General features: G+C 43.0%; 1 protein-coding gene and 3 pseudogenes across 1 annotated transcript; 3 read left to right on the forward strand and 1 right to left on the reverse strand.

The window, feature by feature from the left end:
- Nucleotides 1-23,231: 23,231 nt before the first annotated feature.
- LOC139003799 (ribonuclease 4-like) lies at nucleotides 23,232-36,743 on the forward strand. The gene is made up of 2 exons (XM_070406091.1): nucleotides 23,232-23,291; nucleotides 35,258-36,743. The coding sequence occupies exon 2, from the start codon at nucleotides 35,275-35,277 to the stop codon at nucleotides 35,713-35,715; it is 441 nt and encodes a 146-aa protein (XP_070262192.1). The 5' UTR covers nucleotides 23,232-23,291; nucleotides 35,258-35,274; the 3' UTR covers nucleotides 35,716-36,743.
- On the forward strand, nucleotides 27,340-27,756 carry LOC139003794 (angiogenin-like; annotated as a pseudogene).
- A 7,425-nt stretch (nucleotides 36,744-44,168) lies between the features above and the next one.
- LOC139003804 (sal-like protein 4 pseudogene) lies at nucleotides 44,169-47,298 on the forward strand (annotated as a pseudogene).
- Nucleotides 47,299-70,945: 23,647 nt separating this feature from the next.
- On the reverse strand, nucleotides 70,946-71,984 carry LOC139006675 (UV excision repair protein RAD23 homolog B pseudogene; annotated as a pseudogene).
- Nucleotides 71,985-72,089: the final 105 nt, after the last annotated feature.

Below are 72,089 nucleotides of genomic sequence, written 5' to 3' on the forward strand. Positions count from 1 at the left end.
ATGGCACAGAAAAGAAAACTCTAAGCCCAAATAGAAGTACCTTCAATACCAAGCAAAAGACTCCAATATGTAAAAGACTTCAAATATATAAAACAATAGACAGTTACTTTGAACTCAAGGGATGGAAGGACACAAGTGATGGAAGGGAACTTCCATCATTTTCCCATTATATATTTCCCAAAGAGACTGAAGGTCACAGCAGTCCCAAGGTCAGACAGCACCTTGGCAGCAGAAACAGAAACCAGCCTCAGGTCCCCAACTTCCAGGGCAGTGTCCTCACTACACTGTGCTGCCTGGTGTGCCCTGGGTGGGAAACATGCCCCCAGGAAGTGCATCCAAAAAACTGCAATATCTCGTGAAGTTGATCTCTTCTACTTCTGATTTACCCCAGAGTTCTCCCACTGCCCTTCTTGCTGTGAAGTGTGGTGGGTGAAGGCAGGATAGCTTTGCTGCTGCCCCCATCTGTGGAGTTCCGGAGGTTGGAGACTCATACTGAGGTACCATCAGGTGTAGTTCAACTGCAGCAGCTGGGGTGAGGGATGTGGAGGCAGGGAGGGAATGAGTGGCTCGGGGCTCCCACCTCCAGACTCTAGGGTGCATTGGTTAATTCTACTAGAGATGCTGGAGGAAGGGGAGCAGCTTAGGAGGAAGAGGTTCCCAGGAGAATATCTACTCCAAGCAGCATCTCTCTTTATCTCTCTCTTTAAGAAGCCTCACATGTTGGCTCCATCAAGGAAGCAAAGTCTTGAGAACACTTGAAAGGGCGAGGACTATGCCCTCTATCTTGCCCCAGGGTAAGGGCTATGCCCTCCATCTTGCCCCAGGGTAAGGGCTACGCCCTCCATCTTACCTTGGCCATGTGCTGGGCAAAGCTTCTTCCTGGAAGCCCAAGCCTCTGCTAGCCACACCCAGGACTTCTTTAAACTAACCAATGACAATCAAGGGAAGTCGCCATAGATATGACCACATCCTGTGTAACAAGACACTGACTTGCGCCTGGCCAATCGGCAGGGACCACAGTCCTTTCTCCTCCTTTTACTCCAACCGCCCTCTAAAACCTCTCTCCACACAGAGTTCTCTCTCTCTGCTTCCTGCCCCTGCGTCAGCGAGGTGAGGGAGCCGAGCTAGCTGGAATAAAGACTCTTATGCTTTTGCATCGGACCTGGCTGGCTCCCTGGTGTGGTTTCTTGGGGATCCTGAAATCTTGTCATAACACACTCATTTGGTTAGAACTTTTTGGGGTCTCACATCTTCCATCTCCTGTTTTCCTTCTTGAGTTAATCATCAGGACTGGTGCAATGAGCACAATAGTGCTTCTTTTCCCAAAGCTGGGACATATTGTCAAGAACAAACCATGTGGATGAGGAATTCCATGCAGGCATATCTAGTGAAGAGAATTCAGCTTTCACCAGTTCAGGGGACAAGTCTCACATCTAATTAAGTGGAGCCTTTTATTGACTCATTAATTCCAACCTTCTGACCTACTGGCTGACCTGCTTTAAGCTGTGTATTAAACAGTCCTGATGTCATCTTTCATTGGAAAGTGATCTGGCAGGAATTTCCTCTTTCTAAATATGAGTCTCAATTCTCCAGAAAAGCTAACACTTAAACCCTTTCTGTTATTCTGTACTGCCCCAAACTGAACACTACCTTTCCCCCCTTTTTGCCAGTTTACCTGTCACAGAGGATCTAGAAAAGCAGACCTCAGCAGAGCTATGGTTGTTTTATATGATGAGCAGGAGAGAGTATCCCTCTGTCAGCAAGCACGTGTGTGAGCATAAGTGTTGGTGCAAGACACCCAGCCCCCTCCACCAGCTGGGACACAAGGCCTCTGTCAGCAGGTCATGCAGTGACTGTGTCCAAACCATATGACTTCTCTGAGCCTTGGAATTGTTTTCTGAGAAATGAAAGTGTGAAGAAAGATGATTTCTAAGATTGCACTCAGTTCAAACAATTTTTCAGTGTTTTCTGTTTCTAAAGATCTTCTCAATACTTCCAAGTAAGAAAAATTGGATCTCAATATAAGATCTATTCCCATAAGACCTTTATGTTTTTCAAAGAGCCAAAGTTGCTTTTGTGGCAGTATTCACCAATTAATGTCCTTCAGTTTAAATAAAAAACAAATTCATTCACACAGAAATGCAGAAAGGGAGAGAAAAATTCTTATTTACCCCCACTCCCACCCTCCTGTATTCCTGTCAAAATACCAGGAAATAATGAATTTTTACTCCAATATAGATTTTGTATATTTTCATACTTTAAAAAATGCAAAAACTTTTACCTTTTAATTTGAAAAACATAATGTCTTCAAAATGGAAGTTTTAAGCTTTAATTGTATAGTTGAGTTGCACAAAAAATAAGTATTGCAATTTAATACACTAATTTATTATATGTTGATTTCTATAGTAGGAAAAAAACAATGTCAGCTTATCTGTGGTTCCATCTTCAATCCAATGGGAAAATGAAAATTTCAGGAACATAGTCTTATCAGACACCCAGAAATTAGAGATAAATCTAGGAATAGAGTTCAGAACTAGAGGCTCTCATTATGGAGGGTTCTCTCTTTTCCGCGTCCAGCGCAGCTAGAGTGTGGTCTGGTTCTTTGAATAGGGGCTGCTGGGGATTGAGAAAATGAAAGAGACAGACACAGAGATGGAAGGAAAAGCTGGGGCCTGGTGGAACCATTGTCCTCTTCTGATGGATAGACAGAGACCCAGCACCAATACAGTGTGTTTATTTTATACCCAAATACCAGGAAGTTTCACCAAATGTCAAGACAAAGGAGATTATGTTCATTCTTGTAATGTCAGTTTTGGGTGGGCCCCAGTCATATTTATTCCTGGTGCTTGGCTGGATTTAAATAATAAAACCCACTCCCCAGCACCTGGGCAGAAATGAAGGTCAAGCTGAGAACACTTCTGCCTTTTTGGCAAGATGTGTTTCCAGGACTTGGCTCTGCCTACTGCCCTCGATTCAGCTGACAATTTATTAAAGAAATGCCCATGTGCCTTCCCAGGCGCTCTCTACATCTCATTAATTAATTTTGGGAACAATTCAATAGAAAGTAATTATTCAATTAGAAAGTTCCAGTATATATTTCTTTAAGTTATCAAGTGGGTGGTAAATATTGAGAAAGACACAAAATAATACAATTCCTTATAAATAAATAAAAATATGTTACTTATATTTTCATTAGTTATAAAAACATTGATGTTTTAGTGCATAATTTATCACATTTTTGTCTACACAATGTACATGTTTTTATAACATACTAGGGCCCAGTGCACGAATGTGTGCACCTTGAAAGGAATTGTGGGCCACGAGGCTGTGATGGTCACAGGGGTGCGTCTTGGCCCATCCTCAGAGCCTCTGCTTGGCCCCTTCTGCCACAGCTCTTGGTCCCCTGTCTGCCGGCAGCCCCACTCCCTCCACTGCTGCTCCTCCATGCTGATGGCACTGGCCCCACTCCCACCTGCTGACAGTGTGGAGCAAGTGGGGCCAACACCAGCAGTGGGTGCCAGCAGGGGGAGGTGGAGAATCCCAGCAGGCTCACACCTGCTGACAGTACCGAGCAATTGGGAACGGTGTTGGGCACCAACAGCAGGTGCAAACGGTGGCTCCAGTGCTGGCTGCGGGTGCGAGCGGGGCCAGTGCCAGCAGTGGGTGCGAGTGGAGGCTGTTGGCCCTGATTGCCCCTCAGGAGCAGGGGGAGGTGGAGATTCCCTGAAGGGCGATCAGGGCTAGCAGATGCCACCCGCACCTGCTGACGGCACTGAGAAATTAGGGCTGGCGTCCAGCACTGGTTGCAAGTGAAAGAAGCAGCTTCAGCGCCTGCAGAAGGTGAGAGTGGGGCTGGTGCCAACAGCAGGTGGGAGCATCTGGCAGAACTGTGGCATGTGGGAGCAAAGAATTTTCAGTAACCACCAGAGGCTCGCTCCTATGATAGCGACAGGCACCCTGCCTTTGTCTGGGGCCACTGCTCACCTGCTCCACCATCCCACCTCCACCAACGCCCACCATGTTCCATGCTATGAAGCCTGCTGCTAACCCCTGCCATTTTCCACATGCTCTCCCTGGTGGTTAATACACATCATAGCAACTGGTTGTTCAGTTGTTCGACCATTCTGTCTATTTGCATATTAGGATTTAAAATATAGAGACTAGAGGATAGGTGCACTATATACATGCACAGGGTTGTGGGGGGGGGGGGGGGGGCGGGGCGCCTAAACTGGCAGTTGGACATCCCTCTCTCAATCCGGGATCACTGGCTCCTAACCACCCGCTTGCCTGCCAGCCTGACTGCCCCTAACTGCCCCCCTCCCTGTGGGCCTAATTGCTCCTAACCACTCCCCTGCTGGCCTGATCGCCCCCTAATTGCTCTCCCCTGCTGGCCTGATGATGCCTCACTGTTCTGCCTGGCCAGCCTAATCGCTCCCTAACTGCTTTCCACTGCTGGCCCAATGGCCCCTAACCACTTCTGCCTCATCCCCTGCCACCATGGCTTTGTACGAAGGATGTTCAGAAAACATCTGGTCTAAGTAGCATATTACCCTTTTATTAGTATTGATGGGATATTGTGTACTATGTATATACTGCTTCAGATTCTGCTTTTTCTCTTAAAATGAACCTCGGCTCCTGTTAATATTCAGTTTCTTAACCTAGATAGTAGTGAGTTCACTTTGGATTAACTTATTGAGTTTTATACTTAAAATTGGTTCATTTTTCTGCATACATGTTATATTACATATAACAATAACAAAAAAGCTTATCCAAAAATATGCATCATAAACATTTATTCCAAGTCAACAAATATCTATATTATTCTGGAGGCTCTGTAGTATTTCATGTTAGGGATGTAGCATGATCCATCACACAAATTCTCTATTGTTGGGCTTCCATAACATTTACAACTTTTTACATGTATGCATCTATATAGTAAAAGCCTAAGTGACCATTACAGTAAAACGACTGGAACAATGGGTCTCCATGATGCACACTGATCACCAGAGGGCAGATGCTTAATGCAGGAGCTGTCCCCTGGTGGTCAGTATGCTCTTTGAACTCAAGAGGTCCTGGTTTGATTCATTCAGGGCACAGGCCTGGGTTGCAGGCTAGATACCCAATGGAGGGCATGTAGGAGGCAGCAAATCGATGTTTCTATCTGTCCCTTTCCCTTCTGTGCTCTCTAAAATCAATAAAAACATATTGAAAAAACAAACAAACAAAAAACCCATCTAGTCCTGACTGGATAGCTGTTGGTTGGAGCATCTTCGCATACACCAAAAAGTCATGAGTTCAATTCCCAGTCAGGGCACACACCTAGGTTGAGGGTTCTACTCCTCAGGCAGGACAGGTATAGGAGTCAGCCAATGAATGTTTCTCTCACACATCGATGTTTCTCTCTCTCTCTCCCACTCTCTCTCTCTTATACACACACTATCTCTCCCCCTTTCTCTCTCTAAAAATCAATAAAACCTATCCTCATGTGAGAAAACAATAAAATATCACATGTGCATTTGTATTTTTGTGTCATAAGTCAGGTTCCCTGGCGAAGAGTCACTCAGATAAAGATTTGCATTCAGGAAGTCTACTGGGAAGTGGGCTTGGGATCAAAACCTATAGAGGGGTCCAGGGATCATAAGTGCTCATCTGGGCTCCTTGAGCTCAGGGTATGATTCTTGCTTTGGATGCGAGGAGTCCCAGGCTCAAATCCCAGCCCAGCCCAAGCTTTTGGGGGCTACTGCAAAAAGTTGTGTTCCAGACCTGTTCCAAACTGTTAGCAAACAAGAGGTGCACTGAACTAACAGGAAGCCAATGACCTGTATTGGAGATGAAATTGCCTGGCTTCCTGGGCTCTAGGGGCCCCATTGCTCCTGGGAGCAGCAGCCAGTATCCCTTCTGGCTTCTGCAGGCAGGGCTGGTGTCCCACCTCCTGCTGTCCTGAGTCCTGCCGTCAGATCCCGCAGCATCTTTGCTGAACTTGTGTCTCCAAAGCAGATCTCCAGGGTCACTGGAGGACTGGGCAAGGACTCTCCCACTGAGCCTGGGGCGGGGGTTGCTGTGGTGCCAGCTCCGAAGGCGGGACCCGGACTCTTGGGGTCTCCTCTGAGAAACTGGACATAGTACCAACCACCCAGAGGCTCTCCCACTGAGTCCTCCAAGCTGCACGCCAATCCCGTTAGTGTACACACACACACTCACGCGGACCCCACGCAGATCCAAAGCAGGAATCAGAACATACTCGCGTTTTCTACCAGCTCCCCCTTTTCTTACAAAGGAGGAAGAAGTGGGTGAGAAACAAAAACTTCTCTTTCTAAGCTCTGCCTTTTCTGCAATTTGTGCCCAGGCCAAGATGGGTTCACATTTCCGTTCCTCCTCCTGCTTCGTGTCCTAACTTTACCAGGGGCACTTTGGCTGGGGTAGACCCTTCTTAGCTGAGGTAATTCTGGAGGAGTCTGTGGGACCAGACTGGGAGCTGAGGAATGGGAAAGAGGCAAAAGTGTGGTTTTGTCAAGTTAGCGGTGCTGCATTCCCACCCCATGTTTACTTTCCGCAGCTGGACAGAGATGGCAGCGCAAATGCCTATTGCCTAGAACAGGGGTGGGCAACCTTTTTGTGAGTGTGTGCCAAAACCAGCAAAATCTCTGACTCAAAATTCTTCTGCGTGCCCACCCTAATTTTTTGAGAACATGTTACGCCAACTTGATACCTCTTAAGGTGTACTTATGTGAAGAACCTTGAAGAAATAATAAAATTCATTCAAGCTACAAAAACACAATATTATGATGAAAAATACATTTATTTTTAATATATACATGTACACTGATAGTCCGACAGAAAACTTTATGACTCCGTTTGATATTATCAGTGGGACTTTTGCTGCTACATCACTGATGACAGAGATTTTACATCAGGTTTATATTTTGTGACCTTCAGAGATATGCATGAGCTACTACTTTCATCAGTCAGGTTACTCCCATTATGAGACCTAACAAAATTCATCACTGAGAACAAAGATTCACAATTGTAAATGGAAGATTATAAGAAAGGGCTTCGCATGCCAGCAAAAGTTACTGGCATGCCATGTTTGGCACGCGTGCCAGGGGTTGCCCACCCCTGGCCTAGAAGGTAGAATCCCAAGGAACCACCACCTGGGCAGTTCAGGGAGGCCCCCGCTTGCTCAAACCAAGGATTCTCTGCTTGCTACTATGTTGATTGCCAGACTTATGAAGCAGAAATCGTTCAGTTCTTGCAAGTGGAAAGGACATTTGATGCTCTCATTTTGTTTGCTCTCTTATGTCTCCTCACCCTTAACCCAACCACAGCCAGTGCCTGAAATTCTTGGAGACACTGCCAACAGCCACCTCTTTAAGCTTTCTTACTGGAACATTGGGATCCTCAGCCTTTTTACTCGGAGACAGCACAACCAAAGACAGCACATGGGCATAACATGACATCTTTGTTTCTAAAGGACGGTAAAAATAGTATCAGCACCATTGTGGGGACTATAGAAATCTTCAATTAGCCAAGACCTCCCTTTGTGTCATTAAGAACCTCATAATCAAGTCATAAATGTAATCACTAGAAACCCAAATGATATAATAATCTGAACAGCAGATAGCCAACTTCCCAGAAGCAGCATCAGGTATTCATAGAGCTACTTAAACTGCACAGCTACTAACTAGTTAGTGCAGAATGATAATTGTGTTACAATTCATTTCAAGCAATTTTTTAAAATAAAGTAAAATATTTTTTGAATTCAGGGAAATACTCAAAGTAGGTATCCTTTAAGCAGCAACTTTCACAGGCACATTTAAAATTAGCTTGGATTTTCTATAAATTACTAGTAGAACCTGATAGCTGTGTAGTGCATTGGGAAGCTTCTACTCTAGAAACCCTTGATGTTCCTTGTACCATACATGTTCTATTTCTCTGTCCCTCAGTTTCCTCATCTGTAAAATGAGGATTTAACACAATGGTCTCTGAGGTCCCTCTCTCTCTTATTCTATGACTGCACAGAGTGGCCAGGTATTGTAACAAGACTCATAGAAAAAGAAGGTACTGCTATAATGAGGAGAAAAACTATCATTTGGCAAAGAGGATAGAAAAGGCATTCCAGGAAGAGAGGAAGGGCTCTGGCTTTTGTCAAAAGTGCAGATGTCAGGTTATAAGCAGGCAAAGGTAAGAGGCTGGTCAAGTTATTGTTGGGAGCATTTACCAGTGTGATTCACAAATGAAAGTAGATGGCTGTGAAAGTGGACCAAAGCAGGCTGGCTAAACCCCTCTTTAGGTGTTTCCATTATTCTGTATTTGAGCAAAAAAGCAAACTCTGTAAATAGTTATTCTCAGAAGAACAGCTTGAAATGCCGGAAGCTGGTCCATCCTTGCTGCTTGACACAGTCGCTGCAGGGAAGAAACATCCGCACAGCATGTCCCTGGAGTTAGGGATTAACAGGACTAAGGAAGAGAATAAATCAGTAAAACCCCTTAACTAAGTGCCAGGTGGGTAGTTAATCACTTTAACTATGAAAAATCATGCTTAAGCTACATAATCTTTACTTAGGATAATCTCCTTCAAGAGATTCAAGATGGCAGCAGTATAGGCAGACGTGTCCCAGGTCTTGTCCTGGAGCAAATGGAGTAAGCAGCTGAAACTAATAACACCCATCTCGAATTGACAAAATTACTCAGCTCGTGAGACAGTTCACAGCCGGGAAGGGCAGATCTCCCCTGGAAAGGTAAAAAACCAGGGATTAGGGCAGGAAAGTTTGCCAGACCTCTGAGCCCAGAGGGGCAGAGGGAGACCATGTGCCAGACAGCCGCGTCTCTTGGGACAGGCACAGCCCCTGACTGGTGAAAGGAGATCCGAGGGACTGTTGGCACTGGGGGATTTGAGATCTGGGTTCTATAATTACGGAGGACTGAGCCTAAAAGGGGCAGTCTGAAGAGCTGACCAGACCATGCAGTGCCGGTAAGAGAGGAGCTCACAGAGACTCAGCCTTTCCCGTTTCTGCGGCCGGCATTTGTTTGTTTGTTTTCACTGAACTCTGTTCATAGGACATTTCGGGTACAGACACTCGCCTGTGCTGAAGAGAGGGAGAAGATGCGGACGAGTGGAATCTGGGGAGAGGTTGAGGAGAGAAGGGGGCCAGGAGAGGTGGCAGCAAATTGAGTGCTGAGTCACCTCTGAGCCCAGGACTAGGGCAGCCATTCTCTCCGGAGGTTAGGATTCCTCCCACCAGCCCCCAGGCAAGGAGCACAGCCACACCTAGATTCCGCCCTAAATGAGATGAAGGATTAAAATAATCTGATTAGTCCCTGGGAGTTAACAGGGTATGGCCTATAGAGGGACTTTCAGTCCCAGCAACAACACAGAGCAGGGTAACGATTAAAGAACCAGCTCTGGGCAGTGGACTTCCCCAAACCAGTTTTAAGTACAATAGAGAAAATAAACCCAAGCTACAGGATAGAGAGGACGTATAGCCTTGGAGGCCAATCCAGAAACACTGCCACGCAGAGGCTGAGCCACAAACTGACTCTTAGGTAAATACAAATTAAGGCAGTCTGGGACACAAATACGGCCTGCTTTAAAATCACGACTGTGGTTTACAACACAGAGGAACAGTGTATCGCAGGGAAATTCAACATTCTCCTGAATACCTGGCAGGACTAAGGCGAGCCAGACTGACAAGTAGAAGAACCGAAGGACCTTCACTACTGCAAATTTTATTTATTCTTTTTTCACCTTTTAACTAAGAAACCATTTTTTTATTTCTTTTTCCATCACCTGATTTTACCCTTTTAATTACTACATTTTTATTTTTTACCAGTATTATTACTGCTCCATTTTACCATTTTTTAAAGTGTCATTTTATTTTCTCTTTATTTTATTTTGGGATTAGTGTTCTACATTCTATTTTCAATGTTCCTTTAGCATCACTTTTATTTACCTCAATTTTACCTCTATGCTAAAACCCTCTTCCCTACTTTTCCCCTTTTGTTGTCCTGTTTCTCTTACCCTATTCCTGCTTTAGATTTTCCCTATTCCTTCTTTTTACCCCCTGTCAAAATTACACCCTACTTATATATCCTATTTCCAATCCCCTGCTCTAAATCCTTATACACCTCTCCCTTATCTTTCTTCACTATCCAAATTTTTTCTTCTTTTATCTTTCTATTGTTTTGTTGCTGTTTGCTTGATTGTTGAGTATACTGGTTTTTTCTTTAGGATTGGTTGTGAGGTTGTTTTGCTTTTTCTTTTTATTTATCTGCTGGTTCCCCCCCCCCCCCCGCCCCCCCCCGCCCCTCCCCCCCCCCCCCCCCCCCCCCGCGGTTATTCTTGTGCTTCTGTTTTCCCTTGACTCACTTGATATTATTGGTTGTTTGTAGTTTGCATTCATCTCCAGGGATCTGTTGCTGGAATTTGTTGGGATTAGTGGTGGTTCTATTGGAGTTTTCTCCTCATATAAATAGTCTCTTCCCCTCTTCTACTTCATTCTCTCTTTTTGCTCTTTTTTTCCCCTCCTTTTTCCCAATTTCATTTTTTCACTCTTTTTTCTCTTTTTTTCTTTTCTTTTTTCTCTTTTATCTTTTTCTCTTCTTTCTTCCTTATCCCCTAATTCTCTGAACTCAGGTTGTCACTTTTATTTGGGGTTATTAATATCGTGAATACATTTGTGTTCAGTGCCTGGTGCATTATGCCTTGTTGTGTTGTATTTTGTGCCTTTAAATCAATGCAGCAGATCCAAGCAACAGCAGCCTCCTGATCACCACACCCTCTGTCTGAGGAACAGAAGCTGTACGTGAAGCCTCCCCCCACCAGCCAGAAGAGCCAACACAGCTGTGAACAGCACCCACCAGAGGAGCTGCTACCAACTGAGGAGCAGCTGCTATCACAACCGCCCAAGGAGCAACCACAGCCTGAGGAGCCACTGCCACCCAGGGAGCAGCCACTGAACGACTCAACATCTAGATATATCAGTGAGGATAATCTCCTTCAGTTAATTCCTTGTAGCTTAACAGAACAATAGAGTACTGATCTTGGAATGGACATAACAAATGCCCTAACCTTTGGAATAGAATGGATAGGATTAAAATCAACTGGTATAAATACAGATGTAACAGGAGAATAAAGACAGAACCTGGCTGGAGAACCTGGCTGGAGAACCTGGCTATGCTGATCATCTGAATGCTGCCCGTGTCATTCATTCTTTGCCGACTCTGTCCACACCTTTGGGGGCCCCTGAACCTGCTGGGGTTGGACCCCAACATCTGGTGCCCAAACAGCGTTCCCCTAGGTAAGCCCCCCCACACTCAGGATGGATAGGACTGCACCATAGGGTGCTGCAGACCCCCCTATAGAGGATAAGTAGGGTAAGAGGTTGGATAATACAGAACTTAGATTGGGAAGATGGGTCATACTGAGTCTAAAGAAAAAAGACTCTGTATTGATCTTTTAACACATATGCTTGCTAGCAGAGGAGTTAAGGTTACTCCCAGTCAGACAGAACATTTTATACAAGAAGTATGTCCATGGCTTCCTGAAGGAGGAACTGTTAATTTAGAAACTTTGACTAAAGTAAGAGAGCAATTAAAGACTTATTACAGGTACCATGGATCTGAGAAGGTCCTGGCAGATACCCTTTCCCTCTGGAATTCAATTCGTGACACCTTGGCACCAGAGGCAGAAATGGTTGAACTTTCTCAAACTTTAAATAATCCCTCAGCTCCACCTAGAGAGGACACATCATTATCATCTCCAGCTCAATATAAGAGCAATTTAGCTATGCCTACTGATCAGAAGGAGAATAAATGTCATAAACATGACCCTTGGTCCTTTCCAGTCAGTAGAGAGGAGAAAAGCCCTCCCATTCAAAGCAGGCTCCCTAAGTTAGAAAGGAAGTCTAAATCAGGTCCTCCAGCTCCTATGAGCTCCACGTCTAAATTTCAAAGGGTGATAAGAGAAGCTGAAGCTAGTGGAGATCTTGAATTCTCACTCTGCTTCCCAGTCATGTATGAGAGTGAGGGGGATGAAAACCCCACCTGGGAGTTTATACCTTACAAAATACTTAAAGAATTAAAATTGGCCTGCTCTGAATATGGACCTCTAGCTCCTTACACACAAACCTTGGTGGAAGCCCTAGCCAGTAAATGGATGACTCCTTATGATTGGTCACAGGTTTGTAAAGCCTGTCTCTCAGGAGGCGATTACTTATTATGGAAAACTGAATATGATGATCTTGCTAAGAGACCTGTAGCCACTAGCAAATATTCCAGAGGAGGAATAACCCTAGACATGATATTAGGAGGAGGTGATTTTATCACTGCTCAGGAGCAAATGTATATGCCCAAAGAGGCACTTACTAAAGTAACCAGTTGTGCAGTAAATGCCTGGAAATCCCTACCTTGTACAGCAGGAAAAACAACTACCCTTACAGAGGTTAAACAGAAGGTCAAGTAACCGTATCAGGATTTTCTTTCTCTCCTATTACAGCAGTCAAACGAGTAATCGGTAATGAAGAGGCAGCCTATATCCTAATCAAACAACTGGCTTTTGAAAATGCTAACAACACCTGTCAGGTTTGTTAAGGCTGATTCCCAGAACGGGAACTGTAAATGATTTTATAAAACAGTGTGCTGATGTAAGTCCAGCATTTATACAGGGTGTAGCTATAGCTGCAGCCCTCAAGGGGGAGACATACCCTCAATATGTACAGGGCATAGGACAAGCCAGCAATAATACAGGTAATAAAAGAAATATGAACTGCTACTCTTGTGGCCAATCTGGGCACTTTAGCAGAGAATGCCCAACTAAAAATAATAATACTCAGGCCAGATGGCAAGCTCTTCAACAGCCTGGAAATACATCAGGGAATAATATTAATCCTCCAAAAACTGTTTGTCCCTGAAGTTAGAAAGGATTCCATTGGGCAAAGGAATGTAGATCGAAATACCATAAAAATGGTGGGCCTTTAAATTCTACAAACCTCTCCCAAGGAGGTTCTATCCCATCACCTCAGTTGGTAAACTTGAGAGGGGGCCAGCCCCAGGCCCCTGCAATAATAGGGGCATCGACCCTCAACCCCTCTACAAATTTCAATCAGTCAGTGACCTCTTCAGGGCAACCCCTGGCAGTGCAGGATTGCACCTCCATTCAACCACCCATGCAATACTAACCCCAGACTCACCAGTAGCAGCCATTCCTACAGGTGTGTCCAGGCCACTGCCTGAGGGAACTGTAGGTTTAATATTAGATTTTACTTTCCCCACCCACCACAACTGTACAGATTCAGCCCAACCAGAGAATTTCCCAATTACTCCTGTTACCAATACATAAGATAGGGACAGCTATTACCCAGGAAGCCAGAGGGGCCGGAGGCTTTGTATCTAGTGATGCAGCATTTTGGATACAAGAAATCGATGCTGTTAGACCTACAAAAATTTTACAAATTCAGGGAAAACCAATTGAAGGTCTATTGGATACAGGAGCAGATGTTTCCTGCATAGCAGGGAAGGATTGGCCCTCTTTGTAGCCTAGGCACACCACCTCCACTTCCCTAGTAGGACTAGGCAAGGCATCTAATGTAAAAAAGAGTTCTCAGATTTTACTTGGGCTGATGAAGATCAACATTCAGGAACATTCTGTCCCTATATAATTACATTATAATTACATTATCTCTTCCCCTTTACATTATGGGGAAGAGATATCTTGTCTCAAATAGGAGTTCTATTATATAGCCCAGGTGGTGTTTGATTTATTCCTGTTACAAAAAAATTACAAGAAAATGAGTTTAAATATTCCTCTCCTCATCATTTTCTACAACATACTCTATTTGTAATTAATATATTAAATGTAGATTCTGAGGGAAATTCCCTGATGTACAGACATTGGAACCCTGATCTAACTAAACCTAAAGCCCTCATCAAATGGAGAGCCTTACTTACAGGAGCCTGGAAGGGACCTGATGTACGTTTAACCTGGGGGAGAGGATATGCTAGTATATTTCCACAGGACACAGACTCACCTGTGCAGATTCCAGACCGTCTAGTCCGATCTTATGTCACACCACCGTCTGTCTCTGCCTCATCCTCCTCCTCCCCGGTATCATCCATATAAGCCGACCGAGAGGGCACAGCTGACTCCTCCCTGGACACTGACACCACCATCAAGCATGGCCCTGATAGACCCATGATCTAGCCCTTCAATGCGCTGACACTTCGGGAAGCCCTTCGCCAATGATGCCACCCACTGGCCAGATCAACAAGGACAACTAAACCACCGACTTGAGGATAGCTGAAACCCCTTGACTGAAGAGGCCAGCAACCTTCTATAGGAACAAGGCTCTGTGTGCACTCCATCCGCTATGTTTATAGCTATGCTCACTATCATTGCTTCTCGGTCTTCTTCCGAGTCTTAAACAAACTAATCCGAGAGGAGGCCGCTGATTTACACGTGCTATCATTTAAAAAACAAAAAAGGGGGAATTTGCCAGAAGCCGGTCCATCCTTGCTGGTTGACATAGTCGCTGCAGGGAAGAAACATCTGCACAGCATATGTTTCAAGGGACCTGGTGTATATGGCATACTGTTCTTAATATGTTTGCTCCCCTTCTTAGCACTATGTGTTTTAACCAAGGTCACCTCTCTGAGAAAGGTTGTTTCCTCAGGTGGGGCTTTTTCCCTCGACAGGGATTAACTGGACTAAGGAAGGGAATAAATCAGTAAAACCCCTTAACTAAGTGCCAGGCAGGTAGTTAATCACTTTACCTATCAACAATCACGCTTAAGATACATAATCTTTACTTAGGATAATCTCCTTCAGTTACTTCCTTGTAGCTTAACAGAACAAGAGAGTAGTGATCTTGGAATGGAGATAACAAATGCCCTAACCTTTGGAATAGAATGGATAGGATTAAAATCAACTGGTATAAATACAGATGTAACAGGACAATAAAGACAGAACCTTGCTGGAGAACCTGGCTAGAGAACCTGGCTATGCTGATCATCTGAACACTGCCTCCATGTTATTCATTCTTCGCCGACTCTGTCCACACCTTTGGGAACCCCTGGACCAGCTGGGGCTGGACCCCAATATTGAAATCTTTGGGAAGGAGAGAATGAGCATAAAGCCCAGAGTTTGCTGAAAAGTGAGTGATTACTGATTGTCTGTTTGGAAATAGAACCATGTCAGCAGGTCTGTGCAGCATTCTCCCTCTATCAGACCTGTCTCCCCTTCCTGGAAGTGGAGGCATGATCCTTCTTTTCACATGAGCTTCATCTGCTTTTAACCATTACTTTTCTTCTTAAGTAAGTTTCATGCCTATAGACCAAAACTATGTAAGAGTTATAAAGAAATGTGGAGATTAACCTCTTCCCTCCATCACACAATTTTACTATTAGTCTTAACGATAGAATTAAACATATGTATTCTGTATAAAGGGTGAAAATACACCAGCGCTAGAGTCCTTAGAATGAGAACCCAAACTTACTCTATTTTGCAGGGAAATTATTATCTTGAAGAAGAGACATAGAAAAACATTTTAGTAAAAGAATAATTTTCAAGTTCAAGCTGTCAGAACATTTTTTTAAATATATGAATATATTTTTCAATTGGCAATTGTTTCACATCTGTTGCAATCACTGGCAAAGATATTGTGCTTGAGGAGAACCAAGATGGCAGCATAAGTAAATACTTGTACTTGCTACTGCTCATAGCTACATTAAAATTACAACCAAAAGACAGAAAAGCTTTCATCCAGAACCATGGGAAAGCTGGCTGAGTGGAAGTTCTACAACTAGAAGTAAAGAAGAAAGCACATTGAGGTTGGTAGGAGGTGCGGAGGCACCCGCAGAACTGGGTGACAACCAGGTGTGCTGCTTTTTTTAATAGGGAGGGAGACACAAGCTCCTGATTACTCTAAACTCCAGTTCCGGGCGAGACTCTGGGGACCCAGACTCATACGGGGAGAATCTGGACTGTCTGGCATCAGGCCAGACCGTGAGGGCGGCTTTCGTTCAGATGGAGGTGCTGGCAGCAGTCATTGTTCCTGCACCAGGGCCTCTCCAGTGCAGGACTGACTGGCAGCCATTGCTCTGCCTTGGTGATTCCCTGAGATTCTACCCCACCCAATTTACAACCCTACCCAAGCTGTGCTCAGCAGCTTTTGCATATAAATGGCCTATCCTTTCTTACCAGCAGCTGTGTCTGAGAGCCCCAAAGCTACCCAAGGAAGGCCCAAGGCTCAGCAGCAGCAGCCTTCCTTGCCTCACAGCTAGGCCTCATCTGAGCACTTCCAAACCCTATACAAAGAGGAGGAATATGCATATCGCCCTGTAGCTCCTGCTAGGTTGGCCCAGGCAGTGGCTGACTTTGCACCTCCTTGGAGATCTAAGAGCCAGTGTACCCAGTGGTCAGTGTGAGACCATACCAGATTACAACTCTTCACATCCATAAACGACACTCTCAAGGGGAAGACTCAGTGAGTACCAAAGCCCCACTGAAGTGAGTCCTGCCCCAGAAGGGTGTCTCTTGGACAGCAGCTCTTTCATTGTAGACACAGCTGGTCCTCACATCCAATTGGCCTATAGGTCAATTCCTTCCAGTGATACCAAGAGCAATCAAGCCTTAACTACAACAAGACTGTGTACAGAGCCCACAAAGGGGTGCACCAAGAGTGTCCACCACAGGTTATTGGGGAGGCTGAGCCACTGGGTCCTCTAGGACACATACCACACAAGCCACACAAGGCCACTCTATCAATACAGGGAAGCAGCCAAAATGAGGAGACAAAGAAACATGTCACAAATGAAAGAAATGGAAGAGAGCAAAATACTGGACATAGAGTTCAAAACCACAGTTATAAGGTTACTCAAGAATATTCTAGAAACCTCTGAGGAGTTTAGTGAGACCTTCAAGGATCTTAGTGAGAATGACAAAAAAATGGAAAAGGCATAGTCAGAAATTAAGCATACACTGACTTAAATAAAGAATAATATACAGAGAAGCTAGAGAGAGAACCTACACACAGAACCTAGAGACAGAACCTAGTGAGAGAACATAGCAAAAGATCCTGGACAGAACCTAGCTACAGAACTTCGCTGGAGAACCTAGACAGAACATGGCAGGAGAACCTGGAGAACCTGGCTACAGAACCTGGATAGAACCTAGCGACAGAACCTGACTGGAGATCCAGGCTAGAACCTGGCTGGAGAACCTGGAGAACTTGGCTGGAGATCCTGGCTAGAGAACCTGGCTAGGTTGCTGATCAACTGAATGCTGCCTCCGTGTCATTCCTTCTTCGCCGACTCCGTCCACACCTTTGGGGACCCCTGGACTTGCTGGGGCTGAACCCCAACATGGCTGAATGGAAGTTCTACAACTAGGAGGAACCGAGAATCAGAGGAGGCACAGTGCTGAAGTAAAATACTAAGGTGCGGAGTGCGCGTGGTGCGGGTTGGTGGCTGAGGGTGCGGTTGACTGTTTCAATCCGGAGGGAGCCTCAGACTCTGAGCTCCAGATCCAGGTGAGTCTCTAGGGACCCAGACTCAAACGGGAGAAGCAGGACTGTCTGGCTACAGTCCATCCGAGGTTTGCAGCTGTTGCTGGGACAGAGAGGCAGAGCCCCTGGGGACAGACTGAGAGCAGCCATAACTGCTCCCTCCTCCGCCCTGTTGATCCCGTGGGACCCGCCCCACCCAAGCCCTGCACAGAGGCATTTGCCGGATAGCCTCAGGCAAAGGCTAGATTAGCACCTCCCTAGAGGACAGAAGTTCTTCCACTACAGACACAGCTGATTATCACAGCCAGTCGGCCTGGAGGTCAAATCCCTCTAATATTAACTACAACAATCAAGGCTTAACTACAACAAGACTGGGCCCAAAGACCACTAGGGGGTGTACCAAGAAAGCGTAAAAAATGCGGAGACAAAGAAACAGGACAAAACTATCAAGGGTGGATATTGAGTTCAGAACCACACTTTTGAGGTCTCTCAAGAGGCTTCTAGAGTCTGTCGATAAACTTGATGAGATGTACAGGAAATCTAATGAGACCCTCGATGGTGTGATAAAGGACCATCTAGAAAGTAAGCATACACTGACTGAAATAAAGAATATTATACAGACTCCCAACAGCAGACCAGAGGAGTGAAAGAATCAAGTCAAAGATTTGAAATGCAAAGAAGAGAGAAACACCCAACCGGAAAAGCAAAATGAAAAAAGAACCCAAAAATACGAAGATAGTGTAAGGAGCCTCTGGGACAGCTTCAAGCGTACCAACATCAGAATTATAGGGGTGCCAGAAGATGAGAGAGAGCAAGATATTGAAAACCTATTTGAAGAAATAATGACAGAAAACTTCCCCCACCTGGTGAAAGAAATAGACTTCCAGGTCCAGGAAGCGCAGAGAACCCCAAACAGAAGGAATCCAAAGAGGACCACACCAAGACACATCATCATTAAAATGCCAAGAGCAAAAGACAAAGAGAGAATCTTAAAAGCAGCAAGAGAAAGAAACTCAGTTACCTACAAGGGAATACCCATACGACTGTCAGCTGATTTCTCAACAGAAGGGAGTGGCAAGAAATATTCAAAGTGATGAATACCAAGAACCTACAACCAAGAGTACTTTTTCCAGCAAAGCTATCATTCAGAATTGAAGGTCAGATAAAGAGCTTCACAGATAAGGAAAAGCTAAAGGAGTTCATCACCACCAAACCAGTATTATATGAAATGCTGAAAGGTATCCTTTAAGCAGAGGAAGAAGAAGAAAAAGGTAAAGATACAAATTATGAACAACAAATATGCATCTATCAACAAGTGAATCTAAGAATCAAGTGAATAAATAACCTGATGTACAGAATGAACTGGTGATTATAATAGAATCAGGGACATAGAAAGGGAATGGACTGACTATTCTTGGGGGGAAAAGGGGTGTGGGAGATTCAGGAAGAGACTGGACAAAAATCGTGCACCTATGGATGAGGACAGTGGGTGAGGGTGGAGGGTGGGGTGGGAGCTGGAAGGAGGGGAGTTATGGGGGGTGGGGGGGAGAGGAACAAATGTAATAATCTGAACAATAAAGATTTAATAATAATAAAAAAAAAGAATAATATACAGAGATTCAGCAGTAGACTAGCACATCCCAAGGATGAAGTCAAAGATTTGAAATAAGAGAAAACAAAAAACACCCAACTGGAAGAGCAAAAAAAAAAGAATCCAAAAAATTAAGATAGTGTAAGGAGCCTCTGGGACAATTTCAACCATACCAACATCCGAATTATGGGGGTGCCAGAAGAAGAGAGAGAGAGAGAGAGCAAGATATTAAAAACTTATTTGAAGAAATAATGGCAGAAAACTTCCCCTACCTGATGAAAGAAATAGACTTACAAGTCCAGGAAGAGCAGAGAACTCCAAACAAGAAGAATCCAAAGAGGACCACACCAAGACACAACATAATTAAAATGCCAAGGGCAAAAGACAAAGAGAGAATTTTAAAAGCAATAACAGAAAAACAGTTATCTACCTACAAGAGAATACCCATACGACTGTCAGGTAAATTCTCAACAGAAACTATGCAAGCCTGAAGGGAATGGCAAGAAATATTCAAAGTGATGAATAGCAAGAACCTACAACTAAGATTATTCTACCCAGAAAAGCTATCATTCAGAATTAAAGGTCAGATAAAGAGCTTCAGAGATAAGAAAAAGCTAAAGGAGTTCATCACCACCAAACCAGTATCCTATGAAATGCTGAAGGGTATTCTTTAAGAAGAGGAAGAAGAAGAAAATGTAAAGTTAAAAAATTATGAACAACAAAGTGACAACAAATACATATCTATAAACAAGTGAATCTAAAAATCAAATGAATAAAAAATATGATGAACAGAATAAACTGGTGAATGTAATACAATCCGGAGCATGGAAAGGAAGCATACTGACAATTCTAGGGAGGGAGGGGGATTTGGGGTGTCCGGGAAGAGATTGGACAAAAATCTTACACCTATGGATGTGGACATGGGGTATGGTGGGAACCGGGTGAACGGGAGTTATGGGAGGGAGCGGGGAAGAGGAACATATGTAATAATCTGAACAAGAAAGATTTTTTAAAAGATATAGTGTTTATTAATCATAGACTATAATTTCCTGTTATATTTTGAAAAACAAATGGATAAGACTTAGATGCACTTTAAAAAAATTGTACAACTTTTTTCTCAAAAAACATAATTTTCTGTTTTCTCATAACCTCATTGTGCCAAGCTGAAAATAAAAACAATGAGAATGAAAGCAACCATTCACCATTCACCTGACTCTGCATTGTCAACTGTGTAGGCAGGTTGTGGATTTCCCCAAGGTTGCTCAGTGAAATCCTAGAGGCAGAGAAGGGATGTGACTGTGTTCAGAGGCTGGAGGCTGCTCCCGCCATCACTGCCAAACTAATCCCAGAGGATGATCTGTTTGTGTGAGCTGGGCTGGAACTGGTGTTCCCGGCCATGGGTCTGTTTGCGTGTGAATGTGACATTGGAGTGGAGTATCTTGTCTCTGTTGTTAGGTGATTCATCACAGAAGGGTTGTGTTGATCAAGTCGTCTTGTCCCCAAAGGCTGTGGGAGGTGGCTGCTGCCTCAGTCTCCTGGGACTGCTGAGGCAATCAGGGTGTTGGAATGGGCCTGGCAGCCATCTTCCCTAACAAGTGACTGGTTGATAACCTTTTACAACTAACTTCTTAGTGTCTCTTGAAAAAGTGATATGTCCCAAATAGCTTGTCTGCCTTCAAAGGAAAGTGAGGATTTGGGCACTCTGCTAAGTGCCAGTAGAAGCCCCACTCTAAGGACCCCATATCCTGTTACCTCTCTTTGCTCCTAAGAGACATTGAACTTTGGTGTTTGGCAGAACAAATGTTCTGGTCAGAGACATGCCTTTCCGCACATCTCTAGAGCCTTCATAACCTTGAGGCACCAAGTACTGAGGGAAAGCTGTTTATGGCAGTTTACTTGGTCCTCTTCTCACTACCCCCAACTTTTTTCCTTTTAGCTCAGGATTTGGTTGGGATGCAGGCAAGCAGGGAGAGAACGGGGGGGCAGTGAAGCTCAGGCAGGACTGTGTCCCAACACAACTGAAAAGCAGGGGACATTTGTCCCGTTTGGGTTCTCCATGCTGCCCATGTCACCAGAAAGGGACCGCACTAGGCCAGCAGGTCTGGGATGTGCGGGTTTTTGACTTCATGCAAGAAAGAATTCAAGTCACAAGCCCAGCTGATTTTGAGAGTATGTTTATTAAAGGTTAGGACAGTCACACAAAGGAAGAGCTTTGCATAGAAGAAGCAAGATCACAGTAACAGAAGTGACCCCTACACTGTAAACTATGTAAACTCAGAAAAGAAAGTCACAGCAACAGATGTGAGCCTAGATATGGCTGCTAGATCACTGAGAAGTAAAAGTGTGAGAGTCAACAATGAGCCAAGTGGGGACTGCTTTTGGCTCACTGAAAAGTTAGACAAGAGGAGGACCCTGGGAACTTAGGAGAAAGAAAGTAAAATTACACACCTGAGGAAAGGGTGGCATTGGTGTGCTCAGGAGAGAGCATGTCTTGAGGATTTTATTTGTTTCCTATAGAAGAAAATTTTAGGGGAGGTCTTCATCAGAATATTCATCAGCTGTTTAGGCATTATTTTAACATGCTTATGTATCAAATGAGCGTATAGTGGGGTTTGGGATCAGTCTCTGGTCACCTTTAGCTCTATCTTGGATTCGTCTGGCTCTAATTGGGTTTTTTGTTATTTATTCCCCCAACTTCATTTGTTCTTGGGTTTGGCACTAATGGCACCACTGGGTCTCTGCTATCTATCTCCCTGAATAGGGTGATTTTAGCTACTCACTCTCTGTTTGGGGAGCAGAGGTGTAAACCCCCTGCTCCTTGTTTAAATATTTTGTCTTCATTTTCCTTGGAACTTGCCATGGTACTTACCTAGTTTTTTATTAACCTGCCTCGTCTACTTTTCTTCCTCCTTAACTCCTCAGGCCCTTCTAGTCACCAACACTGTAACTAAGATAGGCTCTAGAGCACATGCCCAAGCATGTGTAACCCATTGACAGCTGTTTAAACAGTTAATCTCTCCTAGGAGAGAGTGCTTTGGAACAGGGACCAATACCCCCAAAGCGAAGGTATATCCGTGGGTTTTAAGGATTTATCAATAAAATAGAAGCAGAGCTTTCCTGGGACTCTTGGAAGCCTTTCTACTCTACCTGCCTTGTTTGGTAACCACTACCAAACCCAGTTGTGCTGGTGAGCCCTGAGAGAAGCCAGAAGAGTTTGCATCATTGGGGTCCCCAAAGTGAGATCAGAGAATGCATTTTTAGACCATGAAGATAATAAAAATACCTTGGGGCCTAGTAGTCATTCACTGTTTTAGAAACTAAGACTGTAGAGATGATAAGACAGTTATTCTTCTCTCAGTGTGTTCTATCAAATGAAGAGACAATGAAATCAGTTAACCATCTAAGGAGTGGTATTTATCAGTGGAGATAATCAGTTTTGCAGCTGTGCTACAAGGAACAGAATATTGGGGGTTCCTGGTTAGTCTCTTGTGAACAGCTGAGGATGAAGTAAGAAGCCCAGGAAATATGGCAAGGATAGTTCTGAGGGTTAGTAGCTGGGAGATTGAGGTCAAGGGCAGTGGGTACTAACAGCTGTCACATGATCTTCTCTACAAGTGCTTTCCTGGTTCTGTGAAACCTATGAATAACCTACTTATTGGCATGGCATCCCTTCATGAAATCAAATTATGTGGGTACATAGACAGTGCAGGGGAACAGCATTCTGCTGGGAGACCACATTTACTCTGTGGGGTTCTTCCAAGGCAGTTTTTGGTGCTGGCCCATAGATCAGAAGCAACGTCATCTTCGGCCTGATCATATATGTGAACAATGAAACCTTGGTCCTGTCATGGGCAAGAGTGAGAACCATGAACATCAGAAAAAGGGCAGCTTTGGGACAAAGGGCCATGCTTACTAATATAAAAAAAATGCCTCCCGGAACAAATCTTTAATCCACTCTAGTGGGTAAATATTTGATCTAGTCATTTTCAAGAAAATGTGAATTTCCTTGTTTTTCAAGGGGACTGGCCTTTGTTTGCAAAAATCTGCCAGGATTAAGGTTCTTTGGAACTAGTTTCCCCACCCAGTTCATTTCATCGCTATATAATCAGAACCAGAGGGATCCAGTGCACACAGCTGGAACCCATCTCCAGGAACAAAGAGCTGGAAACCATCTTCAGTTGGAGGGACTCTTCCAGATTTTTGTAAGATTCTTACATCTGAATAAACTATTTCTCTGTTTGTTTATTTGTACCTATTATTTCTAGCCATTTAGCTATTTCAATGAAACATTTTTCCCCTTTCAAAACCTCTGGGGCCAACTTATGAATTAAGAAAAAAGTGTACCAGATTCTAAAGTTTAAAATGAAAGCAGATTTCTTTTGGGATTGTCTATATGTGTGTGGATGGAGGGAGATTTCTGAGACTGGGAGCAAGTGGAGGTTTCTGAGGGATTCCTGAATTGTGATAAAATCCCCTAAGTCCTGGGGAAGCTATTTGCTGAAGGGCATCTGAGTGCCCCCAGGGAACAGGCATTAAATGTAGCAGAGCAAAGAAAGAAAAAAAAAAAGTATGTTTTTAGCTCTATTTTCTCCTATTTACCTACTAATTTTTTTACTTAAAAAAGTTTTGATTGCTCTTTATGAGCCAAGTGGAACACATCCAAGATCAAAAGGAGGTTCATTGGCAGGTGGAAGGGAAGAAAGAAGAAAAAGAGGTAAAGGGAGGAATATGCATTGGGTGTTATGCTTTCCACTTTTAGGAATATTGACCTAGAATATATATATAAAAGTATAAAGCTACATGTATGGAAATTAAAACCATAGTTACTTATCATGAACTGTAAATTAAGTCCCTGATGTGTAAAGTTGGATGGATCTCTTGAATACAAAACATTGCCTGAGGAGTAAGGAAGAGAATATTAATTCTTTTGAGGATTAAAGGATTGGTTTGAGACAGATGATAAAGTTAGTCTGAAGAACAGTGGGGACATATTTCACTGACAAAAAGCTGACTGTCACTTATGTGCTTGACTATGGAAGGTTATGTGTGAGTGAGTTTGATGACCAGATGTGAGGCTCTAACCCTTGGCCTAGGCAGATTCACTTCAGCACCACAATAATCTGTCTCATACTTGTTTTCTCCCAAATTCGTTTTACCTCTTTTGGGGAAATTTAGGGTTGAATATATGAGTGTGCAAGTAGTGAGTAGGGGAGTAGATATTAGATACTGGTGGCCATGGTGTGTACCAACTGGGCTTTGGTTTCTGGATGTCTTAGGGATTCAAGATTACAATAAGCCTGAGAAAAATTTAGCTAAATTCTTACAGAATTAATGTGCAAATTCTGCAACTTAGAAGCAAAGATTTCCCTTTATCTCTCCAGACTGGGGTGGGAGGCCTTCAGTCTCCAACCTAGCAAGTGGCCCCTGTGTGGCATCAGTCCAGGGCCTTATTTAGAGGCGGCCTATGGGGTTGGCTTATACACTAAGCCTTAACAAATGATACATCGCAGGAAGTTGGGTCTCAAGTCTTCTTATCATCTATTTCTTTCACAAGGTGCCTTCTGCTATCAACTACACTTAAACAAACTTGTCTCTGTAATTCCACTACATTTTTGCTAGTAAAACAGGAAAAGATTCTCTTATGCTTAAAGAGAACCATGGAATTTCAGATTTTAGAGGTAGCAACTCTCTCATTCTATAGATGAACAAACTTAAGCCTGGAGAGGAAAATGAAGTAAGTCTCTAAAAAATAAAATAAATATTGAGGGTCTACTGTGAGGCAGGCACTGTGATTTAAGGTGAATAATATGGGCTCTGCCCTCTTGTAGAGTGTACACCAGTAGGAAACACTGACAAGACCACAAGTGATTGGATAATAGGTTGGAAATGGCACCTGTGGATATTGGCAATAGGTACATCTTTATTTGTGATATCCTTGTGAGCAGATCCTGAGCTTTATGACTTTTGCTTTCACACTGTATCTAATAGGGTATGCTTGGTCTCAATATCTAAGCAACGAGTGTTTGGACAGACACTAGACAGGCCCAGCAGCTTAGATCCCACTCTTTGAAGAACAATATCCCCCACAACCTGTACAATACTGGTACATCTTACAAGGAACCCTGGTTTTCACTACAGCTTGAAAGACATTGGCAACATTTCTGTCCACCACTGCCACCTAAGGACTCTTTCAGCTACTACAGCTCTGGTTCTATTTCCTGATTTTGAACTCTGGGATTCTGGCCCCAGGCAGAGAGGTGTTGACTTGGTGACCCTGAGGTCCTGTTCCATCTTGGGAGCCTGAGATTCTGTAACTGCCTTTGATGTTAGAAGGCAATATTTGTCTATTGAAGAGCAAGAGACCTAAATAAATCCAAATCGATAAACCTTTGATGAGGTCTTCCACAAAACTAGAAAAAGAAAACACCCAGCAGACTAAAAAGCACAATGTAAATGTAATGAGCTTGGCAAATGGGAAACATGGCAGGTGAGTAGCTGTGCTGAAGCAGTGGCCATGTATGACTGCTTGTTATTCTTTTAGGGCTGGCTCTTCTCTCTTCAGTCATGAACCACATTTTTGCTCAAGTCCCAAGAACATGCTTTCACTTGATTGTATTATAAATTATAATTGATGTTCTTAATGAAAATTTTTTCAGCTGTTATTTATTTCAATATTGTGGAATGACCAAAATTTTTCTTAGTGTATAATTTGGTATTCTTCAACAGCATGCCAAATTTGTGTATTGCTATTATGAATCAGACAAGGTGTATCAATGCCAAATGATGATGAGAAAGAGTATTCACTTTGCTCTCTCTCTCACATGCCTTCCCATGAAACCATCAGAACCCTGGATTTGCTGGTCTTTCTAGAATCACAGACATACTTCAAGGGCTGTTTAGTAATACTACAGGCTTAGTGCTAGAATCTGTGGCATCTCTAAGGGTATAAAAATATTTGACATGAAAATAATTTTTATTGAGATAGAAAAGTACAAAGTAATGATTACTAATTAATGCCTATAAAAATATACCATTTGTTTTCTTTTAAATGTTCATAAGAAATTTGTTTTCTATTTTGTTATAATCTATAGTTATTTAATTGTATTTTTAATCACCTATCATTGAGATAAAATCATACTCCAGGAAGAAGCATTATACTTATTTTATGGGTTTATTTGAGTGTCTATGACACATTGCCCCTGGGAAGTGTGAGTTCTACAGTTTAGACTGAAAACTATTGAGAGATGATGGTAGCAATTCTCTTCTCTTCATTATTCTTTTTTGTTAAATACTTTATTTATTTAATTTTTTAATCCTCAACTGAGGATATTTTCCCATTGATTTTTAGAGAGAGTAGAAGTGAAAGGGAAAGACACAGGGAAATATAAATGTGAGAGAAACACATTCATTGATTGGCTGCTGTAGGAGCCCCAAGTAGGCCCTGGCCAGGAAGGGATTCACCCTTTCCTGGGGTTAGGGTTTATTAGAAGTCCCTCTTTGACCTCTTTGGTCAGTATAGCTCAATTGGTTGAGCATCATCCCATGCACCTAAAGGTTGCCGGTTTGATTCCTGGTCAGATAAAATCCCTGGTATTTGTTTGATCTTTGGTCTGGGTGCCAATAGGAGGCAATCAATAGATCTTTCTCACATCAATGTTTCCCTCTCCTTCTTGCTCTCTCTCTCTCTCTCTCTCTCTTCCACTCTCCCTTCCTTTCTGTCTAAAATAAATTAAATGTATTTTTTAAAGTCCATCTTTTTGATAGTTCCCTTATCTTATTGTTTTATTTCAATGAACTGGAGCTCCTATTCCTTCTCCATGGATGCTATATCTCCTTTTATGGAGGACTTGGGTATATAGTAATGGTCTCTGTGTGCCAGGACCTTGCAAAGTGCCTTGTACCCAGAGGAGCTTATGTAATGTTTGTTATTCAATTAATTAACAAATGAATTAGACTGTGAATGGATATTGCAATGCTATGACTGATAGAAAGGTAAGTACTCAGTGAGTCTTAAGGGTTGGGAAAGAATGTTTGGGGCTGGAAGTTGTGCTCAGGAAACTTAGATTGATTTTCCAAAGGAATGGACTGACAAGAAATGTGAGATTAATGAGGAAAATAAAATAAAATATGTAATTTAGGTGATTAAGGATACCTGACTCATGATGACCTGTCCTTTTAGCCTAATTTCCTTTTTAGCCTAATTTGCCCCACCATACCTTTTGCCCTTGGCAGGAACTTTTGTTAGTAGAGATGATGATGGGCGTGGGTCTCCTGTAGCTGGTTTTCATGCTGGGTCTGGGTCTGACCCCGGTGACCCTGTCTCAAATGACAACAGGTACAGACACTTTCTGGCCCAGCACTATGATGCCAATCCAAGTAGCCAAAATGGCAGATACTGTGAAACCAATATGAGGAGATGAGGGCTGACTTCACTCTGCAAAGACACCAATAACAACATCAAGGTGTTCTGTGAAGATGAGAATGGAATGCCTTACAGAAAAAATTTCAGAATAAGGAGGTCTCCTTTCCAGGTCACTACTTGCAGGCATAAAGAGGGTCCCCCTGTCCTCCCTGCCAGTACAGAGCCACATCAGGGTCCACAGACATAGTTGTTGCCTATGAACATGGCTAGCCTATCCCTTTGATGAGTCCTTTTACCATCCATAACAAGCAGGCCACTGACCCAGAGTTGGCTCTGCTCTCCATTCCTGGCTCTTCCCCTACACACTCTAAAACAGTGGTGACTACATTCCTTGCCAGGGGCCTAGAAAATGAGCTGCCTGGATCTTTTGTTTTCTGTTTCACATTATGTTAATAAATAAAAATGTCTCTGAAATCAGTAAGAATCAATGTCTTCTCATCAATTCTTGGCCTATTGATTTTCCCCATTTTCTCTACTCAGCTGCCCCCAGAGAGGATGGCATGGAATACAAATGCCCTTTTGCCTATCAGTTAGTGCCTACTTAGTCAATAGGGAAGTAGACTTTCCCTTCCTGTGAGTGCAAGGATGTTAAATTAATCTTATAGAGGGAGCTGGGAAATTCCAGGGCTCATGGCTTGTGAAGCAAAATTTTCAGGAGGGGCAAATTGTTCTTGCTATTAAGTAAGCCCATATTACTTTTAGAAGTGATGTTTAGAACTAAATACCAACAGATTAATTAAACTTTCTTTCTACCTCCCTCTAAAACTTTCTCTCTCTCTCTCTCTCTCTCTCTCTCTCTCTCTCTCTCTCTTTCTCTCTCTCTAGCACATAAACACATACACTGACACACTAACACACACACGCACACACACACACACACACACACACTCCTGCATGAACACCAAAATTAACTCCTAGTATGCACCTCTTGTCTTAGGCAGGAGGTAATTTTAAGTTGCTTTGACTAAACTGCTCCCAGGGTATTCTCCTGGTAATTTCATATAAAGATTAAAAATTTAATTACTTCACATTATTTTCTCTTTAAATTTTTACTTTATCAATGGATTTCAGGCAACTGTGAGGTCGTTGGGAATTTATAGAAGGATTCCAAACTTATCCCTTATTCTTCTTCATCTAGATTTGTTTTCATGTAAACACATACTTAGGTGAATAAAAACTTTCTTTATAAAATATATTAATCAATTCACAGATTGAATGGTTGACTTCCTCTTACATTATTTCTATCAACAGGTGCCTGAATATTTTATTTATAAAGTGGTTGTTAGTAAATTAAAATTATGAATCACTAGTTTTGCTGTCTTGTGACTATATGACTGTACTGGTCACAGTATTCACAACGGTGCCCTCTCCTGGTGCCTACATTGCCCTGAAATGGGTCAAAAGCCTTGCTTCTTCAATACCAAGTTTATAGATCAGTTTCCTGGTGCCACCTGGAGAGCCTAGACTCACTGAAAGTATTTAAACTTATGCAGGAAGAAATGGAGAAGTAAATTACTGGTGCACACTCAGCACATGAATCTTTCTTCCTTGAGTGAACCTATTTCAAACTTGATATCACTGTCATTTCTGAAGAAAGTAGGAAGAAGAGTTTTCCAAACTTCTCTTAATAGAAAATTTGCCTTATTGTAAAACCCAAAAAAAACAACAGCAAAAAGAAACACTTAGGATGTGAGAAAGGTTCAGATTTTGGTAGAATATGTGGACCCTTACCCTTCCTCAGGTTCTCCAACCAGTACCTTCACCCTGATATGATGCAAGATGACTTCCATAGGGATCATTGACCTACTCAATGCCTTGATAGGGAAGGCCAAAAGTATGGACCATTATTATACTGAGTGTGCAAACACATATCTTCTTCAAACATCTATGTAGAGTATTATCATCGCATTCTCTGTTCTGGTGTTAGGGCAAATGACTGTTTCCTAGGGAATCACATGGCAATGGGATGGAGTTGCTTGCTGACCTGCTGATGGAACTAGCACCTGGGTAGCCAAGCCTAGCACTTTTCCTCTGGGTCTCTTGTTCTCTCACAACCTAGAGCTGCTTAAAATGAAATGTCATGTGACAGAAATGTCAGTCTTTATCTCAAATGAAACATTTTAGGAATTGAAGTCCAGGTCAACTTTGCAAGAAAAAGAAAACAAAAACCTCAAAATGCCCAAGCCCTTTGAAGATGGTGATATGCAAGGAAGAAAATTCCATTCAATGTGAAGAGGAAAATTTTCTGTAGGGACACAGCTGAGTTGTTTCAACTTAAAAACAACCTCTAATTTGGAAGGAATATAAGTACTCCATACAATAAGGGAGAGAGGAATAATAATATACACAACTTGGTGTAGTCATTCATTATTTTATCCAGATTGAAGGACGCAAAGGAAAACAAGAAAAATGGAAATTGCAAAAGTAATCATTGCCAATACTTACTGAGCACTTACCATGTACCTGGCATTATGATATGCACTTAACATTGATTTTATCATTTATTTCTCATAACATCCTTAAGAGGTAGGTATTAATTACTCACTTACTTATGAGGAATAATGCTGAGAGAGGTTAAGTAATTTCCCCAAGATCATATAGTTAAAGTGGCAGAGCTAGTTCTTTGGGATCACAGTATCAAAACAAGTTCTTACTGAGAATCAGTGTGGTAGAGTGGAGAAAGCCTTTGAGGCAAGCTCTATCCAAAAAGTATGTGTTGGGATGGTTTGGGGATCATTTCATTTTCTGTTGTAGCTAGAGTCTTGAGATGCCTACATTGGACTTCTGTTGCCAAATATTTGTTGATGTCTTATTAAATCAGTTAGTTATTGTGGCTGAGGCTGTGGGTTTGCTCTTGCATGAATAGTTTAGGTCTTCTCTGTAACCAGTCATCTTTCTAAATCATATCGTGGACACAAAGAAGCAGGATGAGAAAAAGTTAGACAAAACCATGCAAAATCAGAGGTGCAAGATTAACCATGCAAGATTAGATTTGGAGAAAATAACTCAAAGTACATTGTTTGATGAAGCTATTACCCAAATTCTAAGTGTACCTTCAGAAGTTCTATCCATTAGTCTAAGGATGAGGAGTTAATCAAGCATCATGTCTCCCTGTTACTCTTCTTCCCACAACTGTTCCTTCTCTCTCTTCCTAAGTCTATATCTCATATCTATAGCTGTGGGCACTGAAATGTGACCTAGAGCTTTCTAGCTTTTTGTATACAAGACAAAGGTGGCTGTGAATATAGGAGGTAGCATTTTAAAGAATGAAGTTATGTTTGAAACTGGTATGCATGTCCCTCATCAGCCATTTTAGGAACTGATGGCAGTGTGAACTGCCATCATGAAACAGCATCTTTGAAAACAAAGAACAGTAGTACCCATATACATCAAACCAGGACTTCAGCTATGATCAAGCCTTGGACTGCATATGTAGAAATGGGCCTGTATGACCTTCAAAAAATTGTCCTTTCAGTTTTGGGTTGCTCACTTCCTGTTGAGTCAGAGATTAATTTTATTTGCTCTAGTACAGCAATTTTCAATGGGTATGCCGCAAGAATTTTTAAAACCTGCAATACCTGACTATTTAGTTATGAGCACTGACCTTTTCCCCTTAAATTGTCAAATTAAAAAATGACAACCAACACAATAGCTGCCTGTTGTGAATGAATCAAAATTATACCTATTTATTTTGTCAGATTGACAAATAATGTATTTTTTGGTGTGCTGCAAGAATTTTAGTATTTAGTTTATGTGTGCCATGAGATGAAAAAGGTTGAAAATCGCTGCTCTAGTGAGTCAGCCCTGCCTCATTGCCAGGGTCAAGGAGATTCACAGTTCATGATTCATGCCAATCCCAGGAGTGACCCTCAGATGGTAGCATCTAGCTAGTTGGTGTTAGTGAGTGATTCCCACTTCCACTCTTACACTATTCTACCCCTAAATTAAACTGTTGCTAAAGGGAAGCAACTCTGAACATAAATGTCTTGAATATCCTGAATATTTGGGGAGTAGAAACAGAGAGGGAGTAGAAGATGTGGAAAAAACACTAATTTTAGAGCCACATAGGTCTGGGTTCCTTTTTTTCCTCCTTCAACAGAAGCAATGTTCTGACACTAAGCAGTGGTGCTCAACCTTCTGGCCCTTTAAATACAGTTCCTCATGTTGTGACCCCCAACCATAAAATTATTTTCGTTGCTACTTCATAACTGTAATGTTGCTACTTTTATGAATCATAATGTAAATATCTGATATGCAGGATGGTCTTAGGTGACCCCTATGAAAGGGTCATTCGACCCCCAAAGGGGTCACGACCCACAGGTTGAGAACTGCTGCTAGATAGTAATGCTTTCTTTGTTGTGGCTCTGAAGGTTTTTGTTCAGTTTTTGTCTTGTGGTTTTTTTAAATTAATAAATCTTTATTGTTCAGATTATTACAGATGTTCCTTCCCACCCCCCATAGCTCCCCTCCACCTGGTTCCCACCCCATCCCATGCCCTTACCCCCTGCCACTGTCCTCATCCATAGGTGTAAGATTTTTGTCCAATCTCTTCCCACACCCCCCACACCCCCTTCCCCCAAGAATTGTCAGTCCACTCCCTTTCTATGCCCTTGCTTCTATTATACTCACCAGTTTATTCTGACTTAATTTTTAGGTTCACTTGTTGATAGGTATTTATTTGTCACTTTGTTGTTCATAAATTTTATCTTTACCTTTTTCTTCTTCTTCCTCTTCTTAAAGAATATCCTTCAGCATTTCATATAATCCTAGTGTGGTGATGAACTCCTTTAGCTTTTTCTTGTCTGTGAGCTCTTTATCTGGCCTTCAATTCTACATGATAGCTTTGCTGGGTAGAGTAATCTTGGTTGTAGGTTCTTGCTATTCATCACTTTGAATATTTCTTGCCACTCCCTTCTGGCCTGAATGGTTTCTGTTGAGAAATCAGCTGGCAGTCCTATAGGTACTCCCTTGTAGGTAACTAACTGTTTTTCTCTTGCTGCTTTTAAGATTCTCTCTTTGTCTTTTGCCCTTGGCATTTTAATTATGATGTGTCTTGGTGTGGTCCTCTTTGGATTCCTCTTGTTTGGGGCTCTCTTCGCTTCCTGGACTTGTAAGTCTATTTCTTTCATCAGGTAGGGGAAGTTTTCTGTCATGATTTCTTCTAATAGGCTTTCAGTATCTTGCTCTCTCTCTTCTTCTGTCACCCCGATAATTCGGATGTTGGTACGTTTGAAGTTGTCCCAGAGGCTCCTTACACTATCTTCATATTTTTGGATTCTTTTCTCATTTTGCTTTTCCAGATGGGGGTTTTTTGCTTCTTCATATATCAAATTGTTGACTGAGATCCTCTGGTCTGCTGTTGGATCTCTGTATATTATTCTTTATTTAAGTCAGTGTATGTTTAATTTCTGACTGGTCCTTTTTCATATTTTTGGAATTCTCATTAAGATCCTTGAAGGTCTCACTAAGTTCCTCGGAGGTTCGTAGAAGATGCTTGAGTAACCTTATAACTGTGGTTTTGAACTCTATGTCCTCCATTAGTTTGCTTTCCTCCATTTCTTTCATTTGTGACATGTTTCTTTGTCTTCGCATTTTTGGCTGACTGCTAGGACCCGCTGTGTCTACAGTGGAAGAACTGCTGTGCTGGAAACACCCTTATGGGGTAGGACTTGCTTCAGTGGGGCTTTGGTGCTCACTGAGTCTGCTTCTTGTGTGTGTCCCTTTTGGATGTGAGGAGTTGAAATCTGGTATCTGACCAGGGGTACCCTGGCTCCTGGATCTCCAAGTCATTCACTGTGTGAGTCCACCTAGCAGGAGCTACAGTGATACCAGCAGATTTCTCCTCTTTGTTTGGGGTTTGGAAGTTTTGGAGCTCTCTGACCCAGCTGCAGTTTGTTAGGTTAGGCTGCAAAAGCGCAGGTGATTCCTTTGCGCTGCTGCAAACAGTTTGGGTGGAGATGTACATTGAGTGGGCGGGGTCTCAGAGAATCACCAGGGCGGTGCAAACAGCAATGGCTGTCGTCAGCATCTCCGCGACTCCCAACTTCACGTCTCTGGGTCCCCGAGTCCTGCGCCCCCACAACAACAATGATCCCTGCAAGCAGCTCTGTGAGAAAGCCACCCTCACTTTCCAACCAGATGCAAGACAGTCCAGTTTCTCCGCATAGGAGTCTGGGACCTCAGAATCTTGCCTTAAACGAGCTCAGTGCATTAGAGAGCTTGTATCTCCTTCCAATTGAAAAAAAAAACACAGGAATCCAGGTGCAGCCCGCCTCATGCACGCCTTTGTACCTCTTTTCTTGGCGCCTCTGCACCTCCTACCCAGTTTCAATGTGCTTCTTTCTTTCCTTCTAGTTGTAGAACTTCCACTCGGCCAGCTTTCACATGGTTCTGGATGATAGCTGTTTTGTCTTATAGTTGTAGTTTCAATGTTGTTGTGGGGGCAGCACGCACAGGTTTATACCTTATGCTGCCATCTTGGTTCTTCTTTGGTCTTGTTTTTAAACTCTATTAAACATATGTTTATTTTCCACTCCCAAAAGTGCCAACAACATGATTCTGCAACTAGAAGCAACAGAAAACAAGCAATAGCTATTGACAAGATAGACACAGCATAAAGGATACATGCATGATAATGAAATACATCACCAAGGCCTAGTTTTTGGTTGTGCATAGAAACAGCAAGGAAAAAAGTCACAGTCCAATTCCTCTTCTGTGGAGATTGTGCTTTTGAGATTATTTTTTAAATTTATTTTATCAGTCAATTCCACAAGCCTGGGAAACACCTTCATTCCCTATACCTGTATCATTTCATTTGTTCATTAGTTCCCTGGTTTTGTTTATTAGTTCACTCAACCAATATTTACTATCTTCAGAGCACTTTGGCTGGATACTCAATTTTTTACTTTGTTTTTTTATAGGATTACCAAGATTTAAAAAAGGACTTGATTTTCATACCATTAAAAGAATGCCAACTGGGTGAAAAAGGTGAAGGAATTAAGAAGTACAAATGGCCAATTTTAAAAATAGCCATGGTGATGCCAAGTCAGCATAGAGAATATAGTCAGATGGGTTCTAGACTTTTGGGGTGATCACTTCGTAAGGTATATAAATATGTAATCACTGTGTGGTACACCTGAAACTAATATAATATTAAATGTCAACTGTAATTGAAGCTTTTTTTTAATTTTAAAAAGGAATAGACACATCAGAGGCCAGGCTAATCCTAAATATTACTCTATTCTTTTTTCCAAACCTTATTCAATTCCCAGATGTAAGGATTAAAAATCAGTTCATAAACTTTCATTGGCATATCCTGTCTATCCAAACTTTTGGGAATCAGAGTCTCCAGGGAAGCGAACACTCTCCAAAGATCACATGACTAGAGAATTTCCTCAAGAGACAGACAACTCCAGTGTCATTTAGATCTGCCTTTTCTCCCTTTTCACACCCTGACCATACAGGACACATACACCTGGACATCCAGCCCGTCAGTCTCTGCCCTGAGTCATTGTACTGGCTACAGCACCGTCTCTCTATAAAAGAGAAAAGTTCTTCCTTTCAGAGAAGATCATGTTTGCAAACTTTTTACTCTTTGGGAAGCAGGGATGAGAAAAGTTGTGAGCAGAAAAGTAGGGAGGAAGAGTAGACTATAGAGTTGAGGAAATATCAACTTGCCATTCTCAACTCCTCTCTCTGGTGCCCATTTCTTACCTTCCTTTCTCCTTCCCCTTGGTTTCTCTCCAGGCACCTCCAAGGCAGTGATGGCTCTCCAGAAGACCCTTTCATTGCTTCTGCTCTTGCTGCTGACCCTGCTGGGGCTGGGGCTGGTGCAGCCTTCCTATGGCCAGTTCATGTACCAACGATTCCTGCGGCAACATGTGGACTTTCCAGCGACAGGTGGCACCAACTTGTACTGCAACACGATGATGCAAAGACGTGGGATGACTAGGCCTACGTGCAAGCAATTCAACACCTTCATCCATGAAGACAACAGCACCATTGATGCCATCTGCATCACCCCCAATATCCGGTGCAAGAATGGCAAGATGAACTGCCATGCGGGTGTAGTGAATGTTACAGATTGCAGAGATACAGGAAGAACCCGGCCCCCCAACTGTTCATATCAGGGAAGTGCCAGCACTAGGCTTGTTGTCATTGCCTGTAATGGTAACCCCCCGCTGCCTGTGCACCTTGACAGATAGATACTACCCTGCAGGGGTTATGGTCCCGTGGTTGACCTTTAACTTACTCCTTAATAGCAATGAGTAATGCATTTGAGCTATCTCAGGCTCTGCCTCCTCTACTTATGCCTACTTCTTTTTCTCTATATAATCCATTCCGTTAATTGAATAAAAGAGAAATGGAGACATAAACATATAATGGGACTGGGCTTTCTGTAATAAAAATTTTCTATAGACTCTTCTGCTTCCTTTTATAATACTGGTCAGCTTAGCTCTCTCAAATCTTATCCTCTGCAATGTAGTCATTATATGTATGATATAGCATTACAAGTATTTTAAGGTGCGTCCATCTCAGTTATCTCATTTTAATACCACCACACCCCTGTGATGCTCATGTTGCTACAAAAAGAGACCAAAGTTAACGGATTTGCTGAAGACCATGAAGATAGTGGAAAAACTGACACAAAAAATACATTTCAAAAAAAAATCCACTTCAATTGGCTAACAATCCAGGACTTTTCCTACCTCATCACAGGGAGTGCTTTAAAAGTAACTGCTTTTTTTGCCCTGACCAGTTTGGCTCAGTGGTTAAGGCATCGGTCTGTGAACTGAAGGATCCCAGGTTTGATTCCGGTCAAGGGCATGTACCTTGGTTGCTGGCACATGCCCAGTAGGGGGTGTGCTGATGGATGTTTCTCTCTCATGGATGTTTCTAACTCTCTATCCCTCTTCCTTCCTCTCTGTAAAAAATCAATAGAATATATTTTTTTAAAAAGTAACTGCTTTTTGATATTCTCAAAAGTCAGCTGTTGGGGGAAAGATTAAAAATTTAGAAATATGAACTGGCAAAATGACAGCTCTGTCTGTATAATTTGACAACCTTGTTATGTTTGTAACTAGAAGATTAAGAAATTATATAGGACTTGCTTTTTCTCTTCACCAACTTTGAATCACTGTAGTAAGTAGGAGTATTAACAATGTACTAGATCATTAAGACTCACTCACTCTTCCTGACTGGAAAGATTTTTCATGTTTTCTTTGCAATAAAGAACTCAAACCACTGATACCTGTGAAGATGGTGCTATGGTTCTTGTGTGGAATTTTTTTCTTTTATCCTCTTTCAATTCTTTTCTATTTTATAAACATGCACCAACAACTTAATAACCTCATAAACTGGTCCATGATTAAAACTACACAGAAACATTTGTGTCATTTATTAAAGACAATTCTCACACCCCTCCCTTTCCCCTTTGATTATTTTGAAACAAATTGGGGAACAGAGATGTATGAAGACACTAGCAGCTAAAAATGAAAGTATATATGTGAGAGTATGTGCATGTATGCATGTGCGTGCATGTGTGTGTGCACGTGAAAGGACTAAACTGAACATATTTGAATTACAGCAGATACAAACTGTTTATATTTAAAGTGTGCAACCTGATGCAGTATACATTTGCATTGTGAAAGAATCACTACAATCAAGCTAATTAATGTACCAGTTAACTCACATGGTTACCAAAAGTGACCCCATTTTGGATTGTTTTCAACCATTCTTTTCAACACTACTGACCATCATAGCTTAGCCCACCAGTTTCTTCTGACTATGTATTGCTTTCACACCATTGTAAAGTCAAAAAATCAGAAGTATGAAAAATCATGAGTAAAATTGTGAATCATGTTTGCTAATCCATGTCACCAAACTAAAACATGACAACTAATCAAATGTCAGCCTCTTCCAGAGGTGAAATTTTAAACCGGTCAATTTAGAATTACCTGATCAGCACTGGTGAGGTAATCTGGCTGATAAGACCCTCTGCCTTCCTCTGAATGAAGGTGCCCTTGCCTAAAATGATCCAGTCTTCTAACTACGTAGTCTCACCCTCTTTCTGCCTGTAAAAATCCTCCATTTTGTAAAACTCACCAAAGCACCTTTCTAGTTGCTATATGGCATGCTACCCAATTCCTGAATTGCTTAATAAAGCCAATTAGATCTTCAAACTTACTTGGTTAAATTTTGTTCTTAACTCCTGCCTCCAGGGCCTTGCCATTCCTGGGTACCCAGAACACTGTCTTTGATGTATGACCCCCAGTGTTCTAGATGAGGAGGTAAACAGGTGCACAGAGTAAGGCTGTCCCCTCTTCCTCCACCACCACTGCCAATCAGTTGGAACACTGCCCCTCCCACATCTATTCCTTTCTTCACTGCCTCAGTCTTCTTAGCTCTAAGAAAAGGGAAAGAACACTGATTCTGCTCTTTAGATTCACACACTAATCCCCACAAACCTGTGAAGTGAGTATGGAATCTGAATAGGGCAAGTTAGAGTTAGAAGGGTTGGTACTGAGCATGGCTGGGGGGAAGGCCCAGGAAGAGTGGAAGGGGTTTGCTTGACCTTCTAGGTGGTAGCGTTGAGAATGCAGTGATCCAACTTGTAAGAAGCAAAGACCTGAATTTAATTCAGCATTAATCTCACAAATTCTACTTCCTCCCTCCCCAATATTTTCAAGCATAATACATTGAAGTAGCTTGAATGGTGGTCTTCTCATCCTGTTTAGGCCATTTGAGCTAGGGATAGGGTGCCACAAATGAGACCTGCCTATCCCTTGTTCTGTGTCTGATAGAGTACTGGAGACCCTCAAAAGTGCTCTCTTGCAAATCCCATTAGACTCTCACAGGTCAGTAAAAGAAAGCTATTATTAGGCTTATTTGAGGACACCAATTCTGAGATATTGAGAATCAGGTTAAGAGTTTCTGTAGGGTCAGGTTAACTCCTCATGGTAACTGAGGACCAAGATCCAGTTTAAAGGGGAGACTTTTTCAAATATCTCTAAGCCTTGATTTTGACCAGAGTAGTTCCTTTGAGGGCAGTTTCAATCTTGGTACTTGGTTGCTTAGAATCCTATTTCAAACTTTATGATGGTATTCTTAATAGCAAATCAAGATCATTCAGCATGATGATAATTAGGAAAATGGCCCCTGAGAAGGCAAGTGGGCAGTCAAACGTACTACCATGTTTCAGGCAGGCATTGGGGAAGTGCTATGAGGAAGTCAAAATGAGATAAGCAACACTTGCAGAGTCAGTTTTATTACAGCCTGGGATTTCAGTGAGCCAAGTCCTTCCTGCTTGGAAAATGTTTCCCAAGTCTACTCATCTTCTACATTCCCTTAAACCTTTTCTACTTCACAGATATAAAATTTAAAATACCATTCTCTTTCAGACACACTCTTTTATGAGAACACATCTGGACTTTAAAACAGAACTAGCTAGAATGCTCCTTGTTTTGGGTGAAGAGAAGGTGTTTGGAATTCTCAAAATAAAATTTACCTATTTTCTACAATTTTGTGCTTGTCTCACTCAGGCTCTAGCATATTTTCAGTTCTTGTAAATTTTGTTATCTAATGAGATTTATCATCTTCTAGTCTGGATCCCACTGGTAAAATTGAGCCTAAGTATCTACATTAGCAGGAAACAGAATTTTAAGGTAGAGCTCATTTGAAGACACAAATTGAGGGCAGTGTGGCAGTTATATTTTCCTCTCTCTTCCTCAGGTGATCCTGGTGACAGAAGACATTCTCTCTAAAGGTTCAAGGTGCTCTCTTGTCCTGCTGTTCCCCTTATGTGGGCTACATGTACACAGCCAGGACCTTTCTGGGAGGGAATTCATGAAACAGCACCACCTGAGCACAAGCTGGGAATTCAATGAGTACAGATGCAATGATCTCATGAGAGAAAGAGAAGCTCCAAAAGACAGGAACTATTACTTCTTCATCTATACCTTCTGGCACAAAATCGAGCACATATGCATCAGGAACTGGAGAGATCGCTACAGAAATGTATATATATATATATATATATATATATATATATATATGGTTCCAGTATCCCTTCAAAATAATCAAGTGTTACTTGGTGAAAAACAAAAAGGGGTACAAAGAGCACAGGAGTTACAGCTACATTGAATTCCATTGTGGCATGAATGGGTTTGTTGATAGCATAGAGGACATCTGGTTGTTAGAGGTCATAATAACCTCTAACCACACCCTCTGGTTTTAGTAGAGTGATGAGTGTCTCCCAAGTGGTGGGCCTTGCCCACATCAATAGCTCTTCCTAATCACTGCTTTACATTTATGGGCAATGTTTTCCAACTACTTAGAATTATGTTTCACATGGATTCTTTATATCATAACTTTACCTATGTTGGTTCTCTATCTGGAATACCCTTCTGTTGTCATTTACCTGTTCTACTCCTATTTTTTATTTAAAAATCTTTAAAGATTCAACACACATGGAATCTCTTTCAACTATCCCAAGAATTTTACTGATATTGATTTCTTACACCTACCCAAACTGAATGATCCTCCCTTCACAATAAATTATATCATTCCAATGTGTGTGACATTTATATACGTTATTTGTGCAGAGCATGTGTGGTAATTGCTATAAATATTAGAGGTGTGTGTGATATGGATTATATTTGAATGTGATTTCTGCTGTGTGTAGTTTAAGGTGAGGGTTATATGTATGTAATATGCTTATGTGTGTGATGAGAATGTAAATGTTTAAATACTAAGTTGGGGAAAAGTTGTGACCTAAGCATTGATTGTATGGACATGCTGAATTTCACTCAGATTGGGAGTGTGGGAGTGGGCTGACCTGATTTAGTATAACATGTAGGATGGTCCTACCTTATAGTATGTGCTCAGTCTACATTGGTCTTCTTCCTTTCCCATCTTTGGCTTGGTACTTTCATTTGGACTTTGATAAAACCAACATCACTAATGCCTATCAATAATCTCCTCTCCCTGGCTTCAGAAGATAAAGGGTTCAAATACAAAAACAGTAGGTTATTATCTGTATGAGAGCTATAAATTCCCAGGATTATGGAAAGCCTTCTCCATAAGCTATAGAAAAACAAAGGTTCATACTGGACTCATTTATTAAGACTATCTCTAAGGTCTGGCATGTGTTGCTCTGCTGCAGACCAAGATCAACAGTAATTGATATAAATGTGAGGAGTCTGGCAGAAGGCTGACCAGGACTCCTTTTGATATTCACAGGGTGAATATCTACATTTTATTACCTGCTGCTGACCCAATGGCCTAAAGCAAACTCCCCCAAGACCTGGCAATCTTACTGTTTGCTAAACATTACCATTGATATGTCTGTTTGCATTCCTAAAGGCAATTGTGTATTCTAGCTAATAAAAGCGGCTGGGAAAAGAGCAACAGGGAGAACTCGACTTCTTTAGTTGGGTTTTTCTCTGGTTCCCCCTGTATAAAAATTAATATTCCGTCTTGTGTATCATTTGTGCGTCAGCCCTCCCTCCAAGTTTTTGAACCCGCGAAAGCCACGCTGGCCGTGGACTCTCACAATCGGCGTCCGAAGCAAGGAACTTGAAGGGAAAGGATTTGCCAGAGCGGAAACACATCACCAGACCTGGTGGTGGAAGTTTAACTGCGTGCAAAACTCATGTCAGCTGTGGAAGCCCTCGGATCGGTAAGTGCTCCAGTGATTTCTTTTGTTTCAACCAGATCAAAATGGGGCAGAATTTGTCGAGAGAGGAGAAACTTTCCTATAGACTTCTGACTTGCTTATTAAAGGATAAGGGAGTTGCAGTTTCAGAAGATCTTTTACAGTCTCTAAAGTTTATTATAGAATATAATCCATGGTTTTCTGATTAGGATACATTGGATATTGAATGTTGGGAACGGGTAGGTCAGAACTTGAAAGAAGCTCAACAGCAGGTAAAAATTTGCCTCCAAATTGTTTCTCTTTGTAGGAAACGGTATGGCATTTGCTAGAGCCTTTCAAAGAAGAAAGACCTCCTCCCCTTGCACCCTCCGCTCCTAAAGAGAAGCAGAAAGATAAATTGGAGGAGTGGCCTTCATGTCCCGATTGTGAAACATTTAAATCTCCACTAACAGAATCACCTATGCAAAAAGCCATCAGAAAAAGATTAAAGGACATGACAGAAGATAGACTTGCTTTTCCTATTATACAGGTAGCTAATCCACAGTTCCCAAATCAAATAATAAGACAGCATGAAAGATTTGACTTTAAAATGATATGGCCTTGCATGATAGTGTAATACAGAATGGTGCAAATGCTCCATTTACTGGAGAAATTATAACTAATATTTCTGAAGCGTTCCTAGCTCCTTATGATCGGTATTCTCTAGCTCGTGAAACTCTGGATGGAGGAGATTATTTGCTCTGGAAAGGAGAATTTTTAGAGAAATGTCAAGAGCAAGCTTCTTCAAATCTCAGGCAGAATGTTCCCATAACTTTTGAGATGCTTGCGGGACAGGGACAATTTAGTGATGTTCAAAATCAGCTCCAATACGTTTAGCAGGCGTATGAGCAAATTAGACTTTGTGGACGAAAAGCCTGGTGGACTTTACCAGCAAAAGGGGAACCTGAAAAAGCCTTTAGTAAGTGCACTGAGTCAATCTCTGATTTTGTAGCTCGCCTCCCTCGAGCAGTGAGAAGGCAGATTCAACATGAGACAGCAGGAGATATTTTGGCTCAGCAATTAGCTTATGAAAATGCAAATGCTGATTGTAAGAAATGTTTAATGTCTCTAAGAAAAAATAGTACCATTACAGAAATGATTCGAGCATGTCAGAATGTAGGGTCAGGCATTTTTCAGGCAAGCTTACTAAGTGCCACCATTACAACAAGAAACAAATTATGTTTCAATTGTGGACAACAAGGACATTTTAAAAAGGAATGTAAGCAACCAAAAGGTGGCGCTCAGGGAGAAGGCATAAGCATTCTGCCTCCCAACTCAGGTAATGCAGGTCTATGTCCCAGATATAAAAAGGGGAGTCATTGGGCCAATCCATGTAGACCTAAATTTCATAGAAAGGGCCAGCCATTAAATCAAGACATAGGAAATGGCGGGCCGCAGGGAAACGGCCTGAGGGGCTCCCCCCAGCCCTGTTATTAAATAAGGGGAAGTTCCACCCTGCCAGAACCACAATAGATTTCCTCCTTCAAGTAACTCCAGAAAGAAATGCTAACTTTGATCTTAATAGCACAATAACAATCACCCTGATCCCCGATATGGCTAGACAAGTTATTCCTATAGGAATTTGGGGGCCTGTGCCACCAGGAATGTCAGGTTTAGTCCTAGGAAAAAGTGAAAACACACTAAAAGGACTAACTGTTTTTCCTGGAGTCATAGATTCAGAATATAAGGGAGAAATCAAAGTAATTATAGAATGCAAACATATTCAGCTTTTGCTTTTACCTTATATTCAGCAAGGTGAAGTTATAAATAAGAAGAGAAGGACACAAGGATTTGGAAGCTCAGATATATATTGGATACAGGAAATTAGCAAGACCCGTCCTATGATTAATCTAAAAATAGAAGGAAAAATGTTTAAAGGTCTAGTAGACACTGGAGCAGATATTAGTGTCATCAGTCAAGAATTCTGGCCTCCAAGTTGGTCCATGGTAGAAGCTATATAGACTCTATCACGGGTGTTGGAATTCCTAATAACACTCAACACAGCGCTGCAGTGTTAAAGTGGAAAGATGAGGAAGGACAAACAGGATGGTTTCAGCCTTATATCGTCTCTGGAATTGCAGTCAACTTATGGGGACGAGACATTTTAGAAGGTTTACAAGCTTGTATTATTACTGGCAAAAGACAACAGTTAGTAACTCAAATAGGATATCAAGCTGATCAAGGTGTAGGAAAAGATTTTTCCCTGAAGTTAGGGAGGGAATAAAACCCGTTAACTAAGTGCCAGGTGGGTAGTTAATCACTTTAACTATGAACAATCACGCTTAAGCTACATAATCTTTACTCCCTGGAATGGAGATAAGAAACGCCCTAACCTTTGGAATAGAAATTGATAGGATTAAAATCAAACTGGTATAAATACAGATGTAACAAGACAATAAAACACAGAACCTGGCTGGAGAACCTAGCGAGAGAACGTGTCAAGAGAACCTGGACAGAACTTGGCTGGAGATCCTGGACTGAACCTGGCTGGAGAACCTGGCTAGGCTGTTGATCAACAGAATGCTACCTCCGTGTCCTTCATTCTTCGCCGACTCCATCAACACCTTTGGAAACCCCTGGACCTGCTGGGGCTGGACCCCAACACAGCTGCAGAACTGATTATCTCCACTGGTAACCACCACTCCTTTAATGGCTAATTGATCTCATTGTCTCTTTATTAGATAGAACACCCTGAGAGAAGAGTAGTTGCCTTTTTCATCTCTGCAGTCTTCGTTTCTAAAACAGTGACAGACACCTAGGCCAAAGTTCTTTGCATTATTCTTCATGGTCAAAAAATGCATTCTCCAATATCACTTTGGAGACACTAACCATGCAAACTCTCCTGGCTTCTCTCAGGGCTCATCAGCACAACTGGGTTTGGTAGTGGCTACCAAACAAGGCAGGTAGAGTAGAAAGGTTTCCAAGGGAGCGGGCGAGCGCTGCCAGCGCCCCCATGCTCACACCATGACGAGGTGCAAGCAAGCGAAGCCCCAGCACATCCATGCCGACACAGCAGCCACCCCAGCCGGGCCGTGGTTTGTGGACGCAGCAGCGCCGGAGGCGGCGGGAGCCAGGTGCTTTAGTGAACTACCCGGGGAATGGCGATGACATGAATGGGGACCCAGGGACAGTAAAGAGGCCTCGTCAGGAGGAGACTCACATCTGTGAGAAATGCTGCGGAGAGTTCTTCAGCTTCTCTGAGTTCTTAGAATATAAGAAAAATTGCACTAAACACCCACCTGTCCTCATCATGAACGACATCGAGGGGCTGATGCCTTCTGGAGACTTCTCAGGGGCTGGGCTGAGCCACCAGCCACGCAGTCCAAGCATTAAGGACAGTCACAGGGAGAATGGCAGCAGCTCAGGGGACATGAAGGAGAAGCCAGGGATGGAGTCTGTCCTGTACTTAAAGATGGAACCCGCCCTGCCACCCACAGCCCAGGACTTAAGCTATTTACCCAAAGGCAAAGTGGCCAACACTAACAACACTCTTCAAGCACCACGGGGCACCAAGGTGGCAGTGAATCAGCAGAGCGCGGACACGCTGACCACCCCCCTACCAGGTGCCAACAGCATCCAGTGGGTCCTGGAGCAGATCCTGTGTCTGCAGCAGCAGCAGCTACAGCAGATCCAGCTCACCAAACAGATACGAGTCCAAGTGAACATGTGGGCCGCCCATGCCCTCCACTCCGGTGCAGCGGGAGCTGACACCCTGAAGACCTTAAGCAGCCACGCATCCCAGCAGGTCTCTTCAGCTGTGGCTTTGCTCAGCCAGAAAACTGGAAGCCAAGGTCTGTCCCTGGACACCTTGAAACAAGCCAAGCTACCTCACACAAGCATTCCTTCCACCACCAGCTTGGTATCCCCAGGGTTGCTGTCCTTTGCCCTGAGGCCAGATGGGACAAGGGTGCTCCCAAACTGCATCCCTGGTGGTTTGCTACCCCGGACCCCAAGCTCTGTGCTCTTCCAGAGCCCTTTCTCCACAGTGGAATTAGACCCGTCGAAGAAAGGGAAAGGGAAGCCACCCAATGTGTGCCCGGTGGATGTCAAACCCAAAGACAAGGCCACCCTCTACAGGCACAAGTGTAAGTACTGTAGCAAGGTTTTTGGGACTAATAGCTCCTTGCAGATCCACCTCCAAACCCATACTGGAGAGAGACCCTTCGTGTGCTCTGTCTGTGGCCACTGGTTCACCACCAAGGGCAACCTCAAGGTACACTTTCATCGACACCCCCAGGTGAAGGCAAATCCCCAGCTGTTTACCAAGTTCCATGACAAAATGGCAGCAGGCAATGGCGTTCCTTATGCACTCTCTGTACCTGTCCCCATAGATGAATTGAGTCTCTCTCTAGACAGAAAACCTGTCCTGGTCACAGGGACCACCAATGTAGATCTACCTCAGAACCTCTCTTTGGGGACTAACCCCAAGGACCTAATGGGTGGCCCACTGGTCCTCAACCTGCAGCCTGGGCCGTCTCCAGAAAGTGAGGATGGATCCCTACTCTCTGGGGTGGGGCCAAACCATAATTCCCCAAGGATTGGTGGCTTCCAAGGGAGGGGGACACCCAAGCCAGGGTCAGAGACAATGAAGTTGCAGCAGCTGGTTGAGAACATTGACAAGGCCACCACTGACCCCAACGAATGTCTCATTTGCCACCGGGTCTTAAGCCGCCAAAGCTCCCTCAAAATGCATTACCGAACACACACTGGGGAGAGGCCCTTCCGCTGTAAGATCTGTGACCGAGCTTTCTCCACCAAAGGCAACCTGAAGACACACTTCAGGGTTCACTGAACCAACACATCCATAAAGACACAGCATTCGTGTCCCATCTGTCAGAAGAAGTTTACCAATGCAGTCATGTTGCAGCAACATATTCGGTTGCACATGGGTGGTCAGATTCCCAACACACCCCTGCTGGAGAGTCCCTGTGACTTGATGGGTCCTGAGCTGATGATAGTGGGTGAGAATGGCCACACAGGTGCTGTCTGTCAAGATGACATTGTCGGAAGCATCGATGCTGATGAAGATGGCTCCCAAGATGCTCCCAGCAGCTCCTTGAAGGTCCCCATGCCTTTTTCTGGCATCCACTCGGCATCGCCTACAACAGGGTTCACCTTGATGGCCCCCCTGGAGGCCTCGGGGAACGTGGGTCCTGCTCCTCTGGTCCTGCAGCTGCAGAGCAGCCGAGAGAATGGTTCAGTGGAGAGTGATGGCTTGACCAACTCCTCGTCCTCAGTGATAGGAGACGAGGAGTATCAGAGCCGAAGCCCAGACATCCTGGAGGCAACCTCCTTTCAGGCCCTCCCCCAGGCCAATAGCCAAGCAGAAAGCATCAAGCCCAAGTCTCGTGATGCTGGTGGCAAAGCAGACAGCTAGGACAGCAGCCTCACTGAGATGGAAGGTCGGAGCAGTCTCCCATCACCATTTGTCCAAGCCCAGCCAGCCTATGTCAAAGTGGAAGTTCTTGGTGCATTTGAACCTGCGACCATGTCCCCAGGCTTGGCACCTTTGCTAGCGGCCCAGCCACGCCACCAGGGCAAGCAGCATGCCTGCATGCAGTGCGGGAAGAACTTCTTGTCAGCCAGTGCCCTCCAGATTCATGAGCGGACTCACACTGGGGAGAAGCCTTTTGTGTGTAACATATGTGGATGAACTTTCACCACCAAAGGCAACTTGAAGGTTCACTATATGACTCATGGTGCCAACAACAGCTCCGTGCGCCGCGGGAGGAAGCTGATCGAGAACACCATGGCTTTTCTAGGAACAGACACAAAGAGGGTCCCAGAGGTGTTTCCCAAGGAAATCATGGCCCCTTCAGTGAACATGGACCCTGTTGTGTGGAACCAGTACACCACCATGCTCAACGATGGTCTGGCCATGAAGGCCAACAAGATCTCAGTGATCCAGAGCGGAGGCATCCCAACTCTCCTGCTGTCCCTAGGTGCCAGCTCTGTTGTCAGCAACACCCCAATCTCCAAGATCGATGGCTCCCAGTCAGTTAGCAGCGACGTGGAAAAGCCGGGTGCTGCTGACAGCGTCCCTAAACACCAGTCCCCTCACTTCCTGAAGGAAAACAAGATTGCGGTCAGCTAAGCGACGGGAGAGCCCATGTGAAGGAGAAATGCAGAGTGACTGCTTGAACTGGATCTTTTGTTTTTGTCGTTGTTGTTTAAAAACCCATCTCCTCCTGTTTGTTTTTTTACTGATGTGCAAATGTTTACAGTTGTGACTGTGCTGGGCTGCATATCTGGCACTTTGGCCAGGTGGGTCGCGCTGTGCTGTCTGTTCCTAAAACACATAGATAGGAAGGTAGTTACTGTAATGATGCTGTGCTGTGTTGGGAACTAAGGTTTTGTAACTTTGTGGTTTTTTCAAATAAAAATGCTGTAATTCCTGTAGTCTGGGCTGCAGTTCAGCCTCTGCTTCAGCAGGGTGCTGTAACTGTAGTCAGCTGGCCAGCTTAATAAAGGCTTTTAAATTTAAATTCTGAGTCGGTGGTCTATCTCGCTGAGTGAACCCATAACAGTGACCACAACCTCACACACATCCAACAATCACAATGTTGCTATGCTGCTTTGTTAAAAAACAAAACAAAAACCACATACATACTAAAATAAATACAGACTAGTATTTTTTTTTTTAATTTTGGAAGAAGCGGGTCTTGCAAAGAGGCTTTGTTACTTGAGAGAAACTGTATATATGAAGACTTTGTACAAGCTAGAGGAATTATTTCCAAAGATTGTCCCCTGTTTCAAGTTGGAACTTATTAAACCACGATGAGAAAGAAACTGCTTAGCCTAACTGGGAAGGGGGAGCTGCATACTTTCGAGACTGTGTGCAGGTAAATGGACTAGGTCTGTCATCCTTGGTGACCTGTCCCTCAACCCTAAACCCATCTTTTGTTTTGTTTCCTTTTTGAATGTACTTTCCTTTTTATTTTTAACTAAGGTGTGGAATTACAAAATTCCTTCCACCTTGGGACCATGAGTAGGATGCCCTCCAATGAACGATCTTAGTCCCTCAGGAGTCAATGTGTGTGTTGCTGTTTGTTGAAATACAGTTCAGTTTGAGCCCTAAGAGTGCCAGTGTCTTCCCTGCTTCCAGATGCCACCTTCCTGAACATCAGGACAGGTGGGCACCTGAGCAGGGGACCTCAGGTGACTTGATTTAGTTAACCAGTGTTTACTCTAGTGAAGAAATGAGTCTTTCATTATTGAAGAAACTCATGGAGGGCATGTTTCTGATAAGAGGTTCACATACTAATTTTTATAAAAATTTTGATGTGACTTATGCCAAGTAATTGTGAAGATTCTTTACCCCCGTTAGTACTGCATGAATGTTATGAAGTTGGAACAGGCGAGTCCTGGGTATGAAAGCTTCAATTTATCTTCCTCATTTATTTTGTATTTTTGTAGCGTTAGTCTCTTTTTTCCTATTTTATGACCACTGAAAGTAATCCCAGTCCCTGTCTTAAACCTAAGAGTTGATGTATTGGTGGGAGCGGCTGGACCTTCAAGATGTTTTGTGATTTTTAAAAATCCCTTTCTTGCATATATTATAAGCAAATGCTGAAACTTTGCTCTGATGGTTTAAGGAGGAAGAAGACGGAAAGACCCTAGTTTCCAAGTCTTGCCTTTTCTTCTGAAATTGTAAATGAACACAATACTAGAACCTGTTTGAGACTAAATAGCATTCTATTAAACAATGACTGGGTTACCAGAGAGATCAAAGAAGAAATAAAAAACATCATGGCAACAAACAACAATGAAAACACAATAATCCAAAACCTATGGGACACAGCGAAAGCAGTCTTGAGAGGGAAGTTCATAGCTCTACAAACCTACTGCAAGAAACAAGAAACAATGATAATAAGTTACCTAACACTAAAACTCAAAGAGTTAGGAAGAGAGCAACAAGAAAATCTCAGTGTAAGCAGAAGGAAGGAAATACTAAAGATCAAAGCAGACATAAATGACATAGAGACCAAAAAAACAATACAAAAGATCAACAAAACCAAGAGCTGGTTTTTGAAAGGATAAACAAGATTGATGACCCTCAAGCCAGTCTCACCAAGAAGCAAAGAGAGAGGACCCAAATAAACAAAATCAGAAATGAAAAAGGAGAAATAACAACAGACTCCACAGAAATACAAATGATTGTTAAAAAAATACTATGAACAACTGTACTCCAAAAAGCTAGACAACCTGGAGGAAATGGACATATTCCTAGAAAAATACAACCTTCCAAAACTCAATCAGGAAGAATCTAAAAATCTCAATTGGCCAATAACTATGGAAGAAATTGAAGCAATCATCAAAAAGCTTCCAGCAATCAAAAGCCCAGGGCCAGATGGCTTCACAGGGGAGTTTTACCAAACATTCAAGGAAGAACTAAAACCTATCCTCCTCAGACTATTCCAAAAAATTCAAGAGGAAGGAACACTTCCAAGCTCATTCTATGAAGCCAACATCACCCTAATACCAAAACCAGGTAAAGACAACACAATGAAAGAGAATTACAGGCCAATATCTCTCGTGAACATAGATAACAAAATTCTAGCAAATAGGATCCAGCAGTACATCAGAAAGATCATATACCATGACCAAGTAGGATTTATTCCAGGGATGCAAGGATAGTAAAATATCCACAAATCAATAAACATAATACATCACATAAACAAATCAAGAGATAAAAACCACATAGTCATATCAATTGATGCAGAAAACGCATTTGACAAAATCCAACGCCCATTTTTGATAAAAACTCTCAGCAAAGTGGGAATAGAAGGATCATACCTCAACTTAATAAAAGCCATATATGACAAACCCACAGCCAACATCATACTCAATGGGCAAAAACTAAAACCATTTCCCCTAAGAACAGGAACAAGACAGGGATGCCCTCTCTCACCACTCCTGTTCGACATAGTACTGGAAGTACTAGCCATTGCAATTAAACAATAAGAAGAAATTAAAGGCATCAAAATTGGAAATGATGAAGTAAAACTGTCCTTATTCACAGATGACGTGCTATTGTACATAAAAAACCCTAAAGACGCCATCAAAAAATTATTAGACTTAATAAATGAATTTGGCTATGGAGCAGGATACAAAATTAATGCCAAGAAATTTATGGCGTTTCTATACACCAATAATGAACTTACAGAAAGAGAGACTAAAAAAGCAATCCCATTTACCGTCACACCAAAAAAATTAAAATTCCTAGGAATAAACTTAACTAAAGAGGTAAAAGACCTCTATTCAGAAAACTATAGGACATTGAAAAAAGAGATAGAGGGAGACATAAACAGATGGAAGAACATACCATGTTCATGGATTAGTAGAATCAACATCATTAAAATGTCCATGCTACCCAAAGCAATCTATAAATTCAAAGCACTCCCCATTAAAATACCAATGACATATATCACAGACCTAGAACAAACTCTCCAAAAATTCATCTGGAATAAAAAAAAGACCCCGAATAGCTGCAGCAATCCTGAGAAAGAAGAACAAAGTAGGTAGGATCTCAATGCCAGATATCAAGCTGTATTACAAAGCCACTGTTCTCAAAACTGCCTGGTACTGGCACAAGAACAGACATATAGATCAATGGAATAGGAGAGTCCAGAAATCAACCTGAACCAATATGCTCAATTAATATTTGACAAAGGAGGCAAGAACATACAATGGAGTCAAGACAGTCTCTTCAATAAATGGTGTTGGGAAAATTAGACAGATACATGCAAAAAAATGAAACTAAAACACCAATTTACACCATACACAAAAATAAAATGGATAAAGGACTTAAATGTAAGATGGGAAACCGTAAAAATACTAGAGGAATCCAAAGGCAACAAAATCTCAGACATATGCTGAAGCAATTTTTTCACCAATACATCTCCTAGGGCATTGGAAACTAAAGAGAAGATAAACAAATGGGACTACATCAAAATAAAAGCTTCTGCACAGCAAAAGAAACCATCAACAAAACAACAAGAAAGCCCACTGCATGGGAAAATATATTTGCCAATGTTATCACCAATAAGGGTTTAATCTCCCACATTTATAGGGAACTCGTACAACTAAACAAAAGGAAGATAAACAATACAATCAAAAAAATGGGCACAGGACCTAAATAGACACTTTTTAAAAGAAGACATTCAGAAAGCCAAGAGACATATGAAATCACACTCCAAGTACTAATCATCCGAGAGATGCAAATCAAAACAACAATGAGCTACCATCTCACACCTGCCAGAATGGCTATCAACAAATCAACAAACAACAAGTGCTGGAGAGGATGCGGAGAAAAAGGAATACTCGGGCACTGCTGGTGGGAATGCAGACTGGTGCAGCCACTGTGGAAAACAGTATGGCATTTCCTCAAAAAGTTAAAAATGGAACTCCCATTTGACCCTGTGATCCAACTTCTAGGAATATATCCCAAGAAACCAGAAACACCAATCAGAAAGGATATATGCATCCCTGTGTTCATAGCAGCACAATTTACCATAGCTAAGATTTGGAAACAACCTAAGTGCACATCAACGGATGAATGGATTAGAAAACTGTGGTACACCTACACAATGGAAGACTATGCTGCTGTAAAAAAGAAGTAATTCTTACCATTTGCAACAGCATGGATGGAAGTGGAGAGCATTATGCTAAGTGAAATAAGCCAGTCAGTGAAAGAAAAATACCATGTGATCTCACTCATTTATGGATAATAAAGACCATTATAAACTGATGAACAAAAATAGATACAGAGGCAGAGTAGCATTAAACAGACTGTCAAACTGCAGTAGGAAGGCTTTGGAGGGTTGGGGGTTAAGAGATCAACCAAAGGACTTGTATGCATGCCTATAAGCATAACCAATGGACACAAGATGCTGGTGGGTAGCGGAGGCTGGGGGAAGGTGGGGGGAAGGCAGAGACAAATGTACTACTTGTAGTATTTTAAGCAACAAAAAAAAGAAGAAAGGTTTCCAAGAGTCCCAGGAAAGCTCTTCCTCTAGCTTACTGTTAAATCCTTAAATCCCACAGATATGCCTTCACTTTGGAGGTATTTGTCCCCCTTCCAAAGCACTTTCTCCTAGGAGAGATAAACTCTTTAAAGAGCTGTCAGTCGGTTACACATGCTTGGGCAGGTGCTATAGAACCTATCTTTGGAACAGTTTTGGTAACCGGAAGGGCCTGAGGATTCAGGGGGAAGAAAAGTGGATGAGGCAGGTTAATAAAAACTAAGGAAAGTCTCTGGCAAATGAAATGAGGAAAAAGGAGACAAAATATTTAAAGAAAGAACCAAGCAATCAACAGCCACCCAATAAATCATAAGACCCTATCTTCCATAATGGAGGACACTTAGGAGCAAGTGGTTTACAGCTCTACTCCCCAACCAGAGAGTAAGTAGCTTAAATCACCATAGTCAGGTAGATAAATTAACAGAGACCCTGCAGTGACATTAGTGCCAACTAAATCCAAGAACCAATGAAGTCAGGGGAATAAACAACAAACAAAAAATTAGTTAGAGCCAGACAAATCCAAAATAGAGATAAAGATGATCAGAGAATGATCCCAAACCCCACTATATGCTTATTTGATACATAAGCATGTTAAAGCCCACACCTAAAAAGGTAATGAATAATCTGACTGAGGCCTCTCCAAAATTCCCGTCTACAGAAAACACATAAAATCCTCAAGAAAAAGGACCAAGTGCATGTTCTCCCCTGAGCCCACCCTTTCCTCCGGTGTGTAATAATACTTTCTTCTAAGCCATGAGGACACTTCTTTTGCCTAATTCTTCCATGAGACAAAAGCAGTCCCCACATGGCTCACTTTTGTCACTCAGACTTTTACTTCTCAGTGATCTAGCAGCCCAGCTCAGGCTCACTTCTGTTACTATTACTTCCTTTTTTGAGTCTAGGCAGCCCAGTCTAGGGTCACCTCTGTTACTGTCATCTTGCCTCTTCTATCTTAAGTTCTTCTTTATTTTTATTGTACCAACCTTTATTAAACATAGTTGCAAAATCAGATGGGCTTGTGTCTTCAATTATTTCCTGCATGAAGTAAAAAACCCACAAATCCCAGACCTTGCCTGGGCAAGCCTGCCTTGGCCCAGTCCTATCCCTTACTGGTGACATGGGCAGCATGGAGAACCCAAAAAAGACAAACTTTACCTTCTTTTCAGTTGTTTTGGGATACAGTCCTGCTTGAGCTTCACTTCTGCCCCCACCCCTGTCCTCTCCTTGCTTGCCTGCTTCCCCAACCAAATCCTGAGCTAAACAGAAAAAAGTTGAAGGTAATGAGAAGAGGACAAAGGAAACTGCTACAAACAGCTTTCCCTCAGTACTTGGTGCCTCAGGGTTATGAAGGCTCTGGAGAGGAAGGGACAGGCATGTCTCTGCCCAGAACATTTGTTCTGCCAAACACCAAAGTTCAATGTCTTTTAGGAGCAAAGAGAGGAACAGAATATGGGGTCCATAGAGTGGGGCCTCTACTGGCATCTAGTGGAGTGCCCAAATCCTCACTGTCCTTTGGGGGCAGACAAGCTATTTGAGAGTGGAACTTATTTTAAATCAATCACATATTACTTTTTAACCAGTTAACTGCTACATGTCCAAATGGGAAACCATCCTCATATGCCACGATATTTTACTTTAATTTAAAAATAAATTTGCAACAAATATTATAAAAATAAATATATTACAATTTTGCTGTACTTGAATATTTTCAGTTGAAAATTCTCATGAAAAATGATTTTTGAAGTGTCTATAGATGCATATGGCATACCAAAGCTTAAAGAAACACTGAATAAGTGAGCTCTGAAAAATTATCAAGGAACACCAAAAGTGGAGATTGCGTAGAGACTGGTAAGAGGGGCGGAGTCACCAAAGGGCTGGCTGGGAAGCAACTGAAGTTTTGGAGAGATATCTCAGCTGTGGGCAGTTACCAGTGAGAACTCTGGGGTCTAATCTCTAAGCTGGCCCTCTAGCAGAGAGCACTGGAACTGAGAAGGGTACCACATAACATCTGCCTTTAAAAATCAGTGGGGTTGCTGTCTGCCAGGGAGAAATGGCTGGAAATTCAGGCGCCCTCTCAAAGGACCAAGGCACAAAATTCCTTATGGAGCCACTCACCTTGTACTCTGGCAGAGGGAGGGCAGAGTGGACTAGAGTGTGTGAGCAGAAGCTAGGATTGGGGGCTCTGAGGTTAGTGCTCAGAAGTCAGACACCCCAGTTTCCTGCATTGAGTCATTCCTACATGCTGCAGAGGTCATCTCTCTCATGCAGACATTTGCTATAAATGCAGACTTGCCTGGAGGGAAGACAGTTGACCCACCCTATTGGAAAACACCTTGCCTCTCTGTTGGGGAGATAATGAGGCCAATTAAGACACTTAGAATCCCAGCTAGCCTCCAGGCCAGTGGTTCTCAACCTTGGAAAACACATTAGAATCACCTGGGAATCTTTTTAAAATCCTGATTTCTGGGCCTCATCCTCCAGAAATTCTGTTTCTTTGTTGCTAATGTTGTGGCCCCACCCCATAACAAAGAAACAGAATTTCCGGAGGATGAGGCTCAGAAATCAGTATTTTAAAAAGATTCCCAGGCGATTCTAATGTGCAGCCAAGGTTGAGATCCACTGCTCCAGGCAGAAGCAATTGCCCCACCATGTTAAAAAAAACTTGCCACACTTGTGGACGATTGCCTGAGGTCAATTCAAGACAGAATCTTATCTGTAGACAGACCTGTCTCTGGAGGCTTTGAATCTTTGCCTGATATATTTATTCTGAGATAGAGTTTGACACTGTCCTGCACTAGAGATTAAGAGGCATAGCAGATCTACCTAATACATAGTCACAAACCTAAATAGGCAGTCAAAATGAGGAGACAAAGAAACAACTCCCAATGAAAGAACAAGAGAATTTTCCAGAAGAAGAGATAAATGAAGTGGATCAAATGGATTTAATTTACATATTTATAGAACATTTTATTCCAAAGCTGCAGAATATACATTCTTTTCAACTCTTGAGGATTTTATGTGTAGACGAGAATTTTGGGGAGGTCTCAATTAGATTATTCATTATCTTTTTAGGTGTGTACTTTAACATGCTTATGTTTCAAATAAGCATATAGTAGGGTTTGGGATCATTCTCTGATCATCTTTATCTCTATTTTGGATTTGTCTGGCTCTAACTAATTTTTTGTTTGCTGTTTATTCCCCTGACTTCATTGATTCTTGGGTTTAGTTCACACTAATGGCATTGCAGGGTCTCTGTTAATTTATCTACCTGACTAGGGTGATTTAAGCTACTCACTCTCTGGTTAGGGAGTAGAGCTGTAAACCACTTGCTCCTAAGTGTCCTCCATTAGGGAAGATAGGATCTTATGATTTATTGGCTGACTGTTGATTGCTTGGCCCTTTGTTTAAATATTTTGTCTCCTTTTTCCTCATTTCACTTCCTAGAGAAATTCCTTAGTTTTTATTAACCTGCATCATCCACTTTTCTTCCTCCTGAAATCCTCAAGCCCTTCCGGTTACCAAAACTGTTCCAAAGATAGGTTCTATAGCACTTGCCCAAGCATGTGTAACCCACTGACAGCTGTTTAAAAGAGTTCATCTCTCCTAGGAGAGAGTGCTTTGGAACAGGGACCATACCTCCAAAGTGAAGGCATATGCATGGGTTTTAAGGGTTTATCAGTAAGCTAGAAGCAGAGCTTTCCTGGGACTCTTGGAAGCCTTTCTACTCTATCTACCTTGTTTGGTAGCCACTACCAAACCCAGTTCTCCTGAGAGAAGCCAGAAGAGTTTGCATGGTTGGGGTCTTAACAGTGGTATTTGAGAATGCATTTTTAGACCATGAGGGATAATAAAAAAAACTTTTGGCCTAGGTCTCTGTCACTGTTTTAGAAACTAAGACTGCAGATATAAAAAAGACAATTATTCTTCTCTCAGTGTGTTCTATCAAATAAAGAGACAATGAAATCAATTAACCATTAAAGGAGTGGTGGTTACCAGTGGAGATAGTCTGTTTTGCAGCTGTGCTACAAGAACAGAATTTTGGGGGCTCCTGGTTAGTCTCTTGTGAACAGTTGAGGATGAAAGTAAGGAGAAGCCCAGGAAATATGGCAAGAATATTTCTGAGGGTTAGTAGCTGGGAGGTTGAGGTCAAGGGCAGTGGGTACTAACAGTTGTCACATAACCTTCTCTACAAGTGCTTTCCTGGTTCTGTGAAATCTATGAATAACCTACTTATTGGCATGGCATCCTTTCATGAAACCAAACTATGTGGGTAAATAGACAGGGCAGGGGAACAGCATTCTGCTGGGAGACCACATTTACTCTATGGGGTTCTTCCAAGGCAGATTTTGGAGTTGGCCCATAGATCAGAAGCAACCTCTTCTGAATCCAGATCATATATGTGAACAACGAAACCTTGGTCCTGACATGGGCAAAAGTAAGAACCTCAGACATCAGAAAAAGGGCAGCGTTGGGGCATGCTTACCAATATAAAAATTTCCCTCCCAGAACAAATCTTTAATCTACTCCAATGGGTAAATATTTGATCCAGTCATGCCCAGAGAAAAGGTGAATGACTCTCCTTGTCGTGCACAAGCAGAGTACTTAGTTTTCATATCTCTGCCAGGATTAGGTATCTTTGGAACTAGTTTCCCCACCCAGTTCATTTGATCATTATATAATCAGAACCACAGGGGTCCAGTCCCCACAGCTGGAACCCATCTCCAGAAACAAAGAACTAGAAGTCATCTTCAGTTGGAGGGACTCTTTCAGATTTTTAAAGATTCATACCCCTGAGTAACCTATTGCTGTATTTGTTTATATATACACTAGAGGCCCAGTGCCTGGAGCAGGGTGTCCCTCAGCCCAGCCTGCTCCCTTTCTAATTTGGGACCCCTTGAGGGATGCCCGACTGCTGGCACTCAGACATCCCTCTCACAATCTGGGGCTGCTGGCTCCTAACAGCTTGCCTACCTGCTTTCCTGATCACTCCTAACCACCTCTGCCTGCCTGCCTGGTTGCCCCTAACTGCCTCTGCTTGCCTGCCTGATTGTCCCTAACCACCTCTGCCTGCTGGCCTGATCACCCCCTTACCACTCCCCTGCCAGCCTAATTGCTGCCTAATCCCTCCCCTGCTGGCCCCCAACTGCCGGAAGCCGGTCCATAATTGCTGCTTGACACAGAGGCTGCAGGAAAGAAACATCTGCACAGTATATGTTTCAAGGGACCTGGCGTATATGGCATACTGTTCTTAATATGTTTGCTCCCCTTCTTGGCGCTATGTGTTTTAACCAATGTCACCTCTCCAAGAAAGGTTGTTTCCCCAGGTAGGGATTTTTCCCTGAAGTTAGGGAGGGGATAAAACCCCTTAACTAAGTGCCAGGAGGGTAGTTCATCACTTTAACTACGAACAATCACGCTTAAGCTACATAATCTTTACTCCCTGAAATGGAGATAAGAAACACCCTAACCTTTTGAATAGAAATTGACAGGATTAAAATCAACTGGTATAAGTACAGATGTAACAAGACAATAAACACCAGAACTTGGCTGGAGATCCTGGCTAGGCTGCTGATCAACTGAACACTGCCTCCGTGTCATTCCTTCTTCGCCAACTCTGTCCACACCTTTGGGGACCCCTGGACCTGCTGGGGTTGGACCCCAGCATCTGGCGCCCAAACAGGGACTCTTAGGTAAGCCCCCCCGCCCCCCCCCCCCAGGACTTGGGACAGATAGGACTGCATCGTAGGGTGTTGCAGACCCCCCCCCCCCCCATAGAGGATAAGTAGGGTAAGTGGGTAGATAGTACAGAACTTAGATTGTGAAGATGGGCCATACTGAATTCAAAGAAAAAAGACTCTATATTAATCTTTTAACACATATGCTTGCTAGCAGAGGAGTTAAGGTTACTCCCAGTCAGACAGAAAGTTTTATACAAGATGTATAAAATGGCTTCCTGAGGATGGAACTGTTAATTTAGAAACTTGGACTAAAGTAGGAGAGCAACTAAAGAATTATTACAGCTACCATGGATCTGAGAAGGTCCTGGCAGATACCCTTTCCCTCTGGAATTCAATTTGTGACACCTTGACACCAGAGGCAAAAACGGTTGAACTTTCTCAAACTTTAAATAGTCCCTTGGCTCCACCTAGAGAGGACACCTCATTATTGTCTCCAACTAAATCTAAGAGCAATTTAGTTATGCCTACTGATCGGAAGGAGAATAAATATCATAAACATGACCCTTGGTCCTTTCCAGTCAGTAAAGAGGAGAGAGGCCCTCCCATTCAAAACAGGCTCCCTAATGTAGAAAGGAAGCCTAAACCAGGTCCTCTGGCTCCTATGAGCTCCATGTCTAAATTTCAAAAGGCCATAAGAGAAGCTGAAGCTAATGGAGATCTTGAATTCTCACTCTGCTTCCCAGTTGCATATGAGAATGATTTTGGTGAGGATGAAAACCCTACCTGGGAGTCTATACCTTACAAAATACTTAAAGAATTAAGTCCAGTGCAGTAATGCAACTGATCCCGGAAAAGCCGTCGGGAGCCCCGGGGAGAGTTCTCTTTTCTTTGTGAAGGAAAGGGCGCGTCCGGTGAGCTCTCCTGGCCCTTGAAAATCTGGGGGAGAGGGTGTAAATCTCACACCGGGCCATACCCATATCCGCAGCAGGTCTCCAAGGTGAACAGCCTCTGGCATGTTGGAACAATGTAGGTAAGGGAAGTTGGGACAGGGGGACGGGAGCAACAGGGTGCTTTGGTGCCTGGCCCACATCCGCATCACGCTATGCTGCACTGAGTAGGAGGGCCGCTGTGGTGAGCCTTGAAGCCTAGGGCATGGCCCAGGGAAGAGCCCCCGCAGGTGCAGATCTTGGTGGTAGTAGCAAATATTCAAACGAGAACTTTGAAGGCCGAAGTGGAGAAGGGTTCCATGTGAACAGCAGTTGAACATGGGTCAGTCGGTCCTGAGAGATGGGCAAGTGCCTTTCCAAAGGGTTCAGGTCCCTGTTCGGACGCCATCTGTTGGGGTCCAACCCCAGCAGGTCCAGGGATCTCCAAAGGTGTGGACAGAGTTGGTGAAGAAGGAATGACACGGAGGCAGTGTTCAGTTGATCAGCAGCCTAGCCAGGATTTCCAGCCAACTTCTGTCTAGGATCTCCAGCCAGGTTCTGTTGCCATGTTCTCTCACTAGGTTCTCCAGCCAGGTTCTATCCAGGTTCTCCAGCCCAGTTCTGTAGCCAGGTTCTGTCCAGGATCTTTTGCCATGTTCTCTCTCTAGGTTCTGTGTTCTGCTGTCTTGTTACATCTGTATTTATATCAGTTGATTTTAATCCTATCAATTTCTATTCCAAAGGTTAGAGCGTTTCTTATCTCCATTTCAGGGAGTAAAGATTATGTAGCTTAAGTGTGATTGTTTGTAGTTAAAGTGATTAACTACCCGCCTGACACTTAGTTAAGGGGTTTTATCCCCTCCCTAACTTCAGGGAAAAATCCCTACCTGGGGAAACAACCTTTCTTGGAGAGGTGACCTTGGTTAAAACACATAGCGCCAAGAAGGGGAGCAAACATATTAAGAACAGTATGCCATATACACCAGGTCCCTTGAAACATATGCTGTGCAGATGTTTCTTCCTTATAGCGACTGTGTCAAGCAGCAAGGATGGGCTGGCTCCCGGCAAATTCCCCCTTTTTTATTTTTTAAATGCTAGCGCATGTAAATCAGTGGCCACCTCTAGGATTGGATTGTTTAATACTCAGAAGAAGACTGACAAGCAATGATAGCGAGCATAGCTATAAATATAGTGGATGGAGTGCACAAGGAGTCTTGTTTGTGTAGAAGGTTGCTGGTCTCTTGTCAAGGGATTTCAGCTATCCTCAAGTCGGTGGTTTGGTTGTCCTTGTTGATCTGGCTAGCGGGCAGTGTCATTGGCGACGGGCTTCCCGGAGCATCAGTGTGTTGAAGGGCTGAATGATGAGTCCACCAGGGCCGTGCTTGATGGTGGTGTCGGTGTCTGGGGAGGAGTCAGCTGTGCCCTCTGGGTCGGCTGATATGGATGATACCAGGGAGGAAGAGGATGAGGAGGAGACGGAGGGTGGTGTGACATAAGGTCCAATTAGACGGTCTGGAATCCACACAGTCTGCATCCTGTGGAAACATACAAGCGTATCTTCTCCCCCAGGTTAAAAGTACATCAGGTCCCTTCCCAGCTCCTGTAAGTAAGTCTTTCCATTTGACGAAATAAGTGAGTTTCTGCTAAATGAAAGTTTCTTTTGCTGATTTACTCAGAGTCCTAGAACTTGGCTGAGAGAGTAGCTTCCACTTCTTGCTTTTCTACCATCTGTTGGGCCTCAGTTGTTAACTTCTTCAGCTGACCCTATGTTGGCACCTCAGTCCCTTGCATAGCCTTCCTTTTCTTCTTTTTTCCCTTTTTCTGTCATCGGGGCAACTCTAAGTCTTTGGAACGATGAGACAAGGAGCTTCTCTGGGTCCATTGTGGTGACGCATGTAATGCATTTACTCAATCCAAAGCAGACATTAAAAAGAAAAACCCCAAATGCTCTCTTGTATCCATTTTAAGAGTAGGATTGGTGCTTTCTGCTATTACCTGAGTCCTGATCTATCACCCCAGGGAGAGCTTGCCAATCCTGCACTTTCCTGGGGTGGAAAGGCTGCAGTGGGGTTAAGGATAAGGCTCCTTGGGCCTACCTTCTCCCATGCCTTTACATTTCCTTTCCTTCCTCAGAAAAGCATGGACATACTTCTTGTATAAAATGTTCCATATGACTGGGAGTAACCTTAACTCCTCTACTAGCCAGCATATGCATTAAAAGATCAATACAGAGTCTTTTTTCTTTAGACTCAGTATGGCACATCTTCTCAATCTAAGTTCTGTACTATCCACCTTCTTACCTTACTTATCCTCTATAGGGGGGGGGGGGGGGGTCTGTAGCACCCTGGTGGAGTCCTATCCTTCCTGAGTGTGGGGGTTCTCAATAGGAGGGGAGGCTTACCTATGGGAATCTTGTTCCAGGGGTTCCCAAAGGTGTGGACAGAGTCAGCGAAGACTATCCACCTTCTTTCTATGGTGGAGTCTTATCCGAGAGTGGGGTTTACCTAGGGGAATGGGGGGCTTACCTAAACTGTCCTCCCTTGCTGGCTTGTTCACCACCAAGTGTCCTCCCCTGCTTGCCTAAATTCGCCCCTAACTGCTTACTCTCCTGTTGGCCTGATCACGCTTATCTGCCTCTGCCTCAGTCCCCACCACAATGGCTTTGTCCAGAAGGAAGGCAGATGATAGGTTGACCTGGTCTAATTAGCATATTAATTTTTATTAGTATAGATACTATTTCTAGTCATTTAATCACTTCAATGAAACATTTTTTTTTTCCTCACTTTAAAGCTCCTGGTTCCAAGCTTATGAATTAAGAAAAAAAGAAATCAGATTCTAAAGTTTGGGGTTGTCTATATATGTGTGAATAAAGGGAGATTAGTGAGAGTGGGAGCAAGTGGAAGTTCAGGAGGAATTCCTGAATTGTGATAAAATCCCCAAAGACCTGGGGAAGCCATTTGCTGAAGGGCATCTGGATGCCCCTAAGGAACAGGCATTAAATATGTCATGGTGAGGAAAGAAACCAAAAGTATGCTTCTAATCTTCTCTACTAATTTTTTCCTTTAAAAAGTTTTCATTACTCTTTAAAAGCCAAGTGGAACACATTCAAAATCAAAAGAAGGTACACTGAGAAAAACCAAGATGGCGGCATAGGTAAACACCAGAAATTGCTGCCTCCCTCAATAACTTCAAAAATACAACTAAAAGACAAAACGGACATCATCCAGAACTATAGGAAGGCTGCCTGAGTGGAAATTCTACAAGTAGAAGGAAAGAGAAAAGCACACTGAGACTCAGAGGAGGTGTGGAAGTAAATTACAGAGGTACAAAGGCGCATGCGTCAAGGGCTGGCAACTGAGGACTCGGCTATCTTTTTGAACCGGGAAGGAGTCACAAGCCCCCAACTGCTCTGAACTCCAGTTCTGGGAAGTCTCTGGGGACCCAGACTCATATAGGGAGAAACAAGACTGTCTGGCAGCAGGCAGAACTTGGAACTCGAGGGCAGCTTTCTCTCAGAGGTGCTTGCAGCAATTACCAGGATGCTGAGACGTGGGGCCACCTCAGGTAATTGGGGATGCTGACCCACTGGGCCCTATAGGACACCTAGCACACAGAGCCACTCTACCAACACAGGGAAACATAAAAAATGTGGAGACAAAGAAACAGGTCACAAATGACAGAAATGGAGGAAAGCAAACTATTGGATATAGAGTTCAAAACCATGGTTATATGGGTTTTCAAGAATTTTCTAGAAACCGCCGATAAATTTAGTGAGACCCTGAAGGATATGAAAAAATACCAACTAGAAATTAAACATACACTAACTGAAATAAAGAATAATATACAGAGATCCAACAGCAGACAAGAGGATCCCAAGAATCAAGTCAAAGATTTGAAATATGAAGAAGCAAAAAATACCCAACCAGAAAAGCAAAATGAAAAAAGAATCCAAAAATATGAAGATAGTGTAAGGAGCCTCTGGGACAATTTCAACTGTACCAACATCCGAATTATAGGGGTGCCAGAAGAAGAGAGAGAGCAAGATATTGAAAACTTATTTGAAGAAATAATGACAGAAAACTTTCCCTACCTGGTGAAAGAAATAGACTTACAAGTCCAGGAAGCGAAGAGAGCCCCAAACAAGAGGAATCCAAAGAGGACCACACCAAGACACATCATAATTAAAATGCCAAGGGCAAAAGACAAAGAGAGAATCTTAAAAACAGCAAGAGAAAAACAGTCAGTTACCTACAAGGGAGTACCTATATGACTGCCAGCTGATTTCTCAACAGAAACTATGCAGGCCAGAAGGGAGTGGCAAGAAATATTCAAAGTGATGAATAGCAAGAACCTACAAGCTAGATTACTTTACCCAGCAAAGCTTTCATTCAGAATTGAAGGTCAGATAAAGAGCTTCACAGATAAGAAAAAGCTAAAGGAGTTCATCACCACCAAACCAGCATTATATGAAATGCTGAAAGGTATTCTTTAAGAAGAGGGAGAAGGAAAAGGTAATGGTAAAAATTATGAACAGCAAATACATATCTATCAACAAGTGAATCTAAAAACCAAGTGAATAAAAAATCTGATGAACAGAGTAAACTGGTGAATATAATAGAACCAGGGGCATGGAAAGGGAGTGGATGGACAAGTCTTGGGTGGAAAGGGGTGTGGGGGTGCAGGAAGAGACTGGACAAAAATCGTACACCTATGGATGAGGACAGTGGGAGGGGTAAGGGCAGAGGGTGGGGTGGGAATTGGGTGGAGGAGAGCTATGGGAGGAAAAAAGAGGAACAACTGTAATAATCTGAACAATAAAGATTTAATTTAAAAAAAAAGTACACTGGCAGGTTGAAAGGAAGAAAGAAGAAAAAGAGATAAAGGGGGGAGTATGCATTCGGCGTTATGCTTTCACTTTGAGGGGTATTGCCCTAGAACAGTGGTTGGCAAACCGTGGCTCACTAGACACATGTGGCTTTTTGGGCCCTTGAGTGTGGCTCTTTCACAAAATATCATGTGCGGGCATGCACATACAGTGCGATTGAAACTTCGAGGCCCATGCGCAGATGTCGGTTTTCGGTCTGGGCAAGTCTATTTTGAAGAAGTGGCATTAGAAGAAGTGGGGGGGTGTCGGTCCGTAGGGCGACGGGAGATGCGGTGCAGGCAGGCTGCAGGATATGCAGTGAGGGGGAAGTGCGCACGATTCATGCACGAGTTGAGTGAGTCAGTCAGTCAGCAGTCTCATGTGCAGTGGTTAGTGCTAGTCGTATAAGCAAATCGAGCACGGGTGACAAAGTACCTACTCGAAGCATAAAGTTACTTGTATTTTTCCAACCAGCTGCAAATCCTACAGGTATTTTTGACATCAATTTAAGAATTGTAATTCTTTGTGTTGGTGGCTTTATTATTATAAAATGAAACATTTTTTTAGGTGCCCTGCCGGAAGCCGGTCCATCCTTGCTGCTTGACACAGTCGCTGCAGGAAAGAAACATCTGCACAGCATATGTTTCAATGGACCTGGCATATATAGCATACTATTCTTAATATGTTTGCTCCCTTTAGCGCCATGTGTTTTAACCAAGGTCACCTCTCCGAGAAAGGTTGTTTCCCCAGGTGGGGATCTTTCCCTGAGGTTAGGGAGGGGATACAACCCCTTAATTAAGTGCCAGGTGGGAAGTTAAGCTACATAATCTTTACTCCCTGGAATGGAGATAAAAAACGCCCTAACCTTTGTAATAGAAATTGACAGGATTAAAATTGGCTGGTATAAATACGGATGTAACAAGACAATAAACATCAGATCCTCATCAGTTCCTAACCAGAACTCCGACCAGAACTTTGACTGGAGATCCTGGCTATAGGTCCTGACTAGGCTGCTGACCAACTGAAGGCTGTCTTCGTGTCATTCCTTCTTCGCCGACTCCGTCCACACCTTTGGGGACCCCTGGACCCGCTGGGATTGGACCCCAGCAGTGCCCAGTTTGACATGGCTACAAAGAAGAAGCAAAGAAAAATGGAATACGAAAACCGTGAATTTAAAGTTGAATGTACCTACCTATATAGTTTAAGTTTTTTGTTTTTTTTTTAATTTTTTTATTGCTTAAAGTATTACAAAGGGTATTACATATGTGTCCCTTATTTTCCCCACCCTTGACAATCCCCTGGACTCCCCTACCCCCAGTGTCTCATATATAGTTTAAGTTTAAAAAATTTGGCTCTCAAAAGAAATTTCAATGGTTGTACTGTTGATATTTGGCTCTGCTGACTAATGAGTTTGCCGAACACTGCCTTAGCTGAACCTATATGTCTATTTGCATCTATGATAAAACATCATTGAAATGTAAGGATAACTTGTAACTTCCCTTTATTCTGGACACTTGAGGGCTCAAACAAATGCCCTAGGTACCAGGACAGATACTGTTGCAGAATTTACCAGGTGACTGGAAAACACACAACAGGTGTTCAGAAGGTTCAGCTAAAACCCTTTATTTGCAGATATACTAATATGGTGATTTGGGGGAGTCTATTTCCAAAGCCAAAGTGATGAATATGGATGAAGCTTTCCCTTTATACCCTTAGTTTCTTTGTCCCAAAATATGAATCAGGAATCCAGGCTTTTGACAGGCTTTGCAGCCCCCCATAAGTTCGGATGAGGGAAGTGAGATTACACTCAGAGGCTTGGCCTGTCTGGCGCCAGCACTGCCAACCCACTCTGGGGGTTGCATATGGTTCATGATTTACGGCCTCTGTAAAACGGGAGGAATCCAGGGAACAGGTTCTGAAGGGAAGTACAAACATCACAGATAACAATGGAGTTAATCGCCGAAACCGATTTGGCTCAGTGGATAGAGCTTCGGCCTGTGGACTCACGGGTCCCAGGTTCGATTCCGGTCAAGGGCATGTACCTGAGTTGCGGGCACATCCCCAATGGGGGGTGTGCAGGAGGCAGCTGATAGATGTTTCTCTCTCATCGATGTTTCTAACTCTCTATCTCTCTCCCTTCTTCTCTGTAAAAAATCAATAAAATATATTAAAAAAAAAAAAAAAAGAATGGAGTTAATTAGCCACTAGCAAGAGTGTGCATCAGAATGCAGGTTACTGACACAGATTCAGATAGCTAGCCCCCCCACTCCTCAAAAAAATGTTTTATTTTCCCTTTCATTTCCCCTTCCTGATCCTCAAGCTGATATTCTGCCTTGGAGATTCAATAGAAGACTCAGAGCTAGGGAGTAGGGTGTTCAGCAGCTCAAGTCTTTTTCATCTTCATCACCCAAGGGATTGTAATGGCAGTCCAGAGATCTGGTGTGGAGTAACATGGGGCTTTAGGGCTTACAGATTCTATCTCTATTAGCTGTTCTAAAACCTGCTGTCTTTCTTAGAGGAAGGGAGAGGGAGTTTACACAGGTGTCTTCATTTCTGGCTTCAGAGCACTTAGAGTGGTGAGAAGCACATCTCAGGGTCCCATCTATTTCTCCTCCAGTTGGCCCATTGTCCTTGCTCTGCTCATGTCTGTCTAACTGCCTAACACGTCCCCTCAAGGACCTTGGCTCTGAATTCTTTCAGGGAAAGTGGAGGTCAGTGGGCTCCTCTTAACTGCTTCAATGCTGAGGAGGGATGAAGTTTTCTCTCAGAGTCAAGAAATCCTTACCCTCTGTCAGAGGGACAGTGAGGCCTAGGCACACAAGGAGGTGGGCTTGTGACCCGGTGGAGATCAACTGTATTATAAAATTTAGTATTATTGAGTAATTACAACAGCAAGAATTACAACAACTGGTCTGGTGGAAGAGAAAAGAAAACATTTCAGTTCTAATAATTTCCTATTGAAATAGAATTTTTCTCCTTAAAATCATCTTAGTTTTATTAAAGAGTCAAATTAAGACCAATTTATCCATTGCATTAAGTCTGGTTTCAATCTGGCTTGATTGTTTGCATAAACACAACCAGAATGGTAATTGACTGCCTTTGCCAGAATTTCATGATTGAGTCTCAATGTGAACCTTAGGGCAGAGAAGCCAAGCCATCCAGCTGCCATCAGGCCTGCCTGCAATATCTGCTGGGTTAGGTGAATTCCTCACCAAGATCTGTACCTGCAGCTGCTCCACCTGGACCTGCACCCTACGCTTCAGAGCTCATCTCAGCAGCCCTCCTACTGGACTTGGCCTAGAGTATGTGGGGCTTTCGCAGGGATGCAGAGGGGCCCTCGTTGCTCCCCCTCCACTCTGACCAACTGCCAATGATGGCAGGGTATGCGCCTGATGCTTCAGTGCCATACATTGTCAGGGCTACCAAGCAAGATACCAGGCTTTCTCCATGGCACCCTTATTGGCTTCAAGTCTTCAGAGTCCAGACATGACTCTTGAAAACATGACGCCCCAGTCAATGTTTTCAGTCAATAAAACCACCGTTGGAAATGGTCTCATTGAATTGATGCAAAGAAGTGCATTGCCAGATTCATTCATTAAGATTTGCTAAATTTTGGAGAGATCATAGAAGGGGAAAAATACACTAACTTGCTTTAAGATCTTCTGATTTTCCCTGCCAGTTCTTTCTATGGACTCTCCAGAAGATGTCATATCTTTCCAAATGCACTATAACAAAACAGTAACTGTCTCCAAATGACAAGAAGAAATTTTTTTTTTTGATGTATTGAAAATATTTTATAATTGCCTGGAATCCTAGCCTTTTAGTACAGGAAAAAAAATATTCGATGGAAAACTTCATTTTTTAAACAATGTAAACAGATGTTTGACTTAGGGATGGCAGTAAGATTTTAACAAATATAAACATAAGCTTCCTCAACATTTTCCACAGAGCAACGGAACAATAAAAACATTTCAAGGAATAGATGACATACCTCAAATGCAAAATTCCAAAGTGAAATAGGTCACTTACATTAAGAGATTTGCCAAAATTGTTTGCAAGTTAAAGGACAACAAAAGTTCACAAGAAGCCTGTTTCTTTCATAGTGTCTTGTCTGGTTCTTTAAGCAGATAAACAAGGAATGGTCAAAACCTGACCTGTACTGTCCTCCAGTAATCATATATCCCACTATTTGTAGTTTTGTTGTCCAAAGACAAAAGCTCCATGCCACCAACTTCTGCTGTCACTTTCCAGAGTAAGGAAGAGGCTGCTGTTGTTTTTTTTATACTTTTTTCCAGTTTCCACAACCTGTGAGCAATCAGGTAGCAGATAAAATGTCATAAAATAAAGTATTTCATGATCTGACCAGAAATGCCACCCCTCTTCCCTACTCCTCTGCTTTGAAAGAGGAATGTATTTACAAATTCACATTTTATTCTCCTGAGATATTCTGCATGATTCGTTATAAAACATACAGGTAATACAAAGTCCAAAGGCCTATTGAGTTTACGGAATAAACACATGAAGAGTAAGTCACATGATTAACATTGTGGGGAGAAACCATAATTTCATTTATTTTCAAATGAGATAGGTTATGAGTGCATGATGTAAAAGCTTAAAAGTCATTACCAAACAATGCTAAGGATTATTGCAAGAGATTATGCAGGGAGAAATCTGTGCAAATTCATCTTCTTCTCTCAGTATCAGACGGTGGGGAAAAAATTTCTTTCAGGTCTTGTTTATAGTCAGGAAAATAGATTTGGAAAACTGAACAAGTGGACATCTGCCCCCTCTTCATGATTAAATAACAATGCCAATGAAGAAGATTCCAAAGAAAAACTGAGATGAAAAAATCCAAATAAAAGCCAACACTGCTATTTAGAGTTTTCTTTTAATATGCTACGAGATATCTTGATTGTATATTTTCCAAAGTATTTTCCCAGCCTCATCTCCCAACCCTTCCTAAAGATTCTCAGTCTTTCAAATAAAAGATGCTGGATTATAGTTCTGTCCACCTTCTCTTTTTGAAAGCAATATAACAGTCATATATTCTTATCTAATAAGGAAAAATACAAATCTCAGAAACCCATATTTGAAACATTTGCATTAATTTTGAACGGAATCAGCCTTTTGTGAGTTTAAGAAAGGCAGCAGTTTGAACTCATATCTTGGTGGCAAGCATGGTTCTGCTGAGGGAAGGGAAGAAGAAGAATGAGCGCTGCATTTCCCAATTGGCCCCAAAGTGCGAATTCCACAAAGGAATACATCAAAAGCAAACATGCAATGGTGGTTTTAAAACTTTTACTGCAATATGACAAGAAAATAAACGGTAATTAGACACCTATCAATTTCCCCCCAAACAAACCAAAAAAAATGTAACTAGGAAAGTAACTCTGCCTATACTTGTGCAGCTTCTCAAATCATGTCAGAAGGGTCTCACATTCAAAGATCAAGAGATTTTAAAAGAGCAGTATTTTCACTTTAAGAAAAGGTTCCCCTTCCTCTCCACCCCAACCCACGTATTTAACATGAAAGAATGGGAGGTGTGATGGAGATTTCACCCGTGACACAGGGACCTTGTGCCGATTGCAGAAGGCATGGTTGAAAGGAGCCCGGCTCCAGCCCTCCATGAACTGCCTCCCAAGTCCTGGCCCTCTCAGTTCTGGAAGGTCAGTGGCACTCGCAGGGTTCCCCAGGCTCAGCAAACTTTCGCTCTGGTGTCTTGGACCTGAGGCCATTAAGGATGGCCACGCCTCTCACAGGTCTTTCTTTTGGGAGACCTAGAAGCCAGGTTCCCGACCAGCCAGAACACTGAAGAACACACTGAAGCCCACATATTTGGCCTGAGAGGTGGATTCGAGGAATTACACGATTAGGGTTGAACTGGGGAGTCAGTCTTGTAGTTCCGTATACTTCCCGCACTCTGCCCCTAGCCCTGTTAGATACACATGCCAAGGGGGCCATCTGAGACCAGGATGGAGACGTGAGGCCGAGCCAGTTTGGGGGACCAGGGCTGCAGGGAGAACCAGAAAGGAACTGGGAACCAGGAAGTGCCAAGACCAGTAGGCAGGACCAGAGTGGTCCCCCAGAGGTCCCCTCTCATGTGTGCTGCCACCAGTCACCCACCCCTCCAGCTCCTGAGCAGGGATCCTGTGTGCAATAGGGAGGGATGTCTTCTATTTTTTTACTGCCCCCTCCCCATCGCTGTCCCGGGCAGGGGGAGAAGGTATTTTCATAGCACAGGCACAAGTAAAAATTGTGAATTTGCCAAAGAGCATGCATGCCCCACCTCATCACACAGGTGCCCTCATCACACATGTGCCCCACCTCATCGAGCCCACCCGACCTCATCACACAGGTGCCCCACCTCATCGGGGCCCACCCCACCTCATCACACATGTGTCCTCATCACACAGGTGCCCCACCTCATCGGTGCCCACCCCACCACATAGGTGCCCCACCACAGGGGAACATAGGTGCCTCACCTCCATTCCCAATCTGAGGGGGGGTCAGTTGGGAGCAGGTGGCTGGCAGGGGGCAGGGGTGTCCCACTGCAGGATCGGAGGCAGGCCAGGTGCACTGGCATATGTGCTGCCAAAGCTAGCACACGCTTGCCATCCGCCTGCCAGGTATTTAAGGCCCGGCGAGCTGGCTCCTTTTCAGTTAGGGTGACTGGGTCGCGTCCTTTGCTGGTGACCTTGGAACGGTGAGGGGAACTTTGAAGCAGCAACAATACCCATCAATTATTTGGCATCTCTGCAGTTGTTCCAAATCTGCCTAAATTTCATAAAGCCATTATCCAGTGTTGCCATGAAATAAAGACTGTAGATTCTTTCTGAAACCAATGTTAAGTCAAAGAAATATAAAGCAGGGCATTACACTAAATTTTGGGATCTAGTACACTAAAAAGAGTGAAACCCAGGAAGTTACCTATTGTTTTATACAAGAGAGAGACCTGCAAAAGCTGCTTTTTGGTTGTCTACTTTACACACTCTGTCGATCTGCAGCATCTGCTAATTGAATCAGACATGCACTGTATTTAGCCTAGATTCCTCCCTCCTACCCCCAACAATCTACTACCTTATACAGGTATTGTGGATATGAGTCCAAGTTATCCCAGACAATCCAGTGAACAAAGTTAGTGTAACGCACTGGTGTGAGGTGTGAAATTAATAAAAAAACAACACCTTTCAATCTTCATCAGTTTTGCTGTAGAAGAAAATTGGCAATTGGCAGCCAAGTTCTCATTCTTCTACAAGCAAAGTATGCTTGTATCAGGAAATCCTAATGCCTTTAACTGCAGTAATTGAAGATTCTCTCGACCTATCTGATGTAGCAGTGCTGGAAGCAGGGAAGGATTCTGTTGAATAATTTGTCTCATCTGTTGAAACTGAGGCTGATTCTGTAAAAATTCAAGGGGATGTCCTCCAGAACTTATTGTTGAACTTGTTGCTGTTGTAGTGGATACAGCTGCAGCCACTGAAGACTGACGAGGCCCAGTAGTAGCTACTGGAGAGGGATCAACCACAGCCTGACTTTCTCTGTCTCCAGGAATTCCCATTAAAAGATACTCCACTTCTCGGCTAGGGTTGTTGAAACTGGCTCTCAGGGCTGCAATTACTTGCTTTCCTTCATAGCCCATTGACATAATCTCAGTTACCATATTCTCAGAAGACTGACCTGTCACAAGTGCACTTGTTGCATCTTCAAAAAGATTTGACCGACAAGAATCTCCTGATGTACTGTCAGTTGATGTCGGGCTAGAAGCCACTGGTGTTTCTGCTGACTGTTTTGCAGGGTTCTCCTGTTTTGTGACACTAACAGGTGCAGGTTCAGAAGATGCTGTCGTTGATGCGGGCGTGAGAGATGTAGGTGTGGGAATAGGAGTGGGAGCGGGAGTAGGAGTAGGAGTGGGAGTGGGAGTGGGAGTGGGAGTGGGAGACAAAGAAGAGGTGGGGGTTGGGACCTGAGCCACAGCTGGTGCTGTGGAGGAACTAACTGTGGTGGTTGTGGTAGAATTTAATTGCTGTCATTGTTGGTGCTGGTGTTGTCACTGCTTTGGGTTTTGTCACCATAACCACCACAAAGTTTTTCTCATCAATTTTATATTCTTTTAGAGCAGTATCATCATTGAGGATTTTACCTGCATAAATTAACTTCTGACCAGCTACAAGAAAGGCATCCTTCCCCTTTTCAGATTCAATCTTCTCTTTCAGTGCTTTCACTGTCTCCTTGGGGTCGATGTCGATATTAAAGGTATGCTGCTGGAGTGTCTTCAGGGTGACCTGCATGGTGCCACAGCTCAGCTACACTGCTGGGCCTGCTCCAGGTGCTTGCCGCTAGGGGGGTCTGTGGCCTGGTAAGGCCCTGGGGTCGCCTGTGCTCCTTGTGTGCTC

The sequence above is a fragment of the Myotis yumanensis genome, unplaced genomic scaffold (assembly GCF_028538775.1).
Source record: "Myotis yumanensis isolate MYYU_CA2020_CCGP unplaced genomic scaffold, mMyoYum1.0.hap1 SCAF_1, whole genome shotgun sequence".
Taxonomy (NCBI): Eukaryota; Metazoa; Chordata; class Mammalia; order Chiroptera; family Vespertilionidae; genus Myotis; species Myotis yumanensis.

What these genes read in the sequence shown, in the direction of transcription:
- LOC139003799 (XM_070406091.1), top strand. Translation starts at nt 35,275, where the DNA reads ATGGCTCTCCAGAAGACCCTTTCATTGCTTCTGCTCTTGCTGCTGACC.